Source organism: Pan troglodytes, chromosome 13, assembly GCF_028858775.2.
Source record: "Pan troglodytes isolate AG18354 chromosome 13, NHGRI_mPanTro3-v2.0_pri, whole genome shotgun sequence".
Classification (NCBI taxonomy): Eukaryota; Metazoa; Chordata; class Mammalia; order Primates; family Hominidae; genus Pan; species Pan troglodytes.
Window position 1 is genome coordinate 78,176,382 of NC_072411.2, and position 69,067 is coordinate 78,245,448.

General features: G+C 48.1%; 5 protein-coding genes and 1 non-coding gene across 8 annotated transcripts; 5 read left to right on the forward strand and 1 right to left on the reverse strand.

Moving 5' to 3' along the window:
- The first annotated feature begins 1,436 nt into the window (after positions 1-1,436).
- Positions 1,437-19,594, forward strand: LOC134808032 (transcription initiation factor TFIID subunit 4-like). The gene is made up of 4 exons (XM_063791031.1): positions 1,437-1,521; positions 2,535-2,632; positions 3,035-16,647; positions 19,508-19,594. The coding sequence occupies exons 1-3, from the start codon at positions 1,437-1,439 to the stop codon at positions 3,971-3,973; spliced, it is 1,122 nt and encodes a 373-aa protein (XP_063647101.1). The 3' UTR covers positions 3,974-16,647; positions 19,508-19,594.
- Positions 16,655-22,879, forward strand: HOXD4 (homeobox D4). 2 transcript variants are annotated; one of them, XM_016949366.3, is made up of 3 exons: positions 16,655-16,797; positions 16,905-18,868; positions 19,411-22,879. In XM_016949366.3, the coding sequence occupies exons 2-3, from the start codon at positions 18,436-18,438 to the stop codon at positions 19,743-19,745; spliced, it is 768 nt and encodes a 255-aa protein (XP_016804855.1). In that variant the 5' UTR covers positions 16,655-16,797; positions 16,905-18,435; the 3' UTR covers positions 19,746-22,879.
- MIR10B (microRNA mir-10b) lies at positions 17,106-17,214 on the forward strand. The gene has a single exon (NR_035561.1). It is a non-coding gene; the product is annotated as a microRNA mir-10b (primary transcript).
- On the forward strand, positions 19,750-45,833 carry HOXD3 (homeobox D3). Of its 2 annotated transcripts, XM_016950082.4 has the most exons (5): positions 19,750-19,840; positions 30,884-30,976; positions 35,850-36,474; positions 38,331-45,077; positions 45,249-45,833. In XM_016950082.4, exons 3-4 carry the CDS (start codon positions 35,934-35,936, stop codon positions 39,086-39,088), a joined length of 1,299 nt encoding a protein of 432 aa, XP_016805571.1. In that variant the 5' UTR covers positions 19,750-19,840; positions 30,884-30,976; positions 35,850-35,933; the 3' UTR covers positions 39,089-45,077; positions 45,249-45,833. The 2 variants fall into 2 exon arrangements, with proteins under 2 accessions (XP_016805571.1, XP_063646660.1); XM_063790590.1 differs by having other exon boundaries at positions 30,884-36,474.
- A 9,694-nt stretch (positions 45,834-55,527) lies between these two features.
- HOXD1 (homeobox D1) lies at positions 55,528-57,768 on the forward strand. Its single transcript, XM_001144367.8, has 2 exons — positions 55,528-56,313; positions 56,668-57,768. The coding sequence occupies exons 1-2, from the start codon at positions 55,662-55,664 to the stop codon at positions 57,000-57,002; spliced, it is 987 nt and encodes a 328-aa protein (XP_001144367.4). The 5' UTR covers positions 55,528-55,661; the 3' UTR covers positions 57,003-57,768.
- Positions 57,769-67,712: 9,944 nt separating this feature from the next.
- LOC739939 (large ribosomal subunit protein P1-like) lies at positions 67,713-68,234 on the reverse strand. The gene has a single exon (XM_054678833.2). It carries the CDS (start codon positions 68,107-68,109, stop codon positions 67,765-67,767), a length of 345 nt encoding a protein of 114 aa, XP_054534808.1. The 5' UTR covers positions 68,110-68,234; the 3' UTR covers positions 67,713-67,764.
- Between the last annotated feature and the right edge of the window lie 833 nt (positions 68,235-69,067).

Here is a 69,067-nt window from a genome sequence, read left to right on the forward strand (position 1 = left end):
TCCCGAAAAAGGGAAAGCACCTTTGTTAGGTAGTCATCGAAGAGCTCTCTGCTTTCTCTAACCATGTTTATTTTCAAAGGGGTAAATTTTTATTTCCAGAGTTGCTTTTATTACATAGATAAGAAAAATGGAATCCTATAGTTTTGCGCCAGGGTCACCTCATCGGGTTTTATCAGGCTGTTTGCCTGTGGCTTCATGGACCACAGAAATGTTGCCACTGGCCAGGTCAGAAGGAAAGCACCACCTGGCTTTCCATGCTGGGAAGAAGTGATGGCTGTGACATTCTCTGACCTGAGCCAGGAAAGATAATTTTAAATCACAGGTGGCCCAGAACTTAAACATTTGCACTCCAAGAGACAGCTGCAAATGCCTATGCTGGATTTGAGAATGTTTTGCTCTGTGCACTGCTTAAGACTCTGCTGTCGGCTGGTACAGAGTAAGGATGCCAAGGGCCAAGAGGCTGGGGAACAGCCTCCAGTGTAAACCATCCAAAGACCAGTGCTGGCTGAAATCCAGCTGCCCTGGATTTAAGGGACTCAGGACTTCTTTATATATTAGCAAAACTGGCTGTCTCCTGCTCAAGGATGCTCACCAGATACTTCTAGAACCCTGAAATAATGTTGGCAAGACTGTCAGGTGGGAGCCCTGTGTATGGGTGGGTACGGAAATCAAGGAAGGAAGAGGAGATAAAATTGTCATTTCTTCAGCATTCTGTGCTGGTCTCAAAAGTGTAACTTCTGGCCCCACTGGCCGCCTAAACCATGGTAAATTCATACCTCATGTACAGACAAAGACTGTTGCAATAGCTGGTATATATTAGATTATGAATTTGTATATATACATAGCTTACACACACGCCCAGAGTGTTGATTATTCATGTAGGTAAATGTTTCCTTTTGTAGCTGGGAAAGAGCATAGATTTGTGTTCAAATAAAGACCTGGGGGAATTACACATCACACACACTCGCCACCTTCTTTCTTACACTGACTAGACATCCCCACCCCCCATCATGGTGTTTCATGCAGACAGACTGGCAGTGACTTGCGCACAAGATGCCCTTCTAATTGGCTCAAATGTGTCAACATCCAAGCATTGAGGCAACAAGCGAACACTTTTTTGCTGCAGAAATTTGCATAAACCTTCAGAGAATGCTTTGCCATCCCAGGCAGCACTTTTCAGCCCTGAACTGCACCAGTCTGCCTAGTGAGGTCGTAAACCGTTTAGAGAAAAATAGTTCTCTCCAATGTTAACACTGAATGAAAGAACCAAGCCTTCTGAGTGATTTAGGCTCTCCATTTGCAATGACCAGAAACACACAAAAGAGAATGTGGGTCTCTGTGGTTTTCAGAGAAGTCAGTTCAAGGATGCCATTTTGTGAGGTTCCACAAAGCCCAATATATCGCTTACCTCTGCACAAGGGGAGAAAAATGCAAATATGGCTGCTTTTCAGTGCAAAGTCTCTTTGCGGCCCTCATTCCCCAAGTTGAAAGGGAGGGTCATAAAGCTCTGCTTTTATTTGGGTAAGATGGGGAGAGGATAATGAGGCAAATTGACTATTGAGATTATTTCTCAGAAAATTTTGGAATTAAACAAGTTATTTGCTCAATTCCACATGTATATACCAGTATACTAGTGTGAAGTCTTCTGGGCTTCTGAGGGCCCAAAAACTTGCCCCATCTGCTTGTGTAATTTAAAATATTGTTTTATTCTGTAACACAGAAGGAAGTGCTATTTCACATCCAAGCTTCTTGTGTCCTCTGCTTCCCCCGTGTTTGCTGAATCCTTGGGCATCTAGGGGTGGATATGGGAGGAGAGAGAACATTTTAATGGGCCCTGGCTGCTGCTGCGGTTCCCTCCAGCAAAGTTAGGGCCCATTGGCTTTTTTCTAGAAAGAATATGACTTTTGCTGACAGATGGCAGCAAAAGTCCTTTAATCAAAAACATCCAAGGTCATCAGAACTTTTTCAAGGGATAACAAATGGCCTGCTCCAGAGGGTGCTGTGCTGCTTCCTGCTTCAGTCCACATCCACTTAGGCACTTACTGGGTGTGCAGATGTTAATAGCAGAGAACTTATACACAGGTATCTGATGCAAACATTTGTAACATAGTACTGGAAGTGTAAAGACACTGTCTTTAAAAGGATGGGGGGTGGTGTTACCTCTTTCAGGAAGGTTCTGAAGGCTGCATGGCTATGCCCATGAGGGGAATGCTGGAGGCCAGCCAAGGACATTTACTTTCAGGGGGAGTTCACCAGAGCAGTTCCTGTGAAAAATATAAAGGGAATGTGACACCGGCCTTTGAGGAAAAGGAATTATTCTTTTTTCTAGGCTGATCTGAGGAAGTCACTCTTTTCCTGAACAAATGTCTTTTCAGTATTGCGTTGAACAAATTTTTCAATTGGGAAATATTTGGGGGCAAGAGGAGAGGGGAGAACTAGAATTAAACTCCATAAAAATGAGAATTGCTCTTAGAGGGGGACGTAGAGCAAGGAGTTTCAGAAGGGATCCAGAAACCATAACCCTGTCTGTTCAGAAAGATGTTTCTGTGGAGAAAGACCAGGTGGTAGACTTTCAAACGGGTATTTCGGAGAGGTTGACAAGTACCTAAAACCATTTGAAGCCTTTAAGCTGGTTGGTGATTATCCTACTGCAGAACCTCCCGGGAATGGGAGGGACCCCAATTTATGTTGGAGTGGTGTGTTGGGGGCACATTTTCTTGGCCTGCAGACCCCTTGTTTTCTTCCCAAGATAACTGGGGCTGGCTTGCAAGATGAGAGGGAGGAGGGGAAACCGAAAGTGGTTGGCTGCCTCTGGGGACAGGCCTTTTCCTGAGGGGAGAGGAGGAGAAGCCAAGTGACTGGCACAGGGTGAGAGATGGGAGGAGGTGGCTGTGGGGATCCCTTCCCCAGAGCGTGAGCAGTACATTGAGTTCATTTCCCTCCTTCACAATGGCCAACTGCGCAGAGGTTTTGAGCCAAACCAGAGAACACACACACACACACACACACACAAACGCACACACACAAATCCTAGAAAAAGAAACAGAGGAGGCGGGGAGGGAGGGAAGAACCACGAAGGGAAGAAAAAGGGAAAGGTGAAGAGGGACAGAGAAAGAGAAGGGAGGAAGGAGAGAGAGAATGGAGAGAGAGGAGGAGGAGAAGGAAGAGAGGAGGCGGGGGAGAGAGAAAGCAGGAGAGGAAAAAACATGGCGCTTGCGAGCTGTATGTGCAAAATCCGCAAGGAATTGCAGTAAATTCCTTTTTGTTTGAAGAAAATTTACAACTTGGTAATAGACCTTTTTATGACCTATTTGCGGTCGTCATTGGCTGCGGCTGGTCATGTGCAGGCGCCGCTCGCCTTCACGGCCTTTTTCCTGATTTCCCAGGCGAATTTCCCCCCCGCATTCTGCTTTCCCAGAGCCTCACCCCCTCTTTTTCTAACCTTTGTCTCTGCAGAGGTGGGCTCCAGTCGCCGGCTGCGGGATTGCGGAGTCCGCCGCGGCCTCGGCTCTCGCCCGGCGCCCGGCCTGGCCCCACCGCCGCTCACTCGGTCCGCATCGCCGCCACCTCCGGAGCTGGTGGGGAGCCCGGCGAGGGAGGGCCTGGAAGGGGCCCTGGGCGCCGAGTTCCCCGCTGGCGCCGACACCGCCTGCCAGGAGCAGCCGGCCTGCTCGAGGTGACTGCAGCCGCGCGGTTCTGGCGCGGCTTCTTCACCAACATGAGCGGGTCTCTGCGTCCGAGAGTGAGCGCAGCCGGGCAGCGCCTAGTGGATTACAGCAGACGCCCGGACCGACCGCCGCCTGTAGCTCGGCAGCCTTCGGGTAAGAATCGCCCCCTCCCCGCGCCCCAGCATGCCACCAAGAAGCCTGGGGCGCCGACCCCCTTGGGCAGCTCAGTCCGGCTGCTCCCCTACATTTCCCGGGGAAGTGGGGGTCGCTGTCTAAGCCCCTTCCCCCAATCACTTCGTTCCTAGGGCGTCCCCTGGGGCCTGGGGTGGAGTCCGGCTGGGTTCAGAAGTCTAAGGGGGCAGTATTATTTCAAAAATTCTGAGATATGGGTAGCCACAGACAGGATCCCACTGCCTAGATGGAGAGCCCTTCAATCCTACCCTAGGAAAGTGTATAGACGGGTTACTACTGAACATCTCCACTTTGCTGGGGGTCACTAAAGACATTTTATATAGAGCTGTGGTTTTTGTGGTTTACCTGTGGCCGTGGCCAGAGGTTCCTGGGAGGCTAACAGGTGTTTTTTGAGGGTTGGGGCTTGGGTGGGGGTGGGGTGAATTCTCTGTTTCTAGGATGTGCTTGGTGTTTGAATCTAGGCTTTAGTGACTGATGCTGGTTAATTTCTAGGGTTGATGGTTTATTGGGCCTTGTGTTGTATGAGATGGAATTTTAAATATTTTTAAATGTTTCTCTAGTTCTTAGAGAAATTTTTAAACAACTCAAGATAGGCTCTTCCCGCATATGATAATCCGTCAGGTGAATTTGGATTCTTTTATATCACAAAATGAATGCATGTTTTGGGAGGTAATGGTATCAGAATATATGGTGCAGGTCTTGGTAAAAACCCAATAGATCTTTGAGAAATACAAGACATCTCTGTGTTGAAACATCGTGTGTTTCTTATTTGCCAGAGTAGGAAAAGAGTAGATCTTTTTGCTCTCTAAATGTATTGATGGGTTGTGTTTTTTTTCCCACCTGCTAATAAATATTACATTGCAACATTCTTCCCTCAACTTCAAAACTGCTGAACTGAAACAATATGCATAAAAGAAAATCCTTTGCAGGAGAAAAAAAGCTATTTTCTCCCACTGATTTTGAATGGCACTTGCGGATGCAGTTCGCAAATCCTATTGCCTATTCCCTCATGAACATTGTGAAATGAAACCTTTGGACAATCTGCCGCATTGCGCATGAGACTGCCTGCGCAAGGCAAGGGTATGGTTCCCAAAGCACCCAGTGGTAAATCCTAACTTATTATTCCCTTAAAATTCCAATGTAACAACGTGGGCTATAAAAGAGTTTCTGAACAAAACATGTCGTCTTTGTGGAAAGGTGTTTTTCGTAATTAATGATGGAATCATGCTCATTTCAAAATGGAGGTCCACGATTTGTGGCCAGCTGATGCCTGCAAATTCTCCTGGATCACTAACTCTGATCACTTACAAATAAGAAACTCGAGTGATTCTTATTTTATTTGGAGTGTTTGTATTTTGTAATTATTTCTCTACTACAGTACAATGACCTTTGAGGTCATTCTTTGATCGGGGTAAAAAACATTCCCCATTGAAAAGCAGGCACCTGGACAGTGGCTTCTAGGCCCTGCCGGGTAGATTCGGAGCAGGAAGAGTCCCTAGGTCGGATGGTGCCCGGGTGGGGGTGGGGGCGTGGCCCTGATGGCCAAGCTCTATGTTCAGAGCTTCAGTGCTTTTCCCTGGTTCTGTAGCCCAGCGCGCTTGGGTGACTAAAAACCTGGGTTGGGTGCAGGTCCGATTACGCAGCAGAGGTTGATGTCATGGGCAGATTTGGAAGACTTGAGGGGTTCTTTGTAAGCCCCGTGGTAGCATTAATTCTTATTGGAACGAAATGGTCGATTGCATCTAAGGGAAATAATCCGCAAATCACAGGAACTCTCTGGCCATTAGTCCACAAGAAGACCAGTTCGTGCTGTTGCCACTACCGGAAATAACCCCATTGTTTCTGTTAACCTAACCAAAAAATGAAACGAAATTTTAAAACGCTGGGACCCTGAGAGCTGAGAAGCCCAGAAGTATAACTCCCAGTGTCCTTGGCCCAAACCTCTGTTCTCTCATAGATCAGGGAGCCGATAGCATGTCCGGGCCTTGGTGACGACGGGTCAGGCCATGAACTGGGCTTGAGATCTCTGGCGAGGACCAGGAGAAAGAGCGAAGCTTGAAATTATAAATGTGGCCAAGCACGAGAGCTGAAAACAAAGCGTATTTTCCCGTCAGATGTTTCTACAAATAAATTTCGCCAGAGTTCTGTTTTCTGAATCAGAGAGGCAAGGGAAATCGAACAAAGACAGTATTTCACCCTGGGCTGGCAGGCAGCTGTTAGAGGTATTTACGGCCTTGCCGCAGTGCGGCGGCCAGGCAGCCGGGTAGGGTATGCGGGGGCACCGGAAGCTGGGGAGAAGCCATCAAGAACTCAGAATTTCAACTTAAATTCAATTTAGGGTCACGTTTTCGGAAATGGCGTGAACAGATGCCCTCTTTCTAGGGACTGGTCCTTTAGACTTGATAGTTTTGCAGAATGAGGGAGAAGTTGTGCTCTCTGGATGTAGGATGGTTTTCCCCGCCTTGAAGAACGACTCAAGGGAAGCGGTGCCCAAGATGTGACATTTCTGATCCACATAACAACCTTCAGAGTGTTCATTGGCAACGAGGAGATGCTGCTTGTTCGGCGGAATAGGGTTTGCAAATCAGAAAGGACAGTTGAAGCTTTTAATACATGTTTTCCTGAAAAAGAAAAGTGTGTTTCCTGCTTCTTGAGATGAGGTTCCCAAGCTCCTCTGCATCCAGGCGTAGAAGCAGTGCGCGGTACCTTATCCGCACTGCGCGGTGCAAGCCGGCCGCACAGCTCACGGTCCCGCAGCGCCCGCCACACACCCGCGCCAGGCGTCCAGCGCATGTGCAGTGAAATGGCCTAGCCCGGGAATTCGATCGGCAAAGCACGGGTGTGGGGGCGGGGGGGGGGGCGAGTGGACTCGAGCAGGAAGATACACCCGATCTTTCCATTCTCCCTCCGTCAAGGCTCGCTACTCATCTTGTCTTTATCTCAGCCTTCCCTGTATAGCTGAACAGTTCTACCTTTGGCTACATTTCCAATCATTATGACTTATCACCTCACCCCAGTTTAAATCTGTACGCTAGACATAGGCTGAAAATACGAGACGAGGGCCAAAGGAAACACTCTTCTTTCCAGTTTATATATATATATAGCATATATTTGCCCCTCGGGGAAGGCTGTAGATTTTTTTTTTTCAGCCTGGTGCTACTACTTTGGGAAAAGGCCTTTTCTCCTGGCGCCTGTTCAAACCGCCACACTTCAGGTCAATCCTTCGGCCTGACCATTCCCGGATCTTGTTATGCCAGCACAGCACATTCGAGGGCTCTGGGGGGCAGCAGCTCGGCGAAGAGCAGTCAAATAAATAAATAAATAAACAAATAAATGAACGGACATATAAGGGCTTTTCCCGCCTGGGTTCGCTTAAATAATAGGGGACAAGCGCCTCTGGGCCACGAGCTTGTTGTTTGTCCTGGGGTGGGGGGTAGGGGATGAGAGGTGGCCTCAGGTCCCTCTTGCTCCTTCCAGCCGCCCCAGGGGACACTGTAGAACCAGCCTCTGGTGCGGGGAGACCTCCGCCTGCCGGAGGAAGTCCCAGCCTCAGGTTTCCGGGGCTGGTGGTCTCCCTGCTCTGCTGTCTGGCGCCTCGTCCAGGAGGAGGCGCTGTAGGACAAGCGTCTCGCCGGCTGCGGCGGGCCGGGGAGGGCGGGAGCGGAGGGATCGCTACCCGCTCCTCCCTTCCCGCGCACTCTACCTCCGCGCGCCAAGTGTGTGGGGCCTCGAACAAGGGTCGACGGTGCTGCGCCCCATCCCCCAAGGGGTTCCTTTCCCCAGACTGGCAGTGGAAGCAGCTCCGAGGCCTGGGAGCCTAGGGCCGTTCCGGGTTGGCGGGCCACCTCGCTTTCTCCGCCCTCCCGGAGGGGGCGCGATTTCCTCGTGCTGCGCTTGTAGGAGCAGCAACTTGAATCCTGTGTGGGGCAAGCTGGGCCCAATCTGCGGATCCCAACCAGCCCCTCCCGCTGGGCCGTGGGTCTTGTCATTTACCTTGCCCGGGATTCCTGGTACCCAGAATGGACAGCCTTGAAAAGCACATCCTTTAGTGCCTCCTCCAACAGGCTGATGGGCCTTGCCCTTGCTCACTTAGAACAGGGCCTGGGTCCTGGGAGTCCCTGGAGACTCAGAGCTTGGGTAAATCCCATTTGCTCTGCAGCTCAAGAGAACTAGCCAGATGCGCATGTCTACTCCACACCACCCAACCACTCTTCTACCACCACTTCGCTCATTTCAGGCCTTTTGTGGGCTCCACTGGGCACTCCTCGCACCAGGTTCAAGAGCCAGCGACACCTTACTTAAATAATGCTCTGACCCAATCCCACTGATCCTCCGTTATCTCTTGGCAATGCAGCCTTTTGTCCCCCTCTCCCCACCGCCTTCTCTAGGATAATGATTCTCAGTGAAGACCTGCATCAAATCTCTTGTTTATAATGCAGGTTTCTGGGTCCTATCCCAGACCTACTGAATCAGAATATCCAGATATGGTACCCAGAGACCTGCATTTTGTAAACACTCCTCCGCCCAGGGCACTTGGGCTGCATACTTATGTTTGAGAACCACTGGTCAATTATTTCTCCTGCTCCTTTTATGATCCTTTGTTCTCCAAAGATCAAGTTCCCTCTAACCCTACAACTAAGCATCCCCCAGAGCTCTTAGGGTTCCATCCAGGGTTGTGGTTTTTAAGGTCACCACCCTATAGACTGAATACTTACATTTTAGGGAAGAGGCCGTGGATCCCTTACTTTTGGCTTACAGATTTCAAAGACAGCAAGTTGTGGGTTCAGACTGCCATGGTACCACTTACCTGTTGCGTGACCTTAGGCGAGTACTGCAACTCTCTAGACCTGTTAATTTCTTTGAAAAGGAGGGATAAGAGTACCTTCAAGGGTTGCTATGAGAATTTTTACTTACTTGCAATTCTATATGTCAGGCACTATTCTAACTGCTTTATGTACTTTAACTCACTGGTTAAGTACTTAAACCAGTGTTTTGCCACATACCAAGTATTCAATACATACATGTTTCTTATTATACCCCTTTTGCTGAGTAATCAGGCCTAGACTTTTAGAGCAAAAGACCCCTGGTTCACTCACCAAATTTTTGAATTCTATGGAGGAGAAGACAGGCTTGAACACACAGGAAGTAGCAGACTCAGGAGAACATAGTTCCGTGACTTAACCTATTGCTGTTGTGGGCCACATAGTCCTGGCCCATTGGGTCTCAGTGTCTGGCACCTAAATGTATCAGGGTTACACCAAGCAGAAAGTGGCCCTAACTCCTCAGTGGGCAGGTATCAGGTAGGGGAGGCCTCACATTCACACAGGCACATCTTCGACTCCCACAGATGGCTTCAGGTCTTTCCTGAGAGCAGGCCCATTTATCCAGCTCCTGCAATCACCTTCTCCATCACCACCCTGTCCTGTCAGTCACACCCACTGGGCTGGTTGTTCCTCTTGTTATTCTATAGCCCCAGGGCGAGGACCCTCCTTAGTCTTTTAAAATCTAGGGCAGGGTAGGAAAGCAAAAGACCAACAACAGCCAAGGAAGCCGAGGAGCCCCACCTCCACTTCCCCCAACCCTTCTCACCCCTTTAACTGCTTGTGCCCCAGGATCTGGGCTCCAGGGCAGCAGCTGAGCCTCTGCCCCCAACATGTGTGGGGGTTGTAGCCAGAAAGGGTATTTTTATAACTCTTCATAAAAGATGTATGGAATTTAAAAGAATTGGAAGGGTCAATGGAGAATTGAGGGATAAGTCCTCACCCTTAGTTCTGGGTCCATGACTTCTGGCTACAGACTTTTTTCCTGAGAGCCTTAGTAGCTCTTGGCCAAGCTGCTTTGCTTGGCTTAACCAGGAAGTCCTCCTGGGTCAGATTTTCCCTCAAAACATACAGTTTCTTCTGCTACCAACCTTGTCAGGCAGTGTTCTGCCTACAGCCTAGGGCAGCACCTCCTGTTCCAACAAATCTTGGTTCTCCTAGTACTTGGATAGCCACCTTAGCCTCTTCTGCCCTTCTTGGGACCACTGGAGCCTTATTTCTAGCCTCCGCTCTGCTCTCAAACATCTTGCTCCAAGCCCCCTCCCCTTTTGTTTTGGTCTCTTCTCTCACTATTGGCCTTTTTGTCTGGGGTCACCTCTGCCTCCCTGGGTCCTCAAGCCAGAGCTCCAATGAGTGACTCCACTGGGGCAGGGGGAAGTGGGCAGGGAGAGAAATGTTTCTGTTTTGGTGATAGAGTATAGTGCCAGGAATATAGAGTTATGTTTCCCTCATGCTGGGGACTCCCTGTTCAGTCCTTCTCTGGCTATACCCCCAGACTACGTCCTTAAGTACCAGCCCTGGGCAGTCTTCTTTCTCCACCTGCGCCTGGCCAGGTATTCAAAGCCCCACCTATCTCTTCTGGTTGTACAAACATTTAGTTTAAGAGGAAAGCTCCACCCCCCTTCAGGCAAAAGGCCTCTTAAGAGCCAAAATGAGAATATTCTTTCCTGGAGCCACCTAGCAGGGGCCCTTAGGATGGGCAGAGGGCTGACTTTCATTACTTTTGGAGTAGAGCTGCTTCCTCCCAGAACCCCTTCACTCTCTCCTCCTTCCTGCAAGCTACTTTGGCTCCCAGGGTTTGGAGGAGCCCTACAAGGTGCCCTATCTCATGGGAGCTTCCTAGGCTCTTTTTAGCCACATGGGGAAGGACAGTACCTACAGTCCCACTTTACCTATAAATTAATTCCTTCTAGGTTTTGAAGAAGGCTCAACTTGTCTTTCCCCACTGCCTCTTCCATTATCACCACAACCATTGCAAGTTCTTGGGAAACTCCCCAACAAACTGGCACATGCTAGCTCTACTCTTTCCACCACTCAGCTTCTCTCCCCCATTTCACTCTTTCTTTCATCTACAGAAGACCAGGAGGAGGGGAGGAGAAAAGGAATAGGGGAAGGAGGAGACAAGAGAAGATTATGAGAAGGTGGACACTTACTCTCTCTTTAATCACTTTGCCTCGCTTTCCTAAGATCAGGACATAAATGATGTCTGCCTCAATATATTCCTTTCGTCTCTCCTTTTCTTTACTCACAGCTACTTTTCCGTTATTGTCTAAATATACAGAGTAGGCTATGTAATTTTATCTTTTTGTGTAGGCCACAGTAAAGGTTGCAAGCATGTCTCAGTCACCATGCTTCATCACCGTTTGTTCAAAGAATGTCTACCTAGCCCTGACTGGGTACCCATCACTGTTTCAAACACTATTTCTCCTCAGTCTTATCTTCTCGTTACCCCATTCTCATAAAAAGCTCATCACAATTGCCTGGAAACTAATATGTACTATGATTAATTTCTTTCTTTCTTTTTTTTTTTTTTTGAGACAGATCCTAGCTCTGTCGCCCAAGCTGGAGTGCAGTGGTGCGATCTCGGCTCACTGCAACATCTACCTCCTGGGTTCAAGTGATTCTCCTGCCTCAGCCTCCTGAGTAGCTGGGATTACAGGCATGCCACCACGCCTGGCTAATTTTTGTATTTTTAGTAGAGATGGGGTTTCACCATGTTGGTCAGGCTGGTCTCAAACTCCTGACCTCGTGATCTGCCTGTCTTGGCCTCCCAAAGTGCTGGGGTTACAGGAAAATAAAGAAAGCTCTTCTCAACCCCTCAAACTATTATTATTATTTTACAGCTGCTCATCTAGTGCTAACCAGAATCAGAAACTATGTTTTGAAGAGTTTATCCATTTTTAAAAACAGATGCCATCAACCATAAAAGAAAAATATCTTCCTACATGGCTAATGAAACAAAAAAAGGAGAAATGGATGCCTTACAATCCAGGCTAATAGCCCCCTGCTTTCTAGCTAATGACAGTGAAATCAGGAAATGGGTTTGAAAATGCATGTAGAATGGGTGGAAATTGGGATGCAAAGAGATCTTTGTATGAAGGGATCTCTTTTATGGGCTTGATGGGTCGTTCTGATGGGAACAGTTGCAACTGAATTTGATTTAGAAATCATATGTGTGTGTGCTCTACAAATCTCCACAGAACATCCATTATTTTCATCAGAATAGTCAAAACCACACATGTTTTTACACTGTTTGGTGGCACTCTGGTGGGCTATTGAAGGGTGCTGGGGGGTCAATTCTCTTTTTATTTATGCTCCTTGGTGGGAGCTGAGGGCATCTTTCCCTCTCTCTTACCCCCACCCCAGCCTCCCCCAAGCAGAGAATGCCACATTTTCCTAGAGAGCAGCTTCAGGCCAAGCTCTTTCCTTGGCTTTCTCAGCAGGACAGCGGCAGTGTACTACTCTCTCTTCCTCTCTTAGGCTCTCTCCCTGGTGGGGGCAGCAGTGTGGGTGTGGGGGTAGTGCTCCTAAAACTCCCACCCAGTTTTGAGCCCCCAAAGTTCCTGAGCCTTAATCACTGTGCTTGGAGACACCATGGGAGTGGGGACATCTGACTTCCTAGGCTTGGATTCCTTGAGAGTCTCATTTGCTTCCTCACACCCTGTCGCCTTCACACCAGGGCTGTTTTATTGTTTTATAACCTTCTTTGGAGCTTTAGTTGCCAAAGATTCTAATGAGGCTATTCTCCACTTTCTCACTTTACCAAACCCCAAGTCTTGCTGTGTTAAGCAGTTTGGTCACTTGCAAAGGCTTTCCTTTCAGATCTAAGCGAATTACAGAAACCTCTAGGCATGTGGCTACCTTCAACTTTGTCCAAGCCCATGCACAACAATATGGAGGGAGCCAAGTGTTAATTCCAACTGCCACTCCCACCCCCAAACCCACCCAGCCTCTCCCTAACCACCCTTTCTCCATTGAAACTTGAACAAAATCTCAAATAACTTCCAACTTCTGTCATAAGCAAATAAGAAGTGGCTTTTGACCTTCCTCTTTATCACATCTAGAGCTAGAAAATTATTGAAATAAAGGGGTTGATGGTACTCACAGTGAATGCCGCCAAAGAATCATAAGACATGCCCACCAACTAGCCTTTTCCAAATAGCACTATCTCCCAACTTAAACAGCTTCTCTGAAAAGATGCTATTTGAAAAGCCTGGGGTATTGATATGAATATGACCTCCCTTGCATCCTGGATATTTGGAACTATTTAAATCTGAGGTAACAGTTGCAGCGAACCTTTATTTAGTGAATAAAAGTTTAAAGCCAAAGGTTATTTATGGTTCTGCAGAGATGGGACCTGAGTGGCTATTTACGAGCACGTGATTCCAATAAACTTTGTTTTATGGCTTGAGAGTTGACAAGCCAAAATATAATTCCCACCATAAATTAGGTTAAGAGCATACAAGTGCAGATGCTGGGTTCCTGGAGCAGGAATAGGAACGTGAGAGGCTCCAGCCAGCTCCAGGCTAAGAAGGAGACGGTTCTACTCCCAGCTCCCCTGCCCACTAGGAAAGAAAAACAGTAAGTCACTTATTACTTTTTCCACAACAACTTCAGAGGTGGGAGATTTCTCTGTTCCTGACTTTTCTGCCTAGGATGGGGATAAGTCTCATCGAAGTTAATTCTAATTTTAGCCTAAACCTAAATTAACAAATAGAATGAGCATCTCGATCTCCCATGCCCTCCCTTCCTGATAGGGACAGTTAGGAATTGAGGGCTCTCACCTCACAAGAGGGACTTACTGCCCCTCTCCTCCCCATAAGAGCATCTCCTTCAGAAGTGGAATAAAACAGTGGTATTCTGGGTGGGGAAAGAAAGAGAGGATGAGGGTGAAGCTGCTTTGTCCCTGAGATTTCTGATATTGCTTTCCTATAATAATATCAGGAAAGACTGAAAACTTAAAACTGGACACCAGCCTCTGGGAGGACCACTGCTTAGTAAAATTGTCTTCTGGGCTCTCCAGCAGCAATCCTGAAAAATTGATGTCATACCCATAGAGCTGGATAACAATCTAAAGCATTGCCATTCACCTTTAAACCCATTGATTTTCCTCCTCCTTGGTTATCATTTGGGTCCTCATTTCCCCCTGGAAATTGCTCTTTGTTTTGAATTGGAGTAGAAGTGGCAAGTCCCAGCCATGCCTGATTCTTCTTTGAAGAAGAGAAGACAGGTTTTGGGGGCACTGGTTGGGGCTGAGGAATTTGAAACCAAGCTGAAGCTGGAAAGGGAGGCTGAATTGCTCCCAGGGTGGGAGAGATAGGAAGCAGGGGTGAGGGGCAGATGGAGAGGCTACCCCCTCCCCAGTGGACCTGCACCCACCCAGCCCGATTGCGCAGAAGGAAACACACAAAGGCCCATTTTCTCCTCGCTTCTCGTTTTCCCACTGGGAATACCCTGTTACAGGCGACCTGACTCGGGCCCAGTAACTAGTGAGGTTTTGCCCAAGGGTGCGTGGAGTGGGGGAGGCAATGGAGACCGAAATCTGTCATAATCCGTGGCTCTGCTCTTGAGGGACTGCGGTCTCCGGCTCCGCGGAGAACTTTGCGCAGTTCCCGGGGGCGGGCACCTGAAGCAGGGAGGTCTGGGTATTGGTGGGGTATCTGGGCCTTGTCATTTTTCTGTGTGTTATATGTGTCTGCTTTATTATCCTGTGGAATTTAAGTGATCCCCGTTTTCATTGCAACAGGTTCAGGACCATGAGAGAGCGCCGCTGTAAGTACCTTCCCGCTTCTTCCGAATCGCGAAGAGGCGGTACTGATCGCGGGGAAGTGGTGGGCTAAGGGGCCAAGCCAGCGGAGTGGGCGGATAGAAGAAAGGCCCTGCCTCCCCCACCCCACCTCCACCCTCCACCCCGGGCCTCGCTCTGCGAGGTTAGCCCGCTTCGGGAGGTGGAGGCGCTAAATCGAGGTCCTGGAAAGCTTTTCTGGGGCCTGGTTCACAGACACCTGCCTGAGAGAACGGTCCGCGGGGTCTCGCCTTGTCTCCTTGGGCCTCCCTAGACCTTCGCGGCCCTTCCCTGCTCTGCACAGGTGCAGCTCCGCCAAGGCGCTCACTTCTGTTAAGAGCTTGCTAATTAGCAGCCTGTCTCATTAGCGGCTTCAAACCAACGCAGTAAACACCAAGGCCATGCGGTCCCCTCCGCAGCCCAACCCTTCTTAACCTGGTCTAGCCTGGCCAACCTTCTGTTTTTAAAAAAATTCACTGAAAACAAAAACTCCATCCTCTGTGGCCGTGGGTGTGTTGAGTTGCCCGCTTCTGAGCTTTACGTGGACATTCCTTCCCCGCCCCTCCCCCGATCTGTTTGCAGCGGTGTGGGCCCTGGGCTTGGGACACTGGCTGAGCGAGGAGGGATACGGACCTTCTTTTCACCTCTGCTTCTCTGTAACTGCAGTTGGAGAATTTCCGCCCCAGAGGCGCTGGTGCTGCAAGGAGGCATAGGAGGGTGGAGTGGGGTGGATGCGGTGGGGTGGGGCCAGAGACTCGTGGGATCCTTGGCTTGGATGTTTGGATCTTTCTGAGTTGCCTGTGCCGTGAAAGACAGGTACATTTCTGATTAGGCCTGTGGAGCCTCCTGGAGGACCATCTCATTAAGACGATGGTATTGGAGGGAGAGTCACAGAAAGAACTGTGGCCCCTCCCTCACTGCAAAACGGAAGTGATTTTATTTTAATGGGAGTTGGAATATGTGAGGGCTGCAGGAACCAGTCTCCCTCCTTCTTGGTTGGAAAAGCTGGGGCTGGCCTCAGAGACAGGTTTTTTGGCCCCGCTGGGCTGGGCAGTCTAGTCGACCCTTTGTAGACTGTGCACACCCCTAGAAGAGCAACTACCCCTATACACCAGGCTGGCTCAAGTGAAAGGGGCTCTGGGCTCCAGTCTGGAAAATCTGGTGTTCTGGGGACCTCTGGTCTTGCTTCTCTCCTCCCCTGCACTGGCTCTGGGTGCTTATCTCTGCAGAAGCTTCTCGCTAGCAAACCCACATTCGGCGCCCTGTAGCTGAACACAGCACAAAAAGCCCGAGAGATCAAAAGCATTAGTATGGGCAGTTGAGCGGGAGGTGAATATTTAACGCTTTTGTTCATCAATAACTCGTTGGCTTTGACCTGTCTGAACAAGTCGAGCAATAAGGTGAAATGCAGGTCACAGCGTCTAACAAATATGAAAATGTGTATATTCACCCCGGTCTCCAGCCGGCTCAGCAGGCTCCCCCAATTTGTCTGGATAGAGCCTAGGCCCAGTGTCCCAGGAAGGTGGATACTTGGGAGTCTTTGGCATTCAGGGAAATTGGGGGGACTCTCCTGGGATAAACAGATTCTGCAGCCTCATAGCCCTTGTTAGAACTGGCGCCCCCAAAATCCCTACGAAACAGGTAAAGTGGTGGAAGCAAAGGATGGGGGGGATGAGCAAAGTGCCAGGCTTGGAGGGGGAGTATCCCTGCCCCACCCCACCAGGCCCAGGCCCAGGCTTGAAACTAAATTTTGAATTATGTGGGAGGTAGGAAGGGCAATCAAGACAGTTAAAAAAAAATCTAACACCTTCAGCCTACAGTTAGGCACCCAAAAGCCCCACTCGAGCCAGGGCATCCCTGTGCCCCTGAAATCCATCGAGGCTCTGAGTGAGTCTGCGCTCTCCATGCCCTGAACTGAGAGACAAGCACTGCACAGTGCCGAGGCGCTGGGGCGGGTGAAATTTGTGAACTTTTGTACTCTTGTGTGCTGCTGTCGGCAAAGCAAAAATAATGAAAGTTTGTGATATGTTTGTAAATGATTTCGAATGACCCCTCGCCCTGCCCTTCACCATTAGCGCGCCGGCCTCAGCCCAAGGCGGCTCGGTGCCTGTGAGCAGCGCCTGCCTCGGGGTCTGCAGCAGCAGCGGAACGGAGAGGCCAGCCCGGATCAGGGCCCATGAAGGTAAATGCGCGACTTCTTGGAGAAGTAGCTTTGGCAGACAACCTGGCTTGGTCGGGCAATAGGAAAAGGAGTAGACACAGGATATTCCCCTCTCGCTTCTTTTTCTTCTGCCGCTGAGGGCATTTGTTCCTTTCTGGAAAATACCACTTGGTAAGGAGGAGGGTTATTTGGATCCTGGTGGGGGAGGGTGGTTAATAAAGCCGCCATCCTTGGGATGGATTATTTTTCTTTCTTTCTTTCTTTTTTTCTTTCTTAAGAAGAATATTCTGGTTGCTCGCCTGCTTGGTAACCCTGACCCTGGCAGAAGAATGAGGGAACTCATTGCTTCAAATTGTCGCCAAGCCCATTAGGCTACCTGAACTGTCTCAGAAAGTGCGGGTGGCTGCGTCGAACGGTGGTGGCTCAGAGGAAGAGGTTGGGGCCGGCAGCGACCTAGGTACCTCACTCTGGGTGGGACCCAGAGGTTGTAACGTTGTCTATATATACCCTGTAGAACCGAATTTGTGTGGTATCCGTATAGTCACAGATTCGATTCTAGGGGAATATATGGTCGATGCAAAAACTTCACGTTTCTTCGGAATAGCCAGAGACCAAAGTGCGACATGGAGACTAGAAGCAGCCGGCGCTGGTCAGCCGCCTCTTTCTGTTTTATTACCTTGGACTCCAGGAGGATCAGCTGCGCCTGGTGACATAGAGCAGCTTTTCCTCTCCAGAAGCTCCTCACCTTTAAACAGAGTATCCTCTGGGTGCTGAAAAGAAAGAAAGACAGAAAGAGAGAAAGAGAGAGAGAGAGAGAAAGAGAGAATGCAAGCCTAATTGGTTGCATGGATGCAGGGCCAAAGGGCTAGGTTTTGGGGTACTAGGGAGTGAGGTACAAGGCCAGCTTGCCCAGTCCCAGCTCTGCCCTCCAGGAACATGAGGTGCAAAGGTACCCAAATTGGGGCTTGCTTGTATTTGGGGCCTGTGGGAAGAAAGCAAGCTTCAAAGAAGCCTAGTGGGGAGCTCTAGGGTGCATTTTGACAAGGTGGGGGTGCCCTTGCCACCATCCTAGCCCACCCCCAGCTACATGGGCAAGGGCAGCGAGGGCCCCCTGCTATTTTGGCAGGGCCCAGCTTTGGCTGGGAACCCCCGGGCCTGGGCACTGGTAGAAAGCATGGCGGTTACTCATTGCCTAATTTGATTCAAGCTGGCCAGATTCTGGTAACTTTTGGGTGACCCTGATGAAGACAAAGCCAGGACGGCGGCCTTTGTATGGCAGAATCCCTGCTCCCGCCGGCTGCAGGCAGGGCGGGCAGGCAGGAACCCTCCTCGCCTGGGGCACTCTGCCCAACTCAGAGGCGAGTTCACCCACCCACCTTTCATTGCTCTGTACCCCAATAGGAGGATTCATTCTCCCTTGAGCTGTGCCTACTTGGTGTCGGGGGTGGGGGGTTGCATTCAGCTGGGGGTGAGTGGAAGGGGCACGGAAGGTTGGCAAAATCAGTGGCAGACAAAAGCTGGGATTACCTGAGGGGAATGGGGTGCTGGGGACTGGAACTACATTAATATCTGGCAGGGGCTCTCAAATGTGCCATAGCAAGCTACTTGATTACACGTATGTTATTTAGTTAAATTTGTGAAAATTATGAGATGCTCACCAACCCGGTGATAAACTTGCTCCCTCGCCATTGGCTGGCCTGGTCACATGGCTGCCCAACTTTATTCAGTTGACAGCAAGTAGGAGGGCCCTATGGAAGGAGAAAAAACGACAACACGAGAAAAATTAGTATTTTCTACCTTCTGAAATTAATGGTCATGAGTTCGTATATGGTGAACTCCAAGTATGTGGACCCCAAGTTCCCTCCGTGCGAGGAGTATTTGCAGGGCGGCTACCTAGGCGAGCAGGGCGCCGACTACTACGGCGGCGGCGCGCAGGGCGCAGACTTCCAGCCCCCGGGGCTCTACCCACGGCCCGACTTCGGTGAGCAGCCTTTCGGAGGCAGCGGCCCCGGGCCTGGCTCGGCGCTGCCTGCGCGGGGTCACGGACAAGAGCCAGGCGGCCCCGGCGGTCACTACGCCGCTCCAGGAGAGCCTTGCCCAGCTCCCCCGGCGCCTCCGCCGGCGCCCCTGCCTGGCGCCCGGGCCTGCAGTCAGTCCGACCCCAAGCAGCCGCCCCCCGGGACGGCACTCAAGCAGCCGGCCGTGGTCTACCCCTGGATGAAGAAGGTGCACGTGAATTCGGGTAAGGCTAGGGTCCAGTAACCTTTCTGTCCACATCCCAGCCCGTTAGCCTGGGTCCTCTGGAAGGGGGTGCGAGTAGGTGGGGGCGTGTGGAGCTTCCATGGGCGCCGCAATTACTCTCCCCATAAATTTTTATAGCTGAGGGAGCAGGTCAGGACCATGTGGCTGGCTGCTCGGCTGTGGGCGCAAAAGGGGGTGGGGATGGGGGGGGTGGGGGAGGACTCCATTTTCAGAGCAGGGGGAAGGCTGTGGAGGAGCGAGGGATTTCCAAAATGCTTGAGGGTTCCGGACCTGGTGGTGGGCCCAGAAGAAGGAGCACATTTGGGGATCCCGCAAGCCTGGGGTATGTGGGTGTGTTTGAGGAGGTGGGTGGGAGTGAGCGTGTGCGCCGGGGAGAGGGAGGGAGGGAGGAAGCAAGCGAGCTTGGGAGCGCGCGGGGAGGGCCGCGGGCCTCGGGGCGCGCCAGGAAGTGAGCGGCGGGGGCGAGGGGCCTAACTAGTGGCCGGGCGCTGACCTGCCTGTCCTGTCTGTTTTGTCTCGCAGTGAACCCCAACTACACCGGTGGGGAACCCAAGCGGTCCCGAACGGCCTACACCCGGCAGCAAGTCCTAGAACTAGAAAAAGAATTTCATTTTAACAGGTATCTGACAAGGCGCCGTCGGATTGAAATCGCTCACACCCTGTGTCTGTCGGAGCGCCAGATCAAGATCTGGTTCCAGAACCGGAGGATGAAGTGGAAAAAAGATCATAAGCTGCCCAACACTAAAGGCAGGTCATCGTCCTCATCTTCCTCCTCATCTTGCTCCTCCTCAGTCGCCCCCAGCCAGCATTTACAGCCGATGGCCAAAGACCACCACACGGACCTGACGACCTTATAGAAGTGGGGACCCTGGGCCCATCTCTCCCTGCGCACCAGGCTGAGCCGAAGCTGCGGGGGCAGGCCGGGCCTGCTGTCACCTCGCTGGGCTCTAAGGTACTGTGGGGTGGACCTGGGACAAGCAGGCCGCCCTCGGACTAGGTTAGCGTCCTGCCCGAGGGCAGCCCCCTCCCTAGAGCGGGATGGGGATGGGAGGGGGGGCGGGATTCTCTCTCTAAGTATATTATATGGCAGGAGCTACTGAGAACATAAAATCTTGGCGAGTCATTAAACTTATGAAAATCACCGCTCTTGGATTTTGAATTTGCAAATGAAGGTTGGATGCTTTATCCCACTGTGAATTTGGACATTCTCCCCCACTCCACCCCTCCAGGGCGCTTTGTGGCTTAATAATGTGGGGGAGTTGAGGCAGAAGGTTGGCCACCCCTGTGCTAGGTGCTTTCAGTGGAAGCCAGAGAGCTGGGTCAGGATTTCTGAACTTTCTGGGTTGTCTATGGAATTTCATGTGATTAAAAAATATATATTTTGCTCCCAGTGGCCCCACCTCCAAAGAAATGGGTCTAAGAAGGAAGGAGAAATGGGTTATTTTATGTTTAGATATTTGCTTAAATATTTATTTGTTGGGAAATGTGGTACAGAAATAACTGACACCTTCATGCCAAAAATCTTAAAAAGGTGAAAGGGGCTGAACTTCAGGGAGCAGAATCAGAGATATGTGCACTTACTTCTGAACTCCACCCCTCCCCACTCTCTGGAAATGTGTATAGGGGGGCCTTAACCCTTCCAGAAGGAAGCAAAGGATTCACTCAAAGTTGCATTCTTGAAAATATATTTCCACATGTGTTTTTTTCAGCACTGTGCTTACAACCAGTTCTGGGTGATTAAAGGAAAGGGAAAAAAACCAACAAATGGTCCAACATTTTCCTTCTGGGGAAAGAAAACAAAACCTCTATGCACTGGGTCATTAGATAATGACTGAATTTTCTGTTCCAACTGGATTCCAAATGCTCTAAATACCCTCACATAGCAGTGTTTTACAGGAATTAGTGTATGGCCTGTGTAGGGGAGGGGCTGTGCAGTGGGGAGAAAGTGGGAAGGTGAGAAACTCTTGCTTTAAGAAGGAAAAAAAAAACCCCTAATTGAATCTAGAAGTCCACAAAAGTTAGCCTTAGAGTTTTTTTCCCCCTGAAGTTTTAATTTTTTTAAAAACCAAATCTAAGGAAGTTTTCCTCAGCTCATTAATTAGAAGCAGAATTTGTAAAAGTATAAAAGTTTTCAAGCACTCGTCTTTGCCTTGAGAATAGTAGTTTTTTAAAGAATCACTCTCAACAGGGGAGATGTCCTCTAGTCGTTTTTCTTCTGCCTCTCCTGGGAAGGGTTCAAAGTTCATTTTTCTAAAATGCTGACCCTCAAGCATAAGGAGGAAAAAGTCAAAGTTAATGGCCAGAGTTCATATACTCAGATGAAACCAGTCTTCCCAAGGCCTCAGGCTCCAAAAAAGGTTGTAGCTATCAAAAAGTGACCAAAGTGGGAAAGGGAGAAAGGATAAGCTTAAAATTTAATTTTGAGATCCAGAAGGGGGGTATTTTTTCAGTACTTCAAAAACACTTTAGAAGGTTTCTATGGTAATTTAAAAAATATATTTAAGTGGGAGGGAAAAAAGAGTTTCTCTGTAGGCGTGTTCTTTGGCTGTGTCTCCTGAGAGCTGAGGGCAGGTATTCACTGCAGTCCCTAGGCTGAAATTCCGCTTCTCTAAAGTGTCTTCCAAGCCTTGGTCTTTTGTATTAGACCCTGGGGACTGCTCTTTGTTTCTCCTTGGGGTGAGCCTGGCTCTCAGACTTGCACATGGCAATACTTGAATGTCACCACGTCGGGATATTAAAGATGGATATTCGTGCATTATTCACATCATTGTTTCTATGACAAAAAGCACAGAGTTCATACATAGTCAAGACGTCTTTTTTCTGACGCCCTCACGTTGAGAAGCTGAAAAGGTATTTTACCGAAGTTCGGGTAAATTACAGAATCAGGTTCATCCAGAGGACAAATTTTCTGTTTGATTAGCTGTATTTCAGCCGGGAGGACTGACCTCTAAACCCCTAACCTTTTGGACTCTAACTACCCTTCTCTTCTTTTTTCCTCTCTAACATGGAGAGCAGTCTTTGGATGTACCATTTGAAAGGAGCCGCTATCCTTAGGCAAGTTGGAAAGTTGCTAAGCTGCTTTCCTAAAACCCAAATCTGTCTATACATTGAACCTTCTCTTTGAGAAGGGGAAAAAGGTATATATTTTCACAACATCCAATTACATATATATAATAGAGATTTGTTATATAGATTTTCCCCCACCTCAGAAGTTCAGGTTACTCACCCCCAGCTTCATACCAAATGCCACACAGGCTTAACTGACTGCATCCCTGCCCCAGAGGAAAGCCAAGAAACATGTTTTCATGAGGAAAACCCAAGCTCCTTCTCAAACATAGCCCCACTACTTTGGAAAGTAACTTAATCAGAGAAACAACTTCTTTGTTTATAAGTCTCAGCTCTCCTTCTCAGCTTGGAGGGATTCTTTTGAAATGTTAATGGAGCCTGGATGGCCCAGAGTGCAGCCCCCAACCCTGAGGTCCCAGTCAGACCCCAGCATCCATTTGGGCCCACAGGAGTGGGCCAGGGAAGGGGTAGGGCCCCGTAACCACTTAGGGCAGGGAAGGAAATGGGTTTCCATCTGAGAACGTGCTTTGGAGAAAGCTAGGTGTGGAAAAGCTCCAATGCCCATTTGCTATTATTTGTTTCCAGTTTGTTCCTTTAAATATGAGCCAGAAGTGTTTGTGTTGGTGTTTTAAAAACAAAAACAAAAACCGTGTTGGGGTCCTGACTGGGGGAGGGGGAGAGTGAAGTGTTTGCTGAGGAGGTTGATCCTCTGACTCCCATCTCACTTTGTCCATCGCAGCCTTTTGTTGGGAGATGACATTGTCAGTCAGCCCATGATGTCTATTCACACGAGATGCTTTTTTAATAGAATTGACCAATGTTTTGCTGCCACTGATTAAAGTATTATTTATACTAATTGTTGCTTGTAGTTTTGATGTAATTCATTGATCTATATTTAAAATAATAAAAGGTGTAGCAAAATCTCCCTCCTGTTTGGTGCCTTAACAGAAGCATTCATTCTTTGTTAAGTCTTCTAAAAGCTAACATTTAACATAAACAAGTTATTATTTTCTGCAGTAAATTAGGCACCATTTTTTGGGGGGGTGCCTAAAGTGTGAAGGTTAAACCATGTAAGGCTTAGCAATTCTATTATTACCCCCTCCTTAATATACACACACTCCCAGTTGGCCACCATATTTTGTGAGCATTGGGAAGCCTGGGGTTGAATTCAGGGTACAGAGTGTTGGGTGTTAATTTTTTGAAGAAAAAGTAATTGCCCAGGTTAATAGGGGGATCCAGGTTGGCATTCTGCTGGGCTCGGGCCAGGCCCCAGACCTTTTTGGTCTGGAAGCCCTCAGAGGAAGTCTTTGGGAAGTGGTGGATGAGACACCTTACTGGTCCCCCACCCCTAAGGCAGGGAGAGCGTGCTGGGTTCTGGGCCGAGCTGAGGCTCCTGGGTGGCTGCTCTGACCTGACCCCCGGGCCTCCACTCTTGGGCTTCTACTTTTCCAGTACTGCTAAGCTCCTGTGGGGACTCCAGCACCTGCCCCTCCTTCTTCCGCGCCCCCTCCACCCCTCAGGCAACAATAAACACTCCCCACTATAAAAAGTGCCCTGCACTACATTTACCGCAAGGGCTTCTTTACATCTTGGCCTCGCCATGAAGAAGGGGCCAAGACAGGAGTCCCAAAATAGATGGGGGTGCTTGTTCCAGACAGGAAATGAGCAGAATGCATAAAATCAGACATCTGTCCTTAATATATGGAAGGGCTTGCCCCAGACGCGTGGACATGTGTATTTATAAGTGCGCAGGCAGAAGTTTAAATATTCAGACACATTTTATGATTGTCCTCTGCCCGTCTTCTGGTTAATGGCTCCTCCCGTGCCCACCAATACATCAATACCGTTGTGTGTATTGAATCGCGGGCAGGGATGAGGAGGAAGCGAGTCCATAGCAGAGCCCGCTGAGTATAGAGTACAGTAAATCGGGACCCTCGGCGGACGGCGCTTCCCGCCCGCCTGCCCGCCATGTTGGGGAGCCCTCCCTGCCCCCCGCGCCGGGCTGGGCGGCCGGGGCTCGCTGGCAGCCGGGGGAGGGCCTTTCATAACCCGGAGAATTTTCTAAGTGCGAGGAAGATGATAAGAATAGATTTCTACAAGTCCCGACCACGTGATTGGCGAAATAATTAATTCAGCACGTCCCTTAAGAAACACGGAGTCGTCATTAATCTGCCACGCAAAGGGCTCTCTCCGACTTGGAAAGTGCAGGGATCCCAAGAATATCACCCGCCCAGGGGGGCCGCGCGGTGCCCCCGGCCCTCCACCCCCGGCCCCCGGCGGGCGCGGGAGCGCGGCCGCAGGTAAATATTTTGGCAACTTTTATTTCATCAGATTTAAATCCTTAATGAACTTAGCTGTCACGGCCGCTGACAAATAGTTCCCTTTGCTTCCTGATTTGGAACTGCGCGCCGGCGAGAAGTTGTTAGTGGCTTGGATGGTGACCTTTGGTTCAGCAAAGCTTTGCACTTATGAAAAATTACTGAAAGCGGCCGAGTGTGTGTGTGAGTGTGCGTGCGTCCGCGCGCGCGCTTGTGTGTGTGAGAGAGGGAGAGACAGAGACAGAGATAGGGAGAGGGTGTGTGTTTGCGAGGCGCTAGGGTGCCAGGGGGCGAGGGGTGAGGGGCGAGGTGCACGCGGGCTGCTCCAAGACAACAGGAGTTGTAAAAAACCGGCCCGGCTGGCGAACGCGCCAGGCGCACGCGGGCCGAGGTTGCCTGGTCGCCTGTGTCTACCAGGAACAATGGTCGCTGTCACGGCATCTGCCGCCTATTCTTAAACCGGTGAGAAAAGGCCCTGGCCCTCTTTTCAAGCGAGGGTCGTAAATTTTTCTTTGCGTCATAATAGAAGGCTATAAAATCGAGTTGAAATTTTACCCCAGGCAGGTTTTAACCAACAGATAATGATTTCCGAGTTGCCTCTCCCCCGCTCCTCTCTCCTCACCCAAGTTCTGCTGCCTCTGTCACTCCAGCGAGTTTCTTCTTCTTTCCCCTTTATTTTTGTGTTTGTATTTTTTATTTCTATTTTGGAAGAGCTAAAATAAACGCGAGAAGAAGTCCCTGCAGCCCGAGTGGGAGACCCCGGGGCGACGGGAAGCCTGGGGAAAGGAGGATGGGGGAGAGGTCAGTGCGGGCTGCAGAAGGCTGTTTCTCTGCTCGCTCCCGTTTCTGCCTTTTTTCACCGGCACTCCAAGAAAATTGGGTGTCCTAAGAGCCACTCCGCTCCGTTCCACCCCATCCCCAGCTTGCCAGGGTCGTGGGCTGGGGCAGTAGCGAGCATTCTTTTCTTCCAGCTTGCAGCTCCGACCCGGGCGCCTCTTCATTCGCCTCCTTCCCTCTTGTTGCTGTGAGATGCCTCCATTGGCTTTCAGAATGATTTCAGCGAGCAGGGGCTGGCTGCGCGTGGTGGTTGTTTTGGGATTATGTGTGCGTGTGTGTTTGTGTGTGTGTGTGTGTGTGTTTTCATTTCTTTTTTGGTGTGTGTATATTTCCCCGTCAGGACAGAAACAAAGTTTCCCCCATTATGAATTATACATTCAAACAATAACACATTAATTCAATTATTCAAAGATGACAAATGTTTATGTGCTTTGCGAGTGACTCGGGCGCAGATTCCGGGCGCTTTCTCTGAGCTGCTTGCATTTTTCTCAATGAGAATCGTCTCCCCTCCCACCCCCACCCACTCCAACCCACTCCAACCCACCTAGATATCCCCTTGTAGGCCCAGAGAGGAACCCACAAAAAGCTTCCCCAGCCCTGCTGGCAGCCCGGCAGCCAACAGCCTCCCAAGGCCCGGGCTTGGCGGGCACCGGCCCGGGCTATTTTATCAGTGTGACAATTGCCCGGGTTGGTGTGATAAATCATCGTAAGTAATTCCTGAAAGGGTGCGAGACTGTTGGGGGCCGGGCGAGGACTGTAAATCTTTCCGGTTTATTGCTCTATGAACATATGCTCCGATTGAAGAAGGCTTAGATCCTTTCCTGGAGACAAATTCCCGCAAAGCAGCCCCCCTCTTTGGCTGGGGATTAACACTTGCTGCTGGCCGTCGGCTCGGCCTCTGGCAAGAGGCTAGGGGGCGGGGTCCTCCGGGTGGGGGTGGGCTGGGGTCACCCACGATCCGGCTTCGAGAGACGCCCCGAGTGGGCCTCTGGCCAGGCCCGGCCAGGTGAACAAAAGGATGGGCTCGTAGACGGTTCTGGGGGTTCGGGCCTCCAGGACATTCCTGCGCCTCTGGAGTGGGGATGCGGTGGACCTTATCCACTCCTCTGGGGCTCTTCTATGGCTGCTGGGCACTTTCACCGGTCTCAGAGCCTGCAATCAGCAACAGAGCATTTCACTGTGCCTGATGCCGCTGAGCAGAGCTGGCAACGAAACCAAAACTTCGGGGATAGGGTGGAGAGTTCCCCGTGGTGCAGGATTCCCGAGTGCGGCCCCGGCTGGGGGAGGGTCTTGGGCGCTAATTACAGGCCAGGAGGTCCGCTGCTGGCGCTGGCACGCTTAATTCTTTTTTCCCACATTGCAGAATCATTCCCACCAGCCACTCGGAGAGTGGTGGGAATCTGTCTTGGTTTAATATTTCTAAAATATAAGTTTCATTGTCCCCCAGGTTAGCCCAGCCAGGACTCATTGCGCAGTCCTCCTCGCCTTCCTGGAGGCGCCGCAGGAAGCGGGAAGTCGCGGCTCGGCGGTTGCTGGGCCTATGGGATCTGCGGGTCCTGCCCAGACCTGGAGTCGCACAGATCACGGCGGGCAGTGGCTCAGCGCCTAGGCGGCTCCAGGCCTCGAAGGACCAGGTTGGGGTGCTCAGGGATCAGAGAGGGGAGGTCGCTCTGGGTCCGGGTCGCCTGCTACGCGCCTTTTCTGTCTCAGAAGTGGCGGTGATTCGGCTGCTGAGTCCGCGGAACGAGCCACGGAATGGTGGTGGTGGCGGGGTTTTCTGAGGTGACTGGCCAGAGCTGAGAGTCGCGGCTTCCACCTTAGGGCCGGAGCGGGTCCTCGCCCTGTGAGGAGGAGAGCTGGCCGTCGGCCTCCGCGGCGGGGAGGCCGCCTTGCCGGGGTGCATGCGGCTGCGGAGTACTCCGCGGGCCCGGGAAGCTAGTGGTACCCTCAGCCTCTGCTGCTCCACTGCAGTCTCCAGAGACGCTTCTAAGAGAGGCAGCTTCTAAAATTTCCAGCTCCCGGACCAGTCTGGCAGAAGGCCCAGCCAGGGTCAGAGGTCGTTGTGGGGAGAGACTCTCAACGCCCCCAACCCACTGAGGGCGGCCAGGCCAAGACTGAGTCGGCCCGGAGCTGCGAAAATGTGTTCTTTCCTTCCGCCCCACACCCATCCGCGTCTGCCCCAGGAATGGGGCCCAGGTCCCAAGCCTCCTGCGCCCTTCCTTCCAGCCCCCAGGCTTGGCTGCGCTCCGGGACTGGGTGGCGTGAAAGTTTCAGCCTCAATCAGTACAAGCTTCCCTCGGGGTCACGTGAACAAATATGCTTGCATTTGAAGGCAGCGTCTGTATTTCCCGACTATGAGGGGGTTTCCGGGGCTCTCTCGAAATACAGAAACGACCACGTTCCGCAAGCAAAACAAATCCCAAGCTCTGGGGGGCCTGGGAGGGCTGGGCAGAAACCCAGGAGTGGGTGGGGGCGCGGGTGGCTGCCGCTCTGGGCCCGAGAGCGGACGGGCGGGCGGGTGGACCGATGGGCGCGCAGCGCAGGCGAAGCCAGCTCGGGGACTACGAACTCGTTCCTCCTGCGTTTATTGGTAGTTGAACCTCAGCCTGGTTCCGTTCTACCGGGAATTCCGTGTGCTCGAGTATATGGCCGTGTCTGCGAGCGCGCAAGACCAGGGTTGGGACAGTGTTGTCTGCAGACAAAGGGGGAAGGCTAGCTCTGCCCCCCACTGGCGCCCACTCTGAGGCCGAGGACACCAGGTTTATGATAAATTGGGATCCAGGTAAGCAATTGCATGACAAAATGGAAATCTTTGGGCACGGGGCTGCTTGCCGCCCTGAGCGGGATATTAAATATGATTTATTTTGTGTAATCTGTGATCTTGATTATTGCCAATTGGTGAGGCAGCCCGCGTAGACCTAGATACACTGCTACATATACATGGAGGACGGTGATTAATCGTAACAAGGCGCGCTTTGTGGGGACGTTCCCCGCCTACCAAAGGGTTAGGAGGACACTACCTTGCCAGGCTTGGAGGGTGGCCGGCAGCATTGGGGGTGGTAGTAGCAGTTTAAGGAGGGGATCTGGTGAGGGGATTGAGTGCTGGAGGAAATATGTGGGGGCTAAATGTGCACTTAGGAGAATGGGCTGAAAAAGAAATTAAAACTTTTTTACACTTTACTGCCAAAGTAAGATGGAACGTCATATTAATTCTCTGTCTTGAGCTGCCGGGCTGGGTGCAGGCGGGTTGATTTATATGTATTTAAAATAAACTCGGTGGGCAGCCAGCTCCCTGCATTGTTCCGGTAGCGAGCTCCACACACAGCCTTTACCTCTTGCTGTTGGCTTAATTTTTTCTTGGGAGATTAAAATGCTACTGAGCTTTTCCTCCCAAAATTTGAGAGAACCTCCAAACTACCCAGAAGAGTTTGGGAGGTTCCTCCACATTTCCCTTTACCAATCCAGGCTTTTGATTGCCGTAGTGGCAGAGAAAAGGTTTAGTGTTTCTAGGTCCTTCTCCCCAAAGAACCCTGAATGAAAGCTAAATCATATATTGGTTCACGAATCCCATCTCTCCTTTTGTTTACTTGCTCCCTGTGGCTACTGGCTGGGAGAGGAGAAGACAACCCATCCCGGGTCTTTCCGTGCCAGGGATGGAGTGAGCAGCTCCATGAGCTCCAGTGAGTGGTTCCATGCTTGTGGTAATGCCACTGGGCCAGACCCAACCGGACCTTTATGGGGAAGGAACCTCAAAAGCAAGGAGCATTCCCTTAGCTTAGGTTGGGACAGGCCCTAGCAGGAGAGGAACCGACTTCCAGGGGCTTCGCCATCATAAGAGAGCAGTAAAGTTGTTTTGTCAATCTCCTGCGCTTGGCTTCATCAGAACTTAAAGTCGCTGGACATTTTTCTTTGCTAGCTGCCTTGAAGCTGCGCGCCTGCCAGCTTAGTCAGCTGAATCCAATTACCGCGAGTAGCATTTCATTTGGCCCCATGGAGCATTCACTTATAACTTCCCCCGAAAATTTCAATAATCCCTACCAAGGCTCCACGCTGGCCCTATCCTAAAGAGTTTTCCTAGGGTGCTGCTGAGGGATGAGGTGTAGGGTTGGGGCTGCCTGGACTCAGCTCTTCCTTGACAGCTCACGGACGCAGGTCCTTCCTGCTCTTCCCGTTTTTGGCTCCAGAAAGAGCACCAGTGCTGGTGGTCCAAAGCCAGCCCGGTTAAGGCTGAGAATCTGGGCAAACAAGGAGCCAAAGTTGGACCCACGTGGGATGGTGGGTGGGCAGGGTAGGGAGCGTGGGAGAAGGTGCTGAAGGCTTTTCTAGTGGTCCAACTTTGGTTAACTTGGGGTCCTCTTTCCTTTCTTCTTCCCAAGCCTCTTACGCCAAGAGCTCAAAGCGCACCGCGCACCCCGGAACCCCCAGGCGCAAACTTACCCTGTTCCTCCGCGGCTGGAAAAAGAAAAATCTAGCTAGAGGCATAAGGGGGTGGCGGCCCCGGGTGACCTCCCAACTTAGCTCTTCTTTTGAGGGGATGCTTCTACTTCTAAAGAACTCTTTTTAAAAAATAAATAAATAAAAAATAATCAAGAGGCGAAAGTTGACGTCCGCCCACGTGAATGTATTATATAAAGCAGCTACAGGACCAGCTGGCTTGAGAGCCCTGGTACCTCGGGCCTCCACCGCACCACCCTCAGGTCCCGGCCCAGCCAAGAGCGCTTGGGGGAGGGGGGCGGGCAAGTGGCTTTTCCCCCTGGGTCCAGGCCGGCTGGGAAGCTGAAGCCGCAGCGCGAAGTTAGGAGCCCTACCGGGCTGGGATCTCTTCGAGGCGCTTCTGTTGGGTGTTCATTAAGGGGTGAGTTATTGCGGTGCGAGCCAAAGGTCACTTCAAAGGCTTATGGCTGCGCGCTCTAGTCTTTAGAAGCGCCGGGAACGCTTTGTGTGAGGCTTTCCCGGGTGTAGTTTAGTGCTCGCAAACTACTGAGTCGACAAATTGCACAGGGCAGATGCAAGAGGGGGACTCTGTCTCTCTCCTTTCACCTGACGGGGGGTGGTCACCCGCTGAGCGGTGACAGTGGTGGGGGAGCTTGGTCTGTGGCTTTGGGTGGGGGTGGAAAGGATGTTTGTTTCTTAGGCGATTTGCAGTCTGATCCTGACCCAGAAGTGGGCAGCCCAGGGCCAAGAGTGTGGTGGATACTTACCGGAATGAATAAACTCAGGGAAAGCATCTGAGATATTTAATGTATAAATAAGGAACTAGCGCCCAGGTCCTCTTCACTGAGGCTCTGTAGAGCAGCCCCTGACCAAGATCCACCCAAGCCTATTTACCTTCCTTTCCTGGTGCCCTTTTCTGCAGCCTCCCCTGCCAAACCCCCACCTTAATTCTGCACGGTCTCTCTCTTCTGCCCCTAGGAGAGTGTTTGGCTTCCGGGATTGGGACCTGGAGGAGCATTTAGAATTTGGTGGGTGCAGGAGGAGAGCAGATTGGCTTCCCTGCACCTCTGACCCACCTGGCTAGAGGGTCTGGCGCTTCCCTCACGTCCGGGCTCTCCCCTCCCCCATCCAGCCACGGATTTTGGCGTTAAAGGGGCCCTCGCTCCCCAGGAGCCAACTGAGTCTGTTTTTTGCTGGGGAGAAGGCATCTGGATGGTCACGGGTACCATATACAATAGTCACATTGACTATGACATCCTTCAAGTGGGAAAAGCCCTTCAACATGTAAGTGTTTGTAAGCAAGAACCGGCTGCTACTGAGAGTTTTCCATTTTGTTCCAGATTCGCCTCCACAGATATCAAAAGAAACCTGAAGAGCCTACAAAAAAAGAGATAAAGACAAAATTCAAGAAAACACACACATACATAATTGTGGTGAGTGGGCATCATTTAAATAATAATTTCCAGTACATTTCCATCTGTAACTCAAGGTGGCCATCTCAAAATTCATACATCAAGACATAGAACAAAGGGCAGCTTTGAAGTGGGTCACTTCAGTATGAACTACCACCCGTTACATGAAAACCGATCATTGGCCTTCAAATTTATGGCGCTTTAATGGGGCAAGCCCAGTGCCTTAAATACAGGGTGCATTACAGTATTGAGTTATCTGGGCTAAATAAGAGTGATTTAGAAGGCGCGTCCAGGTCTTCTTATAGAGCAAAAGAGGCTCAAGCTTAGAGATCGGGAGAACTTGGGCGGAACGTAAAGAAGTCCCCTTTCGAGCAAACCCGAAAACCAGTGGTTTCGAATCCCGAAGTAGCAAAGCCAACAGGAAAGGGAGAATCGTTGCTCGGTTCCAGTGAATTCGTAGGGATGCTCAGCAAAAGTCTTGGCCGCCAGAAAGAGATCCGTGGGCTTCTGACCCTGGTTTAGGCAAAACAGGGGGAGGCGCCGAGACCAGCTCGAGCACTAGCGGATTTTGAGAGAAACTGACCGCAACCTCCATCGCCTTCCCCCTCTCTTTCAACTTGGATGGGCTGACTCTACCCGTCGGTGATTTACGACGATTGCAGCGCTAGTCACAGCCTGGCGCCTGGTGCCCCCTCCCTTCCCAAGCCCCCTCAGCTTTTCTACTGCCACCGGCGTACAAGCAAGTGCCGAGCCGGCCTCCGCGAGTCGGACTAGCCTCCCGGCGTCCGAGGCCACCACGGGCAGCAGATTTTTGGTCCCCAGCGAGGCTGCGCGCGTTCGTCCCGCCTCCGACCGCCGAGCAGAGCTGCTAGCAGAAGCAGGCGCCGGTCACTTTATATAATCCTGCTGCTCGCAGGGTGCAAGAGCGGGAAAAGTGCGGAGTAGGGAATTCTTTTGCTGCGCTGCCTCCTACGCGGAGCCTGCTTTCCACTTCTGAAAAGTGCCGGGCCTTGGGAAGTGTTTTTCTTTTCATTCCTTACCGAAGCGTTTACTGCCGCCGTGGTCGCAGTCATAAATTTTGCTACAAACCACAATGACAGGTGCATTGATATGCACCGTGAGAGCTCCAGCTGCTTAATAACCCCGTCCCCTGGTCGCTGTGAGCGCCTTTTATTTATTTGGTATCATATTAGGTATTGATCTCTAGTAGAATTAAGTGCGGTGAGCAACTATCAGTGTTCGGCTGCTTTGGAGGCGCTTTGGAGGCGCAGCGGTTGCGGCGGGCCGGCGGGCCCGGGGAAGCGGGCGGTGGCCGCTCAGAGAATACCTTCCTTCCGGCAGGAGACCGTTTGGCCCTGTATTCCGGGCCTGCGGTTGGGCCTCCAAGCTGAGTTGGGCAACTTCCCAGCACCGCAAGAAAGGGCGAGCCAGACCTATTTGGCACCCCTTTCCCAGGAGGAGCAGGGGATGGCACCGGCGGAGTTTGGGGAGGCTGCCCTGGCCAGTTCCCCGGGCTAGAGGGTGGAGGAGAGGAGGAGGGAGAGGAAAGGGCAGCTGAGGACTTGGAAGAAATGAGAAGCCCTGCTCGACCAACCCTCCCCCAACACTGGCTCATCTTCACCCCAAGACATTTGGGTCTTGGAGCCCAAATGAGCAAAGGTACCAAAGGGCGAGAAAAGAAAGGCTTTAAAAAAAGGGTGAGGGGGTGATCGAAAAGATGAGCCACTGAACAGTTGACCATTGTCCAAGTGATTTATGACCCGTTCCTGCTTTTTAGGTTCAAGCAGAGTTCACAAGGAGTAGGGATTTCTGAAAAGAAATAAGCCTTTTTACCAGTTTTGTAACTATATTCTCAGGTTTTGTTTTAAGAGGGATCACTTTTGGGAAGCTGCATTTTTGGGGGACTGCAAAGCCATTTCCAGTAAGGACAGCACCATCACTGGCTCTTGCTTTTGGGAAAATGGACATTAAGGTAGTGGATTGTCATTGAGTGGGAAATTTCTTGAGACAATGTAAACAGGAAAACAGACTCTGGTTTTTCAGGAAGATGCCCAATATTTGTACTTTTGAGGTCTGTACACAGAACTTTTTCTAGGAATATGCCATAGGAGCAAATATATATATAAAGCCATCTGTCCCAGAACTGGTCAGTTCCTAAGTAAGCTATTTTAACGTGACTGGTTCACCTATCTAGATCAACTTTGTCAACTTGGGAGGCAGGAGGGTGGATGTTTTGCTTCCACAGTTGTAAATGGAATGACAGAGCAGCAGCAAGTTCTGGTAGTCTGAGTGAACGATGTGACCATTAGGCCTCCAGAGGGTTAAGACTGAAAGCAGGATACCAGAAAAGCCTGAAACATAACCAAATCCAGAGTGCCTCTTTCTTCAGCAGGGGGCAAACATATGTAAGTATTAGTCACAGAATGAAGACTTAGCTGTCCATTTGATATCCAGTAACTTTTAACAGAGAATGATATATAAAATTAATCAAAAGAAAAATTAAGTCCAGCTTTGTTAAGTAGATATCCTACCTACCTACATTTAAGAACAATAATGGAAACAATTTCTACAACATAGTATCTTGGTATTAAGGGCCTGTTCCTCATCAAGACAAATGGCATACTCACTTATATTCTAAAACAAAACAAAACAAAAAGGGCAACAACACTACCTACCAAAGACTAATTAGAAGAATTTTAAAATTTGGGTTAGGCTGTTTGGTGCAGGTGGAGAGAAAACTAGTGAATCATTTTGGTACCTGTGGTCAAATCCATTAGGCCACATAAGCTGTCTAGATGATGTGGTACATCACGATGACCAGGATGGAAGCCAGGGAGAGTTTCTAGGAAGGAAAGTTGCCTGAAAGACAGATCAAGAATTGAGACCAGGGAGCTGACCTATGAGTTTTCTTTATCAAACAGACAAAGTGATTGAATGGTATTAGTTATACTTTAACTCTTTAGGAGCCTTTCAGAAGAAGTAGGGAGGCAGGGAGAGAAGGGAAACCCCCATAAAGAAGGGAATACAAAAGGGGTAGGATTTTTCTTAGCTTTTTTTTCTTCTTCTAATTCTGGGTCCATTCATCATGTCATGAAAGGTTCTCTCATTGGTTGTGGTTTGGGTGGGAGGTAGGGTAGAATAGATTATCCAGAGCAGATATCAATAATATCTATTTATACAATAGATCCAAGGCAAAAATAATAAAGTTATAAAGCATTCTCCATTCACCCATGTTCCATGCCTTTCAAATTCTAGATCTCTTTGCCCATTTCCAGTGGTATCTGTTTAAAAGTAGGGGAGGTCAAAAGTAAAAGGTCTAGAAAAATGTAAATGAAGGAGAAGAAACATTTTCTAGCCTCAAAATGAGTCTGGAAGTCTGCAAGTCCTCCTGTTGGCGTTTATCCCCTAGTTTTCTACATTGTAGATTTTACACTGCTGATTCATAGAGCTTACTCAGCTGATTTTCACCCTGTCGTCGCTAAGTGGACTATCTGGACTTTCATGCAAGATGCTGTGATTTTGAAACCAGGTGGGGGGAGACCCTTTTTTTTTTTTAAGTTCTGGCTGTTCTGAGCATGTTATAGGACTTTCATTTCCCATCAAAACCTTGTGCTGACCCAATGATTGATTGATCCACTTATTAATTCACCTATTCAACAAGCATTTATTGCACTAACTACATGCAGGGCACTGTGCTGGATGTTAGGAACAGTAGACAAATGACACAGCCCCTGCCTGCAAGGAGCTTACAGTTTAGTGGGCGAATCAGCCAACAAAATGTCTGAGGCTATAAGTACTTTTCCACACAGAAGAAAGGCTAAATGGACAATCTTGAAGAAAGTAAATTGTATCTGGAGGTAGAGGGAAGCCCTTTCCCTCAGCTACAGTTGAGCTAAAAAGAAGGAAACTCTTCTTACATTTAGGAAAAATTCCTTCTGATTCTTCCAGAGGTTCAAATAAGTTGAACTTCATAAAATCTGCCAGGCGCAGTGGCTCATGCCTGTAATTCCAGCACTTTGGGAGGCCAAGACAGGAGGATCACAAGAGCCCAGGAACTCAAGACCAGCCTGGGCAACATTGTAAGACCCTGTCTCTACAAAAAAAAAAAAACAACAAAAAAAAAAAAACAAAAAAAAAAACTAAGAGCTGGCGCAGTGGCTCACACCTGTAATCCCAGCACTTAGGGAGGCCCAGGCAGGTTGATCACCTGAGGTCAGGAGTTCAAGACCAACCTGACCAACATGGTGAAACCCTGTCTCTACTAAAAATATAAAAAATTAGCCAGGTGTGGTGGCAGGTGCCTGTAATCCCAGCTACTCAGGAGGCTGAGGCAGGAGAATTGCTTGAACCCAGAGGCATAGGTTGCAGTAAGCTGAGATCATGACACTGCACTCCAGCCTTGGCAACAGGAGCGAAATTCCATCTAAAACAAAACAAAACAAAACAAAACACTAAGACATGTAGCCAGGCATGGTGGGCACCTGTAGCTACTGCAGAGTAGCTGGGACTCTGAAATACTCTGAAATAGCTATTAATACTGCAGAATAGCTGGGACTCTGAAATACTCTGAAATAGCTATTAATACTGCAGAATAGCTGGGACTTTGAAATACTCTGAAATAGCTATTAATACCAGGCTAAAGTGGGAGGATCGCTTGAGCCCAGTAAATTGAGGCTGCAGTGAGCCATGTTCATGCCACTGCACTCCAGCCTGGGCAACAAGCAAGACACTGTATTAATAAATAAATAGATAAGTAAATAAACTCAGATCCAGCACCTTGCCCATCTCCCCACCGTGAAGTGGGTAGGAAGCAGAGAGCATGGGCTAGTCCTTCTATATTGACTGGTCTTGCCAATGACACTCCCTCTGGGGCCTCTTGCTTTTCTTCTGACAGGTCACCTGGAGCCTGGGGGCTGGCCCAGCTCTCTCAGGATTCAGCAGACATTGGAGGTGGCAGTGAAGGATACAGTGGTAGTCAATGTTATTTGAGCAGGGTCAGCAGGCCCTGAAGCTTCCTGAGTGCACAATGCAGAAGGCTGCTTACTATGAAAACCCAGGACTGTTTGGAGGCTATGGCTACAGCAAAACTACTGACACTTACGGCTACAGCACCCCCCACCAGCCCTACCCACCCCCTGCTGCTGCCAGCTCCCTGGACACTGACTATCCAGGTTCTGCCTGCTCCATCCAGAGCTCTGCCCCTCTGAGAGCCCCAGCCCACAAAGGAGCTGAACTCAATGGCAGCTGCATGCGGCCTGGCACTGGGAACAGCCAGGGTGGGGGTGGTGGCAGCCAGCCTCCTGGTCTGAACTCAGAGCAGCAGCCACCACAACCCCCTCCTCCACCACCGACCCTGCCCCCATCTTCACCCACCAATCCTGGAGGTGGAGTGCCTGCCAAGAAGCCCAAAGGTGGGCCCAATGCTTCTAGCTCCTCAGCCACCATCAGCAAGCAGATCTTCCCCTGGATGAAAGAGTCTCGACAGAACTCCAAGCAGAAGAACAGCTGTGCCACTGCAGGTAGCTCCCTGAGGTGGCCTACCGCCAGACCAAGCCCCCTCCAGATTGACCCAAGGAAGCCTAGTCAGGGCTGGAAATGCAACCTTGGAGGTCATATGTCTAAACTCCTACTCACGTCAAAATGTTCTTTTTTTTAGTGTTCCTGATTGGGGTCATGACCTTGCAGTGACAGGGTGCTCCCTTCCATTCCAGGCTGCTGTTGCTGTTGCTGGACAGGTCTTATAGCTATTAATAGAGAGTGCTTCCTTATATGGGCATATCTGTTTTCCTGGGCTGCTAATTATAACTCCGTTCCCTCTTCCACCCAACAGCTCTTCAAGATTTGAAGATAGGTATTACAATCCCCAAGCCTAGGTGGTTATATAGCCCATATCACACAAATCTCATTCCCTTAAACTCATAAAAACTAAAGTCTTAGAAAGTACCATACTAAGTACTTTCTAAGCATTATCTAATTTAATTTTTCAAAGAACCTTTTGAGGTAGGTATATGATAACATCCCCATTTTACAGATAAGAAAACTGTTAGAGAGGATAGGCAACTTGCCCAAGATCATGAAACTGCAAAGTGGTGGATTTGAATCCAGTCAGTCTGGCTTTAGGGGCTGCTAAGCATAACCATGAGTCTCTATTTGGCCCACCTCAGCCCAATTCTCCCACTCCAGCAAATCCATAATGGGGAGGTGCCTGTCCTAGTAGGAGAGGATATTCTGGGAGACAGTAACAGCCTTGGATTTCTCTAACTGGAAGGGGAGCCCCTCCAGTTGGGGCCTTCTCTAGGTCCACCCAGGGCATGTAGAAGATAGGCATGGCCAGGAACTCTGAGGGCTGTTCCTTCTCTCTGCTTAGACTGCTTGGTTCCTGAAATTTTCTGACCTTGTGGTATCTGATGTGGTTTATCTTCAGGTAGATGAACTTGCTTCCAGGTCCAGGGCAAGTTTGGGGCCTGGGGTGTGGCTTGCTATCAGGGATCTGGTTTGCCTGATGTTTTCTGGGGCTGCTGCTCCTAGGGGGAGGGTACTATCCTGCCTGCAACCTCCTTTTCCTGCCCCTCCTTCCTCAGTTGCAGGCTCAGGCCCTCCCTCCCAGGAGAAATCCATTTGTCTTCCCTGGGAGGGAGTGGACAAGCAGCTGAGAGGTGGCAGGGTAGTAAAAGCCAGTGTTGAGGCTGCTGCTCCTAGCACTGTGAATACTCAAAATGCTTCCAGCCTGGCCTTGGACTCCCTAAAATACCCAGGCAGTGTTTTGTTTGTTTGTTTGTTTGGGTTTTTTTTATTTTTTATTTTTTGGTTTGTCACCTCCCTGGCTTTGAGTGCAGTTGGGCTGCAGTGGGGCGCCAAGATCTCCATCCCCATACTTTGCTGGGGGTTGGTGGGGGGCTTTGCCCAGGGGCCAGCTCCTAAGCAAGGCAGGCTGGAGCTATTTCCTCTTCCTTTCCTTCCCCATACCCCACCCCTGGCAGCAGAGGCTGGGAGGAGTGTTCAAAGGAGTCTGGCCCTTCTTTGACAGAGGGAGGCCTTACCAGCTGCTCCTGGTCTCTCATTAAACTCTTTCATGGCCTTTGGGTGGGTATGGGATGATGGACTAGGCTGCAGGGGAGAGGGTGGGCAGAGTGAACTGGATCTCAGACGGCTGATGGAGGTTTCAGGTGCGACTGATAGGTAGGCCTAGTAGGGGGTTGGTAGGTAGGTGAATTCCCCCTTGGAATCATACGTCTCAAACGGCCCTTCCCCTCCCCAGCCAGGATTGGAGGTGGGGGGAGGGAGGAGGAAAAGAGAACCAGGGAAGCACCCCTCTCCAGTCCTGAGGGTCCCCACCCACTCGCTCAGCGCCCTCCCTCTCTCCCTCCCTGCCCAGGAGAGAGCTGCGAGGACAAGAGCCCGCCAGGCCCAGCATCCAAGCGGGTACGCACGGCATACACGAGCGCGCAGCTGGTGGAATTGGAAAAGGAATTCCACTTCAACCGCTACTTGTGCCGGCCGCGCCGCGTGGAGATGGCCAACCTGCTGAATCTCACGGAACGCCAGATCAAGATCTGGTTCCAGAACCGGCGCATGAAGTACAAGAAGGACCAGAAGGCCAAGGGCATCCTGCACTCGCCGGCTGGCCAGTCCCCTGAGCGCAGCCCACCGCTCGGCGGCGCCGCTGGCCACGTGGCCTACTCCGGCCAGCTGCCGCCAGTGCCCGGCCTGGCCTACGACGCGCCCTCGCCGCCTGCTTTCGCCAAATCACAGCCCAATATGTACGGCCTGGCCGCCTACACGGCGCCACTCAGCAGCTGCCTGCCACAACAGAAGCGCTACGCAGCGCCGGAGTTCGAGCCCCATCCCATGGCGAGCAACGGCGGCGGCTTCGCCAGCGCCAACCTGCAGGGCAGCCCGGTGTACGTGGGCGGCAACTTCGTCGAGTCCATGGCGCCCGCGTCCGGGCCTGTCTTCAACCTGGGCCACCTCTCGCACCCGTCGTCGGCCAGCGTGGACTACAGTTGCGCCGCGCAGATTCCAGGCAACCACCACCATGGACCTTGCGACCCTCATCCCACCTACACAGATCTCTCGGCCCACCACTCGTCTCAGGGACGACTGCCGGAGGCTCCCAAACTGACGCATCTGTAGCGGCCGCCGCCAGCCCGAACTCGCGGCAAAATTACCTCTCTTGCTGTAGTGGTGGGGTAGAGGGTGGGGCCCGCGGGGCAGTTCGGGAACCCCCTTCCCCGCTCTTGCCCTGCCGCCGCCTCCCGGGTCTCAGGCCTCCAGCGGCGGAGGCGCAGGCGACCGGGCCTCCCCTCCATGGGCGTCTTCCTTTGGGTGACTCGCCATAAATCAGCCGCAAGGATCCTTCCCTATAAATTTGACAGTGCCACATACTGCGGACCAAGGGACTCCAATCTGGTAATGGTGTCCCAAAGGTAAGTCTGAGACCCATCGGCGGCGCGCCCTGCAGAGGGACCAGAGCTTGGAGAGTCTTGGGCCTGGCCCGCGTCTAGCTTAGTTTCAGAGACCTTAATTTATATTCTCCTTCCTGTGCCGTAAGGATTGCATCGGACTAAACTATCTGTATTTATTATTTGAAGCGAGTCATTTCGTTTCCCTGATTATTTATCCTTGTCTGAATGTATTTATGTGTATATTTGTAGATTTATCCAGCCGAGCTTAGGAATTCGCTTCCAGGCCGTGGGGGCCACATTTCACCTCCTTAGTCCCCCTGGTCTGAACTAGTTGAGAGAGTAGTTTTGAACAGTCGTAACCGTGGCTGGTGTTTGTAGTTGACATAAAGGATTAAGACCGCAAATTGTCCTTCATGGGTAGAGTCAGGAAGCCCGGTGGCGTGGCACAACACACTTCGGTCATTTCTCAAAAACCACAGTCCTCACCACAGTTTATTGATTTCAAATTGTCTGGTACTATTGGAACAAATATTTAGAATAAAAAAATTTCCCAGTCGGAAGTGTATCTGTGTTAATCATGCACACTTGCAAGCAGATCACTATGCCTTTATCTCGCACAATCCCCATGGAAGGCCCCGAAACAGACTGACACTTTGAAAAAAATATTTTATTTATTTGGAGTCTAGTGCATAAATTGGTTCTGGGGATACTTGATTACTTTCCAGCTATTGAAATTAGGGGAGGGGGAAATGAGGATGCAAACCTAAGAAGGTTCTGGGCAGGATGATTTGGGCAGGGCTTTTTGAAAGCAGCGCCTGCTTTGCTGTTTTTACTGCCTTCTTTGTAGACACAATCGACTTTTACACTGGGGAGACCAGAGCTCACTTTTCTGCATTAAGTAACAAAATAAACTTTGAAAGAAAACTGACAATCAAAGAAAAAACACAAGAGAAGTTGTAAGAAGAATTGAGCTATGAAAAAGCTAAGGTGTAGAAAAAGAAACCATCATTTGGAGACGCGCACCTAAGCTTTTTCTCTAGGAAATGCTGTCATGAATTCTTCCTTTGTAGTGATCATTAGTTCATTTCTAAAGAAAACAAACATTCCCCAAGATGTAAAGTAATAAAAGTTTCATTAATGAAACATAACAAGTATAAACACCTTGTTTACTCCTGTTTCTTATACAAAATGGGCAAAAATGTCTTCAAGGATTTATAACCATTTTGTAAATATTAATGTGGCTTCTGCTAGGGGTGGACAACTTCCTGGCTTCTATGGGAGGGGCCACTTAGAAAACGCCTTCAGATAAGGTTCAATTCTTTTGTATTTCAGCAAAGTCAGCCCACGCATCTCTATTTGGTTTGACAAATAATGCAACTCCTACTACATCCCCGATGACACGAAGTGAAATTCCTATTGTGTGGAAATAATTTAACTTCTAATCTTCTGGTGGAACAACAATCGTTTCTATTTGGATGTTTGTATTTCACTAAGTAATGATGGCTCAAAATAATATTTAGTTTCCTTGTTCCTTTGTGCTGTTTCTAAAATGGCATGTTAGATTTGGGGGTGGGAGGGGATATCCTTTTGCTAAATTTCACTTTATCTGAGCAGGTTTAAAATATATATGTTGTAGAAGTGTATCAACAGAATAAATGACTTCAATCGAAGGCACATTTCACCCACTTTCAAGGCTTAACATTGTTTTCTATGAAATTTGCATCCATAGGCAGAATTTCTAATTGTCTTGTAAGAAATTATTTTTTAAGCTATTAGAGAAATCAAAGGAGAGCTCACTGCCTTGCAGGGATTACAACCACCTTTCTTAACTGGCTAAATATTAACTAGCTTAATTGTCAGGCTGCTTAGATTCAACCCGATTTTCCCTCATCTCCTCTTCCTACCATAAATAATAATAAAAATACATAATGTGTCATGGCTCCAGGCGTTTTCCAGCACAGTGTGTTACTGCAGGAGTATCTGCTGAGTCTGCGGGTGTCTGCAAAGCCCCAAGTGTCATTTGCGGCTTAGGGTTTCATGGATTAGACTTTAAACGGTGTCTAGCCCGGCTGACATTAGCTTCCTCTCACACTCAGGCTCCAAGGAAGTGTGGGATCAGGGGCTCCCTCTCCAGGCAGCCACAGCTTTCCCCGACGCCCTCCTCTCGAGTGGGGTGAGGGCTTGGACCAAATCTGCCACCTTCTGTCATCTCTGGAGGTTCCCGAGACTTCTAATAGCTCGGATCTGTTCCTGCCATTGGCGTGAGACTCATCTGAGGGGCGTGGGTGGGGGTGGGCGGCGAGCCGTGGGAGGGCGCGTTTCCGCGCGGCTGCCAGTCCGGGAGAAAGTTGGGGCCCGCGGCACAGCCATTTAAAACTTCATAAATTATAAACAAGCCGCCTTGGCCTTCGCAATAAATTCCGCTCCTTTTGAGCCTGCAATTAGTGTTAGAAAGCACCCGAGTCTAAACACAACCAAACGCCCTCTGAAGGGCCCAACTGCCTGAGGTTGCAAACCTTTATTTCCCAGCGCCACCCCCTCTCCGACTGAGGTTTGCACACACAGTCGCCTCCTCCCCCGCCACCGCCGGCGGTACACACTCGGCTGGGTTCCCGCTCTGCAAGGGAAGGTCACAATAGCTGCTCTATCGGCTGCGGAGGCGCCTGCCGCCTCCCTCCCGAGTCTCAGAAGCAGAAAAACAAGAGAATGGGGGAGGGGAGGCCCCAGCAACAGCGCCCTTTGCGGGAGGCAACCTCCACCCTAGCCAGGGTCTCTCTCCCGGGACGAGTGCTCGCAGAGGGTTGCGGGGAGGGCAAAGGGAGCGCACCAAGACCACGAGGCTGCTCCAGGCCTTGCCGCAGGGCGCTGGGTTGAGGGTGCCCGGAGCAGCCTCGCCATTGTGTGTCAGGTTTTCCCACGGGATCCGTGATGGGGGAGGCCATATAAAGGGAGCTCGGATCCGGGCCTCTCCGGCACTGGTCTCTGGGAGGGTCTACCTCGTTTGCCCAAGGGGAAGAAATGGCTCTGTCTCCGGCCTTAGCCAGCTCTGCTTTTTTCCTATAGAGACCACTTTGGGGAAGGTGGGGATCAGGGAGATTGTGGGTCCTCCTGGGGTCTGAAGAAAGGGGTCAGGGCAGGATCTCAGGCCCATGGCTGAGGGGTGGCAGTCGTCTGGACATTCTAGGTGGTTCTGTCCAGGCAATCAAATATGAATTAAGGCAGGATAGCTGTGAGGCAGCCAGAATGGCCAGCTGCAAAACGGGAGGTGGGGGTGGGGAAGGAGATGCAGACAGTGAGAGCTTTCCCTGCAACCAAGAAAAACTCAGGATCCAGCTAGGAGTTGAAGTGCTGAGACCCAACTGAACTAGCCAGGAAGAATGGGGAAGTGGCAGAAGAAAGGCCTGGAGAGTAGTCCTGGTCACTGGTAAGCAGGTCAGAAAGGGCGATTAAGTACATATTCTGTCTCCTGGCTTTCAGACCTCCACCTTATCCAGGGACCTGACAGAGAAAAATCTGCCTCTGATGGAATCATTAAGTTAACCATCCATTTGTACCATTTCTTTGTACAGGCTTTCAAACGACAGAGAGGAGAGAATACAGGAGGAGAATGTTTCCCCTTGGTGCAGCCCTAAGCTCCCTATCAGAGACACATCAGCCAAATTAGTTTCTGAGGCTCACAGGCTGCTAACATTGCTGAACAAGATTTTTCGAATTTCTATGTGTTAGGAGTATTAAAAGATAGTGATTACCTATACTAGCAGCCTTTGTCCCTTTTCTCTTCCCTAGTCTGTACCAGCCCACTGGCCCTTGAGTGAAGTGCATCTTCTCAGCCTGCGGACTTGGGAGCTCAGGCTCTCCATCTGTTGAGGTTTTTCATTAGGGAGACTACAGAGGATGTGTGTGGGTGTGTGTTTGAATAACAAAGAAGTAACCCTTCATTCTAATAAAAGTGTTCCTCTGCTTGACCTGGAGGAGCCAGAAGCTTGTTTATACCTTCAGTATTCAAGGGACAGTCACAGGCCTGTTTTGACCTTTTCCTGAGAATTAGCTGAAACTTCCCTCTAAAGTCAAGTAGTGAATCTGTTATAGGTCTAAGGAAGGTCCTCTTCATCTGGGAGTTCTTGGCATTACTTTGGTCCTTCTTTCAGAAACTGAAAGAAAAGAATAGGAAGAACAGAAGTTTGTGAGTAGGCAGGAAGGGACATGGATGACCCCAGTCTTCACAGGACTATGGCCTGATCACTTCGAGGCACTGCAACTTCCCAGACAGAGTATATATGTAGGGCTTGGGTTGAGGGGCCCTGTTCCGACACTTTGGGCACAGGAAGCTGAGACTGGGCTGTCACTAGCCAAGCCCTTACCATCTTTGAGGGCTGGTTCTTAGATCTCTCTTGCAGAAGGCCTGGATAGAAAGGAGAAAGATTGGGTATATTGGGAGGCTGAGACAGGAGAATCGTTTGTACCTGGGAGGCGAGGTTGCAGTGAGCTGAGATCACACCATTGCACTCCAGCCTGGGCATCAAGAGTGAAACTCTATCTCAAAAAAAAAAAAAAAAAAAAAAAAAAAAAAAAAAAAAGATTGGGTACATAAGTCCTCTGCACTTTTTGCACTGGTGATGCTGGAGAGGAAGGATGGTGAATGATAAGGACCATCACAGAGGATGAAATCTTAGTTCTCATTGTTCCCTTCTTTTCTACTCCAGCTACAAATGCCCTTATCTTTGGAGTCCAAGGTTGGGAACAAATGGATTTAAGTACCTGGCCTAAAGCCTATTCCTAAAAACTTCCCTCAGGTTTCACACCTACCTTGGCAAGTTGGAAAGTGCAAAGACAATATAAGGGCCCATTTTCAGGCCAGGTCCAGCATGAAACAGAGTGAACAAAATTAGTTCCACACATTAGGGAAGAGCCAAGGCAGACGAATATCCAATCATTTGCAGTAGTAGAGGCAGGTGAAGGGTCCCCAGATCTGTAAGGCAGGAGTTACTGCATGAGTCTTTCTGTCCTAGATCTTGGGCAAAATGTCCTGATTGGTTCCTATAGCTAGTCTGGATTATTTTAAGGAAAGAATACTACCTGGAGAAATCATAAAAGCTGGCTTTTAACATTAGTAAGGGCCAGAAGAATTTAAATTCTAATTTAAACCAAAATTCATGGAGAGCTCTGGTACAGGGAGTGTTTTTACCTGGGAAGCAGGGCTCAAAACCTGGCCAGGAGGGCTTGTTGGGCCAGGAATGTCCGTGGTTGGTGAGGAGGCTGGGAGAAGGCCTTTTTGATGGCTCCATTGTTCACAGCGCTGCCCTACAAATACCATATCCCTCCCCACCTCCTCTGCAAGGGTCGAGCGGAAGAGTAGGTCTGGTGAGCTGAGCTCTAGGGAGCTGGTACCATCTTCCCTCAATCCCCCTCGGTTACCCCTTGGGGCAGCAACGACGCCATCCCAGCCCCTTCCAGAGAACACACAAAGGAAGCCCCACCCGTCCTTAGACCTGAGGACACGCTCGGGAGCGGGCTGACGTGGACCCCGTTTCAGGGCGCCCCGGGCCCCTGCGGGGAACAATAGCCGCCGCCTCCTGGGCGGTCTGGCGGGCGCGCTGCACAAACGTCCGCGCCGCCACGTGATGCGCGCGCTCTCCGCGCCTCAGCGAGCGGCCAGGCTGCGGGTGGGGTGGGCGGGTGCTCCTGATCCACCTGGAACACTTTTGCAAAGACAGACGGTGAGTTAATCACCCTACCGGCTGGCGGCCGCGTCCCCTCTCGCCCGCGAGGAGGACTGGAGAAGGGGCTGGGGTGGAGGATTTCTCTGTGTGTGTCTAGGGTTGGGGGCGGGAGAGGTTAGTTCTATTAAGAGTTCATCAATCACCCGGTGTGCACTTTTCGCTCGACAGCGGTTCCTCCTACTTCAGAGCAAGTCTGGGCCAGCTGGGATCCGACCAGAAACCGCAAGCGGAGGAGACGCAGGAGCGCAGGCTGAGCGCTAACTGAAGGCGCGACCTGAGCCCGGCGCCTGCTGGGGAGCTGCGCAGCCAGGACAGCGGTCGGCAGCACAGGGCCTGGGCGCAGGGCCCGCCGTCACCACCTCACGTCGGGAGCCAGCACTGCTGCCCGCCAGCCCTGCGGCCTGCCCTCGGACTTCCCAGGGCGCCCAGGGTCCTCCCAACGCGCCTGCACCCACACCCGCCCCTGAGCCACAGTGACCTTGCATTCCCCGCCCCCTGCCACACCTCCTGCGTGCCCGAGTGTCACCCTTAAATACCGCTCTACACCCAGAGAGTGACGAATACACCTCTGAAGACAGGGCAAGACTAATTTCAATGGGTCAGAAGGTTCTTGCAGGCACTGTTTTATTTAAGAGTGCCTATTTACTGGCAGGAGTATTTGTGTGGGAGGAAGTAGGCTAAGACTGCTGTTGAACTTGAAGCTAAACTTGAATGCCATTTAAAATAACAATAAAAATACACTTAAAACACCAATCATAATGATATGACTCACCTCTTTCCAGTGTGGAGGAAACACTCCAGTATTTTTACCTCCGTTCTTTCCGGTGTATTTTAAGAACACCCTAAAGGGATAGACAGTAAGTGTCTGAGGGTAGTCACTAGCATTAGAGCTGTTTACAGCAGGAGGGTTTGGTGGAGTTAGTGGTGAAGCATTTTTATAACCCTTCTGGAGTGGTCATGCTGTTCTCTTTGTAAATCCTAACAAAGTTCCAGCCTAGTTCCCCTTTTACCCTTTTTTGCTGCAGGACTTCAGCTGAGATGTTTCTGAAGTTAGTAAATGTGTTGCCTCAGGCCACAGAAAATAGTCCCTGAAGGAAAGAAAGCCTCAGCTTTGCCCCCTCTTCCTTCAGCCTTCTCTCCCTTCATCCTCTTGGGTGGAAAATTAACTTGCTTTGGAAAAATGTTCTACCATCTTGCTTCAGATAGATATAAGCTGAAGCATTAAGCCTCACACAGTGTCCTGAACTCACTGAGCAATGAAACTACTGGTCCTGCTGTCCTTGGTTCAGTCTGTTCCTCCTCCTTGCCTTTCACCAATTTCTAGTGAACAGCTCCTATACACACTGTGCTGGGCTCTGGGATACAAAGACAAGTCACTGATGGTGTATGCTCTTCAATCTAGTGGGGAAGAGAAATAATCTTAAAACGATATGACAGGTGCTATAACAGAGGTGTGGTCAAAATGTTCCTCTAATAAAAAAGGAGCCACTAGTAGTACTATAATGTCAAAAAAAATAGTTTCAGAGGAGGTGAATTCAGGTTCCTGAAACATAAGCGTTTTTCAGGCCAAGAAAGGAAGGCCATACCAGGTAGAGAGGACAACTCATGCAAAAGCAAAGAGGGAGGAAAAAGCAAAGTCTGGGCTTGGAACAAGGAGAGTACTTTGAAGTGTGGTTATCCTGGCTGAAAAGAGAGGTTGCACAGGGTTCACGTGAAGGAGTCTGGACCTACTCTCTAGAGACTGGGGAGCCACTGCAGGTTTTAAGCTGGGATGTGAAGTTATGTATTTTGAAGCTAACTCAGGGATGCTGTGTCTGATTAGAGAAAGGAGAGACAGGAGGCAAGAAGAACAAAATAGGCGACCGCAACAACACAGCAGAGAGAGGAACTAATGTAACAAGAGTGAAGAGAAAAGACATTTAGAGGTAGAATTCACAGGACTTGGTGATCAATTGGATGAGTAAAAGAGGAGTTGTGGATGTTAATCTCTAGATTTGAGGGACTGAGTCACGTCATTCACTAAAATGAATAGAGGAGGGAGAAGAGAAGGCTTTGCAAGGAATCTAATGAGTTCGGTTGCAGTCTACATTGTATTTTCTGCTTTGCTACTGATACACTGTGTGGCCCTAAGCAACCCACTTAATCTTTCTGGACTTCAGTTTCATCAGTGAAAGAGTCAATAAAGATATCTACCTCATAGGCTTATCATTAGAGTTGTATGGGAATGCGTGTTAGGTATTGGTATCTTCACCAGGTCCAAGTGAGTGTTCTATATAAAGCTAAAACCTAGGAAAAACACACCCGCACTCACACCATGCTGATGAATACTTAGATCCTGGGTGTCCAGTGAGAAATGTCTTAGAGAAATTAAAAACAACAACATCCTACTGCTTCCTAGATATCGAATCCAAGCTAATGTTTAGGACTAGGTCAGATCAAATTGCTATTCAGAGCTCTCTCCTTCAAGAGCGGTACTTGCTGGAGGATTCATGCAGAAATGTGTTCTTGGTATCAAACCACTAAAGAGGTCTTTTAGCAGATGTCAGAAAGCTTCAATGCTTTTTTTGTTGTTGTTGTTTTTAAATATCATGTGTCTTTCAGGGAATGCTTGAAGCCACCTACTCTCTTTTGAACCTCCTTGAGCCCTGTGTGGAATGGTGTAGTATAGAGAAGAGTGCTGAACATCTGACTTTGGCCATTTACACTGGGTGTGATTACAGCAAGTTGGTTATCTTTTCTGTGTTAGTATTATCATTCGTAATACAGAATTATGAAAGGCTCAAGATAAGGAAGAGAGATATTTTGGGAGATGTTATAAGAGTAAATAAAAGGTATTATTTTTCACTTATCAGATTGGCTAACATAAAAACTTCAACATCCCATTGACTTGGCAAAGGTGTGAGGAGACAGGAACTCTCATATATTGCTGACAGAGGTATAAATTAATTTATTTCTGCGGAGAAATGTATTAAAACTGACAGTGCACATACCTTTTGACTAAATCATTTCACTTCTACAAATTTTTCTAATAGGTAAAAGCTTGACCATGTGTTTGTAATAGCAAAAGGTTGAAAACAAGCTATATGCCCACCAATAGGGAATGGCTAAATGAATTGTGGCAGGTGTATACAGTAGAACAGTATGAAGTTATAAAAGTAAACCAGGGCTTCAGACGCCGTGGCTCACATCTGTAATCCCAGCACTTCGGGAAGCCAAGGCTGGCAGATCACTCAAGCCCAGGAGTTCGAGACCAGCCTGGTTTTGTAGAGATGAAACCTTATCTCTACAAAAAATACAAAAATTAGCTGGATGTGCTTGTGCATGCCTGTAATCTCAGCTACTCAGAAGGGTGAGGTGGGAGGATCACCTGAGCCCCAAGAAGGTTGAGGCTGCAGGGAGCCATGATTGCACCACTGCACTCCAGCCTCAGCGACACAGTCAGACCCTGTCTCAAACAACAACAACAAATCCAGGAAGTTATGTGTGGATATATATGGAATGGTCTGAAAGATACAATAGGGGGAAAAGCATGGTGCGAAAAAGTCTGCCTAGCATGCTACCATTTGTGTAAAAACCTGTGGAGTACACACACACACACATATATATATAAATTATGCTAGTAAAAAGTGTCTCTGTAAAGATATACAAGTTGGTTGCTTATGTGAAGGGGAACTAGGTAGCTGGGAACAAGAGTGGGAGGAAGACTTTTCACTGTATACCCCTTTGTACCCTTTGAATCTTGAAGCAAGCACATTTAAATTTATTACTCTTTTGAAAAAATAAAAGAAGTTGGGCACAGTGGCTCTCACCTATAACCCCAGCACTTTGGGAGGCTGAGGCAGGTGGGTCACCTGAGGTCAGGAGTTCGAGACCAGCCTGGCCAACATGGTAAAACCCCATCTCTACTAAAAATACAAAAATCATCTGGGCATGGTGGTACAAGTCTGTAGTCCCAGCTACACAGAAGCTGAGGCAGGAGAATCACTTGAACCCAGGGGGTGGGGGTTGCAGTGAGCCAAGATCACACCACTGCCCTCCAGCCTGGGCAACAGAGCAAGATTCTGTCTCATAAAAAAAATTAAAAAAAAAAAAAAAAAAAAAGGAACAGAGCAGAGGGTGCGGGGAGGGAGAAGATCAGGAAAAATAACTAATGGGTACTAGGCTTAATACCTGGGTGATGAAATAATCTGTACAACAAACCTTCATGATACACGTTTATCTATTTAACAAACCTGCACATGTATCCCTGAACTTAAAAGTTACAAAACAAAACAATGCCATTACTCACCCTGAGTAAAATGATAAAGGAACAACAACAAAAAAATGTTTAGTACAAGTGACCTGGGTGTGCCTGTGTGTGTTCATATGTGTCCTTATTTGTACTTGCTCTATCCAGCAAAATTAATCTTGGGATACCTCTTGTTTTGTTCCCCCAGGGCCCTGATGCTGATCAACCTCAACGATAATGAGGGGATTCTTCACTGTTGCTTGGTGCTGGGGTCACAGGTCTGTCTCTACCCTCTCTTCTAGGAGGACTCAAGATGAGGCTACAGAAGTCTGGCAGAGCAGTAGGCCTCTCAGTCAGAACCACTGACTGTGTGGCCTCCCGGAAATGAGTGTGCCTTCTTGAACACTGCTGTGCTTGCTTGGGATCGAGGCCTGCCACAATGCCAAGGAGTATCTACTATATTTCTTCCTCTTTGCAGACTGTGAAAAGGCAATGGACTGTGGAAAGTCACGAGACCCAAGGTGGTTCCATTTTTTGCAGGATGGCTTTGCCTTTTAACCTCTGAGTAAAGTGACTTCCTCTCTAAAATTAGGGGTTTGATGTAGCTTATCTGGAAGGTGTTTTCTAGCTTTGACATCTTAGGCTGTGAAAAGTCAGCCTTTAGCCAGAGAAAGAGTTACTGCTTAGGCTAAGGGACATTTGGCCCCCTCTGGATCCCTGGGGCTCAAAGGCATATTCCAATTTGAGAGATGGAAGAAAAAAAAGGCTGAGTCCTCTCTCTTCAGATGCCCATTCTTACTCCTTCCTTCTTCCCATTGCCTCAGAACCACTCTAAATTTTCTCTGAAGAGACTGGGAGAGACAAATCTCTTTCTCTTCCCACCCCACTGGCATCATCAAAGCCAAGGTAGGGAAGTGGCAAGAAGCAGAAGTGAGCCCAGTCTCTGCAAAGCACCAATTGGTCAGCAAAACTTGGGAAACTTCCAACTGACCACTTCTTAAGGATATGCTCTAGAACTTCAGCCGAAGTAGACTTAAGTTTTACCTTGACATTGACCTCTCTGCAACCCAACAAACCTCTGGACACTTTTTAGGTATACTCATGTGCCAGCTAGCCATGACCTCTCATCATTCATGGTCCCTCCCATAGGAACATCTCCTTTCTTCCCACACTGCCCCCTCCCACCCCAACTCCTACAGCAGAATTATTCAAAGTGTGGTCCCAAACAATCTTGCTTTAGGATCACCCAAAAGTCTTGTTAAAAAAAAAAAAAAAAAAGGATTCCTAGGCCAGGCACAGTGGCTCATACCTGCAATCCTATCACTTTGGGAGGCTGAGGTGGGTGAATCACTTGAGCCCAAGAGTTCAAGACCAGCCTGGCCAACATGGCAAGACCTCGTGTCTATGAAAAAATCAAAAATTAAAAAAAAATTCCTGAGTCAGACTATTAAGTAAAAATCTCTGGGGGTGACTCAAGAAACCTGAACTTTTAAACAAGATTCTATGGTGATTTCTACCCACCTGATGTGGTTTTGGGAGGCAACAATCTAAAGATATCCTTCAGCCAATATTAGTCACGGTAAAGACACACCATTCTGTCCACTCTGCTTACGTCCAACAAACACTTTTGAATGCCTCCATGTGTCAATCACTGGCTTGACCAGTGAGCCTTTCATTCACAAAATTCTCAGGGAAAGGCATAGCACTTTAAATGGTTTTCCTCAGGGAATGTCATATTGTCAGATTTCCAACAGGTTTAGAATTCTTGTCCTTAGGACTCCTTTGCATCCCTACCTCCATCCTAGGATGACTGAGGGATGCTACAGAGAACTGCATCTTAATCTTAACTTTCTCTTAATGTGGATTAAGAAAAAAAAGACACCCACCCTTTTTTACCCCAACAAACAAGATTTTCTGTGACTTGGGGTTAGGAAGCCAAGCGTTTCAATGTGCTCAAGTGCCTCCAAGCGGTAACACAGTGGGACTTGTCTAGAGGGCTTACCCGGAGCTTCTTGAAAACAACTTAAAACACACAGAAGCAATCCCTGCACTTTGGGAGGGTGAGGTAGGTGGATCACTTGAGGTCAGGAGTTCGAGACCAGCCTGGCCAACATGGCAAAACCCTGTCTCTACTAAGAATATAAAAATTAGCTGGGTGTGGTGGCATGTGCCTGTAGTCCCAGCTACTTGGGAGGCTGAGGCATGAGAATCGCTTGAACCCGGGAAGTGGAGGTTGCAGTGAGCCAATATCGTGCCACTGCATTCCGGCCTGGGTGACAAACCGAGACTCCATCTCAAAAATAAAATAAAATAAAATAAAATAAACACACAGAAAACCAGACTGCCACCCTTTATCACTTCTGTCTGCAGAAAAGAGGCTAGTTATTAGAAAGGAAGAGAAAGGTAGTCATGAAAGGGATAGGGAGTGGGTAGGGGGTGGCTGCTGTGGTGAGCAGGATGGGAGAGATTTCAAAGCATTCCTACATCAAACACAAGCTGGCAATTGGGCCCCTCTGCTGTCACCTCCCGTGGAGAACTCAGCACCAGGACCCAGCAGAGCAAGTGACCCTGGGGAATTCATGACTTGACAAGTAATAAAATTAGTAAGACATTTCTCCCATACTTTGTGAACATCTAAGAGACAAACTTTAATGTTACTCAAAATATGCTATATTCACATCTTTCTATATTTCCCCAATAATATCTTCCAATTTCTCCTTAGATAATTATACATTAAGATTCCTCTAGAGTAGATTTATAGTATAGCTAAAACCTGTGTCAGAAATAAATCTCTAGCTCCTTTGGTTTAAGACTGTCTTTTCCCTAGCCTAACTTTCTCCTAACAAAATGTCATTACATAGTAAATCCTTGGCAAACATCTGTTGAATTTGAGTATGAGATGACCAGAGTCGTGACTTCCAACCTGAGCAAGTCAAGAACCAGTCCAAGAATGGAGATGCTAACTCTGAGCCCCAAGGTGTGGGATATGCCAAGGATTTGGAGATTAAGGGAGTGGAGAGAAGGGTGAACAGAATGTAGCTTTCTTTTTCTTTGAGACGGAGTCTCGCTCTGTCACCCAGGCTGGAGTGCAGTGGCATGATCTCGGCTCACTGCAACCTCCACCTCCTGGGTTCAAGCGATTCTCCTGCCTCAGCCTCCCAAGTAGCTGTGACTACAGGCGTGTGCCACTAATTTATTTTTATTTTTATTTTTTTTAGTAGAGATGGGGTTTCACCGTGTTAGCCGGGCTGGTCTTGATCTCCTGACCTCGTGATCCACCCACCTCAGCCTCCCAATGTGCTGGGATTACAGGTGTGAGCAACCGTGCCCAGCCAGAATGTAGTTTTCTGTATGCGATTATCAAAGAAATGCTATTGGGTCTGAACAAATATTGAACACCTCTCCCTCGCTCTCACCCACAGTTGTGAAAACAAAACAAAACAAAACAAAACAGTATTTTTAAAAACTTCATTCTTTTTTAGGGCACTTTCTTCCCTCAGAAAGACTAAATCTCCAAAATTTTACTTGATGGAGCTAGTGTGGATAGCTCATGGGTGCATTAAAGTCAAGGCCTAATTATATCATGAAGGACCCAGCCTTTGCCCCAAATGCCCAGGAGGAAAAACTTAGTCTTTGTTGCCATGAAAGCTGCCAGGACACCTAGGCAGCCTGATTTTTCTGAAGCCTTAGAGAAAAGGCCCTTAATTTGAGGGGTTTTGGTCAGACTTGCCGGACAGTCAGGCTGACTCTTCTGCCCTAAAGCCTGGGTTGCAGCCGGCTGGATGTCTTCCCCAAAGAGGTTTACAAAGCCATCCTTCCTTCTTGACCCATGGGGCCTCTAGGCTTTGGAGTTGTGATAGGATAAGTATCATTTGAGGGAACACTGTGAGAGCTGGGACATCTTGCAGATAAAAACTGGCTATTAAAATCTAGCCAGAGGTGGAGGAGGGGGCATTGTGAATTCAGCAGCATCTTATTTGCTGTTACTTTTGCATAAATGGCACAGGAGAGCAGTGAAGAAACGTGTCTACATTTTAAGGCTGAGCTAGCTCTGAAGAGCTCTAACATTTCCTAACCGGGGTGCTAGGGAAGAACTTTTATTTTTCTCTTCTTAAAAATTATTTAGGGCCGGGCGCGGTGGCTCACGCCTGTAATCCCAGCACTTTGGGAGGCCGAGGCGGGCGGATCACGAGGTCAGGAGATCGAAACCATCCTGGCTAACACGGTGAAACCCCGTCTCTACCAAAAATACAAAAAAGTAGCCGGGCATAGTGGTGGGCGCCTGTAGTACCAGCTACTCGGGAGGCCGAGGCAGAAGAATGGCGTGAATCGGGGAGGCTGAGCTTGCAGTGAGCCGAGATCGCGCCACTGCACTTAAAAATAAATAAATAAATAAATAAATAAAAATTATTTACGACCTTTGTCATCTGACTGGCTATAGCACAAAACTGAAATAGCAAAATCAAGATTGAAGGGCTATTTTCAGCACAGGTATTCCATTTCCAATCAAACTCAAGAACTCCAGCAGTGCAGGAACCACAGACCTCTTTAACTTTGTGCTGATTCCTAGGCATCCACCCTCTACTGGCTCCCCTCAACCTGGGGACATCCCTCCCCCATCCTGCAGCAACTTCAGGTCCATCAGTAGTCCACATTTTGGTAGGGCTTTGTTTATTCACAAGTCCACATCCCTGGAAGGAACTGGCTCCCTGGGCTGTGATGGCGCCTATTCTAAAGACTTCCTCAGAGTGGAATTTTAGGCAACAACAGCTCAATCGCTCTTTTATGACAAGTCAATCAGTAAAACAATGATAAAACCTCGGTTACCATAACTTAGAGGCTGTAATAGATTAACTTTTCAAGGGCACTTGATATAAGCTCTGAGTAGACTCTTTAGAGTCTTTATTCACACAGGGTTTTAGGAAACCACCCTCTTTCATAACTACTGTGTGTAAATAACCTCTATTTATCTAATTTGTAATTTTCCTACAGTCCCCCCAAAAGGGAACATTAAAAGAAATACTAAAGGAAGTTGGAAAGTTTGTCAATGTAAAGCTGGTCTTTGTAACCTTTCTACTCTTCATTTCCTGTGCCAATTGCACTTTTATTTCCCGTCTCTCTACACTCAGTAAACAAAACCATATTATCAAGGGAAAGACGTGAGCCCATTAACATTGTGAGCCCTCAGATTTCACTCACAAGAGACGATGCAGCACTTATCTGATGGAGCAGAAGCTCTAATTGCTTCGAGGTACAAGTCCATCTAAACCTCTGAGATCTCACCCGTCCCCGGTAAGCCCTTGCGCCCTCCAGACAAGCTCCTCAGTGAAAGCAAGCGCCGCACCGGTGCCTGTGCCAGTCTCCCAGAAAGGAGCATAAGGAGCGTTCCACCACCACTCTGGATTCTTTATTCCAACAAGCCAGCCGGAGGGGAAAATCTGCTAAACCACCCCACAAGGCAGAAACTTTATCAAAATCTGGCACTACAACACTGGCCCTCATCACGCCGCCACAAATTGCGAGGGATAGAAGAAAGCTGCAAAGTCACGTTAAAAGGAAGCCTAGTCAAAAAGTGAAAATTTTGTCCCGCCCTAGGCACACAGCACTCACAGCATAAAATGTAGTTCCATGAGTCCTAGGAAAGGGGGAAGAGAGGAAAAAACCAAACATCTGCTCTAGGTTTAGAAGAGGGATAACATCAGCGCCAAGCAAACCGAAAGCGCAGAGGACTCAGAAGAGGGGAAGAGGAATAACTTTATCTGTCCTGGAGGTGGGCGAAGAGCAGTCTCCACCGGCCGCGCGTCACGCTCCCATTTAACCTTTTCCATGCCGCGACGCCCACACTCCGCCCTCGAGGGACTAGCCCCCCCACGATCCAGAGCAGAAGCGGCTTGCCCCGCTGCATCCACTGGCCCTCACCCAAGCGTCCAGTCCTGCCTTTCTCCCCCCACCTCGCCCAATACCTGTCCGAGAGCAGGCGTTCTGCCCTCTCGCCCCGCCCTTGCCCAGGCAGCCCCCGGTCGCGACGGCTCTCCTCGGGGCTCGGGGGCGCTGGGCGGCGGCCCTGGGCTGCTTTGGCTAACTTGGCTGCGGGGCAGGCGCGAGGAGCGGCTCGCCAGTCGCGACCCGGGCCGTGCGGAGAGGCCGCCCATTGGCCGGCCAGCGCCACGTGGCCGCCCCCGCCGGTATATTAGGCCACTATTTACCTCCGGCTCACTCGCCATGGGTTGGAGAGGGCAGCTCGGGTAGAGAGGGCTGGCGGAGCGGCGCAGACGGCGGCAGTCCTGCTCAGCCTCTGCCCGGCTCCGTACTCCGGCCCCGGCCTGCGCCCTCAGAAAGGTGGGGCCGGAACCATGAGCTCCTACCTGGAGTACGTGTCGTGCAGCAGCAGCGGCGGGGTCGGCGGCGACGTGCTCAGCTTGGCACCCAAGTTCTGCCGCTCCGACGCCCGGCCCGTGGCTCTGCAGCCCGCCTTCCCTCTGGGCAACGGCGACGGCGCCTTCGTCAGCTGTCTGCCCCTGGCCGCCGCCCGACCCTCGCCTTCGCCCCCGGCCGCCCCCGCGCGGCCGCCCGTACCGCCTCCGGCCGCGCCCCAGTACGCGCAGTGCACCCTGGAGGGGGCCTACGAACCTGGTGCCGCACCTGCCGCGGCAGCTGGGGGCGCGGACTACGGCTTCCTGGGGTCCGGGCCGGCGTACGACTTCCCGGGCGTGCTGGGGCGGGCGGCCGACGACGGCGGGTCTCACGTCCACTACGCCACCTCGGCCGTCTTCTCGGGCGGCGGCTCTTTCCTCCTCAGCGGCCAGGTGGATTACGCGGCCTTCGGCGAACCCGGCCCCTTTCCGGCTTGTCTCAAAGCGTCAGCCGACGGCCACCCTGGTGCTTTCCAGACCGCATCCCCGGCCCCAGGCACCTACCCCAAGTCCGTCTCTCCCGCCTCCGGCCTCCCTGCCGCCTTCAGCACGTTCGAGTGGATGAAAGTGAAGAGGAATGCCTCTAAGAAAGGTAAGTCCGCGGGCCTTGGATAGGGCCACCTGGGGTTGGGGACGGAGCCTCCCCCGCGGAAATGCCCTGGGAGCGTGGTGTCGCTGCCTTTCCAGACAGCGGTTTGGGTTTTGTGGAGGAGACGCGTTCCCGGGCGAATTCCATGGAGTCTGCCTCGAGTACAGATTCGGAAAATGTGCCAGGCATTGAGAAAATTTCAGGAAGGAGCTCTCCGTGGAACTTCTCCTGGCACAAATTCTGTTCCTAGGGACCCAGGAGGGCTGCGCTGGGACTTTGATTCTAACTAGCTCCACTGCTCACCCACGTTCTGTCCCCGGCCTCAGGCCTGGCTGACGCCCTGTCTTTGCGTTGCAGGCAAACTCGCCGAGTATGGGGCCGCTAGCCCCTCCAGCGCGATCCGCACGAATTTCAGCACCAAGCAACTGACAGAACTGGAAAAAGAGTTTCATTTCAATAAGTACTTAACTCGAGCCCGGCGCATCGAGATAGCCAACTGCTTGCACCTGAATGACACGCAAGTCAAAATCTGGTTCCAGAACCGCAGGATGAAACAGAAGAAAAGGGAACGAGAAGGGCTTCTGGCCACGGCCATTCCTGTGGCTCCCCTCCAACTTCCCCTCTCTGGAACAACCCCCACTAAGTTTATCAAGAACCCCGGCAGCCCTTCTCAGTCCCAAGAGCCTTCGTGAGGCCGGTACTTGGGGCCGAAAAACTGTGGCCTGCAGAAGTCCCAGGCGACCCCCACCCCTATCTAGACTTAGGAGCTCAGTTTGGGATGGAGGTGGGAGAACAAAAATGAATAGGGATTTCACTTGGGAAATGAAGTACTTTAGTTGGCTTCCGAGTTCCAGACTATATGTCCAGATATTAATTGACTGTCTTGTAAGCCACTTGTTTGGTTATGATTTGTGTCTTATCAGGGAAAAGGTGCCCAGCTGCCAGCCCAGCTCCGCTGCTATCTTTGCCTCACTTAGTCATGTGCAATTCGCGTTGCAGAGTGGCAGACCATTAGTTGCTGAGTTCTGTCAGCACTCTGATGTGCTCAGAAGAGCACCTGCCCAAAGTTTTTCTGGTTTTAATTTAAAGGACAAGGCTACATATATTCAGCTTTTTGAGATGACCAAAGCTAGTTAGGGTCTCCTTGATGTAGCTAAGCTGCTTCAGTGATCTTCACATTTGCACTCCAGTTTTTTTTTTCTTTAAAAAAGCGGTTTCTACCTCTCTATGTGCCTGAGTGATGATACAATCGCTGTTTAGTTACTAGATGAACAAATCCACAGAATGGGTAAAGAGTAGAATCTGAACTATATCTTGACAAATATTATTCAAACTTGAATGTAAATATATACAGTATGTATATTTTTAAAAAAGATTTGCTTGCAATGACCTTATAAGTGACATTTAATGTCATAGCATGTAAAGGGTTTTTTTTTGTAATAAAAATTATAGAATCTGCTGCTCTCTGCTTTTCTTACACTCTTTAATAATGATTCTCTTTCTTTAAAGTTGATTCAGTTTCCTGTATTTGAATTTTCTTGATTCTGCTATGAGAATTTGTTTATTTTTTTTTTGACACGGAGTCTTGCTCTGTTGCCCAGGCTGGAGTGCAGTGGCACAATTCTGGCTCACCACAACCTCTGCCTCCCAGGTTCAAGTGATTCTCCTGCCTCAGCATCCCCAGTAGCTGGGATTACAGGCATGAGCCACCATGCCCAGCTAATTTTTTGTATTTTTTTTAGTAGAGACGGGGTTTCACCATGTTGGCCAGGCTGGACTCGAACTCCTGACCTCAGGTGATCCACCCACCTCGGCCTCACAAAGTGCTAGAATTACAAACGTGAGCCACCACGCCCAGCCGATAACTTTTAAAAATAATACTTCCTACAGGTTGTGTACACACCCAGCAAGTTATGGACAATTAGTAGTTTAAGAGAGAAAACTACTCTGCCAAATGTCCAAGTAACTATGGAAATACTTTCCTTATCTTGAGTACCCTAATTTTATGGTAGGTGTGTAGTCTGCACATTAACTCAAGTGTTAGGTGCCTACTGTGGAATGTTGTAAAGCCAAGGAGACACTTCAGGGAGATCTTGTTCTTTTGTCTCCTGTCCTCACAAAAGGAAGAGGAAAGGTGACCTGAAGACTTTGTTTCTTGGTTAGTGTTCCCTGAGAAAGGCAGCTGCACATCAAAAAGTTCTCAGTGGCTGAATTCCCATTTCCAAAGTCAAGAGTTACAAAGGAGGCTGGGAAAGGCTAGTAGTCACAAATTTCTACTTCTGTAACCCAGACTGAGTATCTGGCGGAGAGAGAGCACAGACAGTGCCTTTCTGATTTCAAAAATGAAATATTTTCAAATGAATACTTTGGAAGAGGTACAAGCACAAAACTTGAAAGTTGACAAGAGAGTATGTGGTTTAAAAAAACCCCAAAACCTATTCTCTAATCTATTTCACCCAAACTCCCATTTCTCATCCCCGGAGGCATTCATAGTTGACCAGAGTTTATGTAACCTTGCAGAAATATGAGAAAAAGATGCAATATAAAGATACAGAATCAAGTGGATACTTGGGACAGTTTTGGGGAGTACGTCCTTATTTTACAACTATATCTTTAAGTTCTTTCTATAGTTCAACAGAAGGGCTAACGGCCCAAATAATTCAGATAAGAACCTCAGCTCTTTTAGCTAGATTTCTAGATTCCAGTATAATGCTTTAAATCTAATTATTCATAAATCTAAGCAACTGTGAAAGATTACCTTTTTTATAAAACAGCAATGTGATTAGTTCTCTTAGAAAATTGGAGTTACACTGAAGTTCTCATTCTTTGCACCTATAGTTGAATGGAGTTGAAGAAATAAAATGATCAGCTCCAACAAACTCAGCTGATTAGAGGGAAAAGATACTGCTTAAAAAGCAGGTCTGTCAATATTATTCTTGTTTCCCCAGCTGCCCTTTAATAACTTGATGCTAATTGAATCTTGTTTGAAACAACAGCCCCCCTCTGAGCTCTACTGCTATTTGAAAGAACTTGTTAAAGGACTTGTGATCTGCTTGCTTACAGCCACCTCTGGGCTTCCCCTGCAGTGGTCTTTGACATGACAATGTTTCCTTTTTGATAAGCATTTAAATGTACACCTAAACAACAACAACAACAAAATACCAACATGCTGGGTCATTTCCTTAATCTACCACCCTTTTCTCTGAGAAAATAAAGCTTTTCCTTCTGAAGCTAGTACTAGCACTTAGCCCTGATGGATGTCTTCCTTGATGAAGGTGGCTATTATGACATTCGTATAATGCTGTTCTATGAATCAGGCCAATATTAGCTATTTTTTGCCCAACCCCAGGGATCTTTAAAAGCTTTCTTAATGCAGATCACTGTACAGCTATATTCAGTATTAGGAAGAGTCCTGGCTGGAGATCGGGATGAACTAGGTGACCTCTGGAGGTCCCTCCCAACAATGAAAATGCTACAATTTAATGACTTCTGCATATTTTATTTTAGACCTATCATTTGAAGGGAGTTAGGCTCTAAGAGAAAGCAAATGTGCTGTCTAGGATTACAGTGATACTGTGTTTATACAGGAAAAGAGGATTTTAGACACTATCAAATACATGTTGTCAGTGGAGGTACCTAGGCAATGTGGATCATTTACAGAGCATTCCTTTTCCTATTATTTTGAGCCTTGTGTTATTTTGAGTCAGATCTCCATGAAGTATGAGGTTACTATGTAAACTGCAACTACTCAAACAATCCCGTTTCTATTTTACAAGATTTCAAACTAAATATGCTAATTTACCCTCCAGTGATCTGTTACAAGGATGAATACACAGTGGACAGTTCTGGCTGTTGTATAATTAACTATTCAATGTTCCTTTGTCTTCACATAATGACCATGTGTCTACTTTTCTGGATCAGGATAATTGGGAGTGAGGAAAAGGAAAGCATTTAATAATATATAAAATTCCCATAAGTTGAGTACTAGCAAATGAAGGCTTTGCTGATATAAAAACCTAAAGCAATGTCACCTAGAGTTTCAAAAGATTAATTGTGTGTGATTTATGCTGCCTCTATCTCAAATATGGTGAGGACCAACACCAGAAAAGGCTGTCTGATTATCATGTCATCCAAAAAAAACAGAAGCAGGCTCAGGAGAGTTGCATTAGCTCTGAAGTTCTTAATTATTCCTTATGGCCAAAGAAATGATCTATATTTGCTGAATATTGAATTTGAAAACCTCAGGATCTAATCAGTTTCCGAGAGTTGTTTAGTCTGACCACAGACCTCTCAACAAGAAAAATGCCCATTGTTAAAACTTCATTTGTGGTTTTAAAGTAAAACCATAGTGGACATATCTCACAAAGATAAATATCCGTCTAAATAGAAACAAAGATGTTCATGGTTTTTACCTCTATCTAATGTTTTCAAGTCATGAACATGCAACAAATCTGCAAAATAACTCTATTTCAACATCTCATTTGTAATTGCTTATTACGTTGTACTTGTTATTCAGAAATAAAATTTCTATAGAAACTGTTTAACTAGATTCAATAATGAACCAAGAGGATGAAAATCCTAAATATTGGTGTGAAAGGAAGGTCTATTACTTAGCTTGTAAAGATTTCAACATAATCTCTTCTCCTTCTAGAAATCTTACTGATGTATTTTGGAAAGAAGGGCCAAAGAGTAGTCATTTGGACTTGTCATAGCTAATAAACTATTACAAGTTTATTAAAACTGACACTTTTGAGGCATTTCTAGAAGGTACTGGACTCTTCAGCACACTGAATTCTTAGGGATTTTGTAGAGCCTAAGCTTATACAATTTGGGGAAATCTCTTTAAGGAAAAAAATACAAAATTGTTAATACAAAATTCCCAGGATGTGGAATGGTTCAAGTTAGTGAAGTTTACATTTCACTGGGCTCATAGTAAATCCATATCTGCCCCTTCCTTGAAACCATCACTTTTTCTCCGCTGCCATCATTGCCTATGAGATAATAGCAATGATTGCTTTTCTCTAACATCTTAGAGCCAGAGTCACTCTTTCTCTTCAAATGCATCAAATAGTGGATAATGGGGACAAGGGCAGGTTGGCACTCTGTTCTACTCTCTTAGCATCTCAATCTCACTGTGCTCTTCTGGGCTACTGGGTGGCTGACTTTAGCCAGTGGCTTTTCCCATTCTACTGCCTTAGAATGGGAACCCTATCTCATCCTAGAGGTCCCCTTCTGTTGTGTTTTCTTCTCAAAGATATAAACAGAAGAGAAAGATATAGCTGGAGACAATGCAGCCACATTGTTAGCGTCTAAACATTTCCTAGGATGGAACCACTGAGGCTGAAGTAAAGGACCCTCAACAAATAACATTATTATTTTTCTTTTCTTAGAAATGGGATCTTGTTTTGTTGCCCAGGCTGGTCTTGAACTCTTGGGCTTAAGTGACCCTTCTGCCTTAGCCTCCCAAGTAGCTGGGAATATAGGCATGCGCTGTCACACCCAGTAAGAACAGTATTCTTTTGTTTTTTTTTGAGATGGAGTCTCGCTCTGCCGCCTAGGCTGGAGTGTACTGGTGCAATCTCAGCTCACTGCAAGCTCTGCCTCCCGGGTTCATGCCATTCTCTTGCCTCAGCCTCCTGAGTAGCTGGGACTACAGGCACCCGCCACCATGCCTGGCTAATTTTTTGTATTTTTAGTAGAGACAGAGTTTCTACCTTGTTAGCCAGGATGGTCTCGATCTCCTGACCTCGTGATCTGCCCACCTCGGCCTCCCAAAGTGCTGGGATTATAGGTGTGAGGCGCCGCCCCTGGCCAAGAACATTATTCTTAAGGGAGGAGACCTGGATTTCAGTACCAGTTGTATTTTCTGATTAAAAGGAAAAATAGCTTGCCTGGTCTTAGATTCTCCTATAAAACAAAGTGGGTTGGTCTGGATGATCATTACATTCCCTTATCACCTTAGCATTTCTTCACAATCCTTTACTGTGCTGGTTATTACTGAAGAGTATTTAGTAGTACTGTAGCTCTGTAAGATTAATGTCAATGAGAGGCTGGGATTGAAGTAATTTCTGAGACCTTTAAAAATTATCTGGCTTGGGCCGGGCCCGGTGGCTCACGCCTGTAATCCCAGCACTTTGGGAGGCCGAGGCGGGCAGATCACGAGGTCAGGAAATCGAGACCATCCTAGCTAACACGGTGAAACCCCGTCTCTACTAAAAATATAAAAACAAATTAGCCGGGAGTGGTGGCGGTCACCTGTAGTCCCAGCTACTTGGGAGGCTGAGGCAGGAGAATAGCGTGAACCCAGGAGGAGGAGCTTTCGGTGAGCCGAGATCGCGCCACTGCACTCCAGCCTGGGCGACAGAGCGAGACTCCGTCGCAAAAAAAAAAAAAAAGAAAAAAAAAATTATCTGGCTTTAGAATCTGGGTGTATGTGCATATGTATATGTGAACTAGGTAATGTTCTTCATTTGTCTACCTGATGAACTAAAAGCTAACGATGGTGAGAGCCTCCAAAAAGACCACTTTGCTTTGAATAGATAAACTAGATCTTAACAAGAGATTTTTCAAATGGTGTCAGCACTTTCTATTTGGATTCTCAATCTCCTTGTCCTTAATTCCATACTTCAAAGTTGACAACTTTCAGAATAGAGAAGTCATGTTGAGTCTTTTCTCTTCCTTTCAGATAAATGGGATTCTGAAGTGAATGCTCCGTTCTGTCGAAGAAAAGAAATATGGATAAACAAATCTCTCCTCCTTTCCATTAGTCAGCAAACTCTATTTCTCCTTCTCCATTGGCTTAGTCTTTATCATTTCTCATTCAGCAATGCAACTGATGCCTTATTGGTCTCCTTGCATCCAGTCTTCTTCCCAGTCAATCCATTTGAAAGTCCTGCTTTCGTTGTATTGTTCCACTTTGAACTCTCAGTAGCTGCTGGTAGCAAGTAGAAGAAACTCAGATGTTTTTAGCTTGGGTTTCAAGGCCCTCAACACCTGTATCCAGCCATCTTTTCCCTGATAATTTCCCACCATTGCCTGACACACAAACTTTACCCCCAGTTAGTGTGGACTGTTTATACTCCCTGCAAGAAACTTAGGCTTTCCTGCCTCTGAACCTTTTCTCACATCATTCCTGTCTCATACGTCTACTTTCTCTCTGCCTATCCAAAGTCATCCTTTGTGGCACAGCTCAAACCTCACCACCTCTATAAAACCTTTTTTTTACATCATCCAAATTTAAAGCTGACTCCTCTGAGCTGCTGTAGTATTTATTGTTTGTATTACCTGCTTAAGCATTTAGAATCTCCTGCCATATTATGAGAGGTCTTTTTCTCTTTCCTCCTTTCTTCCCCTATCATTAGTTCCCCTTCCATGGGCATATGTATATTTCATCTATCATTGAGTATTTTATACATAATAGTGGTCCTATACCATTTGCTGAATGTTGAATGTGGATCAAAGCTTACAGTGCTACTCATCAAGTGCTTTCTACCAGGTGAGGAACACTCTGATGACTTACTTGCTAAGTATTCTCTATATTTCATCACTTATAATAGAACACAAGTGATTTTTGACTACACAGTAAAATACAAATAGGAGGCTAGAAAGCTGAAGGAGGGAGAGCTTATAGACTTTCCTCCTTATGCATCTGGTACATTCTTTTGATTAAATGCTTTGTATACCAATAAAGTGTGAATGTTATCTAAAACAATCCATTTTATTATTTTTATTCTTTCTTTCTTTCTTTTTTTTTTTTTTGAAATGGAGTCTTGCTCTGTTGCCCAGGCTGGAATGCAGTGGTGTGATCTTGGCTTACTGCAATCTCCGCCTCCCTGGTTCAAGAAATTCTCCTGCCTCAGCCTCCCGAGTAGCTGGGATTACAGGTGGCCACCACTGTGCCCAGCTGATTTTTGTATTTTTAGTAGAGAGGGGGTTTCGCCATGTTGGTCAGGCTGGTCTCGAACTCCTGACCTCAGGTGATCCACCTGCCTCGGCCTCCCAAAGTGCTGGGATTACAGGCATGAGCCACTATGCCCAGCCAATCCCTTTTATTCTTACAGAATGTAATTTATAACGCATTTTGGTTGTTGTTTGAGGCTTTTTAATATATTGTATTTGTTACTTATTATAGTTGTTGGAGTACCTTATGGCAACAGAACTCCTGGAGAAAGATTGACGAAACCAAATGAGGTCTAGCAGAGGGTTTCTAGAGATAATTAAATGTAGTAGTTACCACAGTGAACCTTGGAAGCAGACAGGCTTGGGCACAAATCCCGGGACAGGTGACTCAGTGTCATTCAGCTTTACATTCCTCCCTTAAAAATGGGAATATTAATGTCTCTACTTCACTGACTTGTGAGGAAGAACAGAGATAATACATGTGGATCATTTAGAACAATGTCTAGTGTAACCTTTGCTAATTATTAAGACAGAATGGGTAATGAGCATTGTGATAGGCATTTGGATGGAAAGACAGGGACTGAAGGAGAGAAATACTTACATATATGACAAATATGTACTGAGTTTCCAGGTGCCATGCACAGACAATTACCAATTAGGATTAAAGAGATACTGGGAAGGGAAGAATCATTGCAGTGAATATGGCTGGAGAGAATAAGTAAAGTCTAGGGTTATTCAATACATTTAGCAAAATACTGGTGGTACACAATAACAGAGGAAAGGAAAATGGCAGCTAATGAATGCTTGATGACTGCAATGGCTGGGCACTCACTAAACTAAGCTCCAGGACCTTAGAAGAAGCCCGGGAGAAATAAAGGATGGAAGAGGTGTCAGGCCATTACCCACTGCTTCTAGTTTACTGGCTTATTCTGAGCACAGAAAACTTAAATCCATCACACTTTTGTTCAGTTTTTTTCTATCCAAAAGGACATGTGAATTCACATACATGGCACTTTAGAGGTCAGTTGCCATAAATTAGAATGCAACGATGATTTACATACATTTCCTACACTGTAGCACCTCCCCAGGGTTGAATTTATCATTCTTTAAAATAGAAAGGTTCAGGTTGTGTTCTGTGGACATCAAAGTGAGAACAGGAGTGATCAACCACATTAACTCCTGTTGCTGCAGAAAGGAAAAATTCTCCCTCTACCTACTCTGGCAGTGGGGAATTGTGAATTTTCTCAACTGTGCATAAAACTAACTATTTCCGGCCGGGCGCGGTGGCTCACGCCTGTAATCCCAGCACTTTGGGAGGCCGAGGCGGGTGGATCACGAGGTCAAGAGATCGAGACTATCCTGGCCAACATGATGAAACCCTGTTTCTACTAAAAATACAAAAAATTAGCTGGGCTTGGTGGCAGGCGCCTGTAGTCCCAGCTACTCGGGAGGCTGAGGCAGGAGAAGGGCGTGAACCCGGGAGGCGGAGCTTGTAGTGAGCTGAGATCACGCCACTGCACTCCAGCCTGGGCGACAGAGTGAGACTCCGTCTCAAAAGCAAACAAACAAACAAAAAACGAAAACCAAACAAACAAAAAAACTCTATTGCCATTGTGGGTCTATAAAAACCTACCCTTAAACTGAAAAAAATAAATAAAAACTTGCTGCAAAAAGGACACGTTGTGGTCTAATTAATGGCTGAAGGACAGTTCTATATAAATAGAAATTATTTTTCCTGATTGCTTATGATCTAATTGTCAAAATAGTGTTAGTATTCAATTGCCTGTATGAGTAATTACTCTATCATATGTAAATGTTTACATCTCCTCTTACATCTGAAACTTGAGTCACATTTTGAATATGTGAAGTGTGTTAGCTTCATATAGGGGGAAAAAAACTACTCGCTTATGAAATAATTGTAGGTCGGGCACGGTGGCTCATGTGTGTAATCCCAGCACTTTGGGAGGCCGAGGCGGGCAGATCATCTGAGGTTGGGAGTTCAAGACCAGCCTGACCAAAATGGAGAAACCCCATCTCTACTAAAAATACAAAAAATTAGCCAGGTGTGGTGATGCATGCCTGTAATCCCAGCTACTCAGGAGGCTGAGGCAGGAGAATCATTTGAATCTGGGAGGCGGAGGTTGCGGTGAGCTGAGTTCACGCCATTGCACTCCAGCCTGGGGAACAAGAGTGAAACTCCGTCTCAAAAAAAAAAAAAAAAAAAAAAAAAAAAAAAAAATTGTAGAAAAGGTAGATTCTATGTGAATATATAAAATGAGCTCCAAATGATGAATTAAAACAACAATATTTCTTATTCAGACAAAAATAGCATACTATTTGTCCCTAAAAATCTTAAAAAGATTTAAAATTTAAACTTCCTTGGGTTAACCTGCCAAGAAAGTCCAATAAGCTTCTGTTTTGACTGCAAATAAAAGCACACATACAATCAGAATAATCTATTTTTCTAGCAGCATATGGTTCCTTTGGGAACTTCAGAAACAACTGTGTTTGTATGCTTCAGAATTGTCACATGGGGAAGCTATCTGAGAATTCTCAAGGCCTGTTTTTATTAAAGGTTTGTGATTTGGGGCTTGGCCCTTGATTTTAAAAAATTTACATATTTTAGAGGACAATGTTATCTCAATTGGTTCCATGTAAACACAAACAATTGCAGCTTAGATATTTTAGTACACCAATGAAATGAATGAACTTTGTTCTGAATGAACTAAGAGGAATAAAGGTATTGCTTTATACCTGTCCCTAATTCAACATGTGTCACAATGACAAAGGTAAGCTAGCTGCAATTCATATGTAAATAAAGACTAAAGGTTTCAGATGTTCTATTTCTGCCTCCTTCCAATTTTAGTTATAAAACATAATTATCATTTGGAACTCAAGATGAATAGACTTACCTTAAAGCTTTCTCAATTAAGATTATGTAGTATTAGAGTTGCTTGTTTATTTATTTATTTACTTTTTTTTTTTTAAATTAGAGACAGAGTCTCACTATGTTGCCTAGGCTGGAGTACAGTGGCTATTCACAGGCACAATTATAGATAACTAACTATAGCCTCTAGCTTCTGGGCTCAAGCCATCCTCCTGCCCCAGCCTCCCCAGTAGCTGGGACTACAGGTGTGTGCCACCATGCCCAACTGATTTATTTGTTATATTTTTAATTTTAGGAACACTTTAATAAAGTTCAACAACACATTTGGATTGCTAAAAAATCCAAACTTGTAAATATTTTTCTCCCATACTTCTAGAAGGCTCTCTTAGTGAAGAAGAAACAGTTATCTGTTAGTTTCATCTGGTTTCTCTCTCTTATTACGTCTAAGTAAATGTAAATTTAATATTTTTATTTAAAAATAGCATGCATGATATGTATCCAGTTTTATAAAATTATTTCTATGTACCAACTTATTTATGCACCTATCACTCCTAATATCTGAGTGTCTACATAGAGCTGTCAAGAAAGATGTTCACCTAATATTAATGATGGTTACTTCTTTTTTTTTTTTAAGTTCAGCTTTTTATTGAACACGTTATAAAGGAGGTTTAGTCAAAAAGACCAAGGCCCATGTCATCATCAGACTCCTCGGATTCTTCTTTCTTTGCTTCCACTTTCTTCTCCTCAGCTGGAGCAGCAGCAGTGGAGGGGGCAGGACGTCCTGCTGGTGCAGCACCAGCTGCTGGAGCAGGTCCACCAGCCCCTACATTGCAGATGAGGCTCCCAATGTTGACGTTGGCCAGGGCCTTTGCAAACAAGCCAGGCCAAAAAGGTTCAACATTTACACCGGCTGCTTTAATGAGGGCATTGATCTTATCCTCCGTGACTGTCAATTCATCGTCGTGCAGAATGAGGGCCGAGTAGATGCAGGCGAGCTTGGAGACGGAGGCCATGGCGCGGGCGAGTGTAGGGCAGGCGCTGCCGGACGCGGTGCTAGTCGCAGGATGAAGTGAGGGCCTCACCCCAAAGCGGCCTTAGCTTCCTCGGAAGGACCGAGCACCTTGGCGGCAGCTGAGGAAAGGGGTCGGTTTCTTCTACATAGTAAGATTTTGTTGACATTTTTTTCTTTGTAGTGATTTTCTGTTTTGCTTAAAATTTAAATAATTAAATTCAGAAATAATAAAGTCATTACTTTCAAATATAAGAAAAAGGGCAAAATTCATCTGGTAGCCACAGTCATTGCATTTATTTTTGCCAGTGGAAGGTCCCAGAGGAATTAGATAATGCTTCTCATGTGCCAATTCTTGAATAATTAAATAAAAATGTCTGTGATATACATGGGTGTACACATGAGTCAAATAAATGATAGATAAGGTCTATCATTCATTTCTTCAACAGGGAATTGAGCATTTGAGTGTCACATATGTTCAATTTTCATCCTACCAGTTGGAAACAAGTTCTGAATTGTGTTGATAAAAGTGGAATTCACAATTAGCAAAGTAATAAGAAAAGTATACCTTTAGCTTAAGTAAAATGGAGAATCCAAGAAATGTGGAAAACTATTCTATCATTTTTCTATACTTATAATACAAAATTAAAGAAATGTTAAAAGCAAGTTTATAAAGATATAGGCACACTTTTTAAAGGATGCATATTTTTAGTAAGCTTTGCAGTTTTCTAGGGAGCAACACTAAAATATTCTTTAATTTTTGTTGTAGCAAGATTTATAAAATTTGATAGTGGTCTGTGTAACATACATACAAACACAAGTCTAATTAAGCCTCAAGAAGGTTAGTAAGGGTTAGGTAACCATACTAAGAAAATGCTAGTCCTTCCATTAGTTTTATTTAGAAGTTGGCTTATTTCACTAGCAACTTGATCACTCAGGGTATGCCTGAGAGGACTTAAAAC

Bases quoted from the DNA above. Each gene is read 5' to 3' on its own strand.
- LOC134808032 (XM_063791031.1), top strand. From the start codon at position 1,437: ATGGCTGCTTTTCAGTGCAAAGTCTCTTTGCGGCCCTCATTCCCCAAG. The intron at 1,522-2,534 runs GTAAGATGGGGA...CTGTCTGTTCAG, and splicing joins AAAGCTCTGCTTTTATTTGG to AAAGATGTTTCTGTGGAGAA. The intron at 2,633-3,034 runs GTTGGTGATTAT...CACAAATCCTAG, and splicing joins CATTTGAAGCCTTTAAGCTG to AAAAAGAAACAGAGGAGGCG.
- HOXD4 (XM_016949366.3), top strand. From the start codon at position 18,436: ATGGTCATGAGTTCGTATATGGTGAACTCCAAGTATGTGGACCCCAAG. The intron at 18,869-19,410 runs GTAAGGCTAGGG...TTTGTCTCGCAG, and splicing joins GAAGGTGCACGTGAATTCGG to TGAACCCCAACTACACCGGT.
- HOXD3 (XM_063790590.1), top strand. From the start codon at position 35,934: ATGTTATTTGAGCAGGGTCAGCAGGCCCTGAAGCTTCCTGAGTGCACA. The intron at 36,475-38,330 runs GTAGCTCCCTGA...CTCCCTGCCCAG, and splicing joins GAACAGCTGTGCCACTGCAG to GAGAGAGCTGCGAGGACAAG.
- HOXD1 (XM_001144367.8), top strand. From the start codon at position 55,662: ATGAGCTCCTACCTGGAGTACGTGTCGTGCAGCAGCAGCGGCGGGGTC. The intron at 56,314-56,667 runs GTAAGTCCGCGG...TTTGCGTTGCAG, and splicing joins GAGGAATGCCTCTAAGAAAG to GCAAACTCGCCGAGTATGGG.
- LOC739939 (XM_054678833.2), bottom strand. From the start codon at position 68,109: ATGGCCTCCGTCTCCAAGCTCGCCTGCATCTACTCGGCCCTCATTCTG.